General features: G+C 47.8%; 1 protein-coding gene across 1 annotated transcript; it reads right to left on the minus strand.

The window, feature by feature from the left end:
* Positions 1 to 16317: 16317 nt before the first annotated feature.
* Positions 16318 to 49773, minus strand: DCXR (dicarbonyl and L-xylulose reductase). The gene is made up of 8 exons (XM_068263648.1): positions 49666 to 49773; positions 49495 to 49592; positions 46437 to 46591; positions 36764 to 36806; positions 26829 to 26928; positions 25151 to 25215; positions 20308 to 20425; positions 16318 to 16851 (listed from the first exon to the last, which is right to left on the minus strand). Exons 1-8 carry the CDS (start codon positions 49715 to 49717, stop codon positions 16748 to 16750), a joined length of 735 nt encoding a protein of 244 aa, XP_068119749.1. The 5' UTR covers positions 49718 to 49773; the 3' UTR covers positions 16318 to 16747.
* Between the last annotated feature and the right edge of the window lie 12702 nt (positions 49774 to 62475).

Here is a 62475-nt window from a genome sequence, read left to right on the forward strand (position 1 = left end):
ATCCTTCGGGCCCAATAACAGAAGGAAATATAACCAACCCTAAACTAAAAGAATTGTTCAGATCGACGAACAACCGATAGAATAATTAACTGTTCTTGATCAATGGTTCTGGAGATTGTACAGTTAATGGGCCCCTTTAGGGCTTATTCACAGTTGAGATCGCAAAATGCTAGTGGTTAACGCTAGCAATTTGCCATGAGGTTTTTTTTCACGATTATCGTGTATTTTTAACTGTACATTTTTGCGATTTTTGATGACCACGATTTAAATACATTGCAATCGTGATCGTTCTACACTCGCAAAAAAATTATGCATGTAGCATGTTTGCGTTTACTACGAAGCATCAGCGAGATCACTGCCATATAGTTTACATTACGCTTGCACTTTTTAAAGTTCTGGCGATTAGCAGTAAACAGTGGCTAAGCACCTAAATGCACGCGTTTTTGCCGCTAATGGAAGTAGTCTGTGGGTCGCATGAAAAATGCATATGCGTTTTGAAACATGCGTTTTTAAAAACGCTGGTTTTGTTGCGTAATGTTCAAAAACGCATCAAAAATGGCAAAAATGGTAGTAGTCAAAATGCCAAAAGTCAATAGGAATGCCATTGCGTTTTGTATGTGTTTTTAAAAAAAAAAAAAATTCTGATGTATTTCCGCTTCCTGTTTTCCTAGTCATTTGCATAAAATGCAATGTAAAAATGCATGTGAAAAACGCATATGCATTTTGTATATGTGAACCACAAATGCGTAAACGCAAGCAAAATGCTAGAAAACCGCATATGTGGGAAAAACGCACGCACAAAAACGCATTGTGCATAAAACGCGCCCTTTCCCGCTGTTATGTGTACACCTAGCCTAAAGAGGTACGGAATATAGAAAAACACAAACAGTTTAACTTAGCTGGGGCTTCTGCCAGCCCCTCGCAGCCTTCCTGTCCCGCTCCTCCATTCATTCCCCGCCAGCTGCTTTCGGTACTATCCTACCATCGACATACATGTCGACAGCAGCCACGCGTAACTTTCTACGCATTCCCACCTACAATAGTGTCCTGCACTAATAGTGCAGGAAGCTATTGTGGCGGAAGATACGCAGGGCCCGGGGAGCGCAGGCGCAGTTGCTGCATCGGCGATACTGAAAGCAGCTGGCGGCGGGAGAACGGAGGAGCGTGGAGGACCAGCGCGGGACAGGAAGGATGCAAGGGGCTGGCAGAAACGATTTTTTTTCTATATTCAGTTCCGCTCTAAGAGATTGATTCACTAAACCGTGATAACTCAAATATCACACCTTTTCAGAGTTATCACAACTTATAAAAATGAACATGCCTTATCAGAGTAGTATAGCGAGCGTAGCAGGGGCGCAGGGCAGGACGAGTGCCATTGCCAATTAGCAAACATACAGTGGCTTGCAAAAGTATTCGGCCCCCTTGATGGTTTCCACATTTTGTCATATTACTGCCACAAACATGAATCAATTTTATTGGAATTTCACATGAAAGACCAACACAAAGTGGCGTACACGTGAGAAGTGGAACGAAAATCATACATGATTCCAAACATTTTTTACAAATAAATAACTGCAAAGTGGTGTGTGCATAATTATTCGGCCCCCTTTGATCTGAGTGCAGTCAGTTGCCTATAGACATTGCCTGATGAGTGCTAATGACTAAATAGAGTGCACCTGTGTGTAATTTAAAGTCAGTACAAATACAGCTGCTCTATGAGGGACTCAGAGGTTGTCTAAGAGAATATTGGGAGCAACAACACCGTGAAGTCCAAAGAACACACAAGACAGGTTATGGATCAAGTTATTGAGACATTTAACCCCCCTGGCGGTATGAAACATTCCGCCAGGGGGCAGCGCAGCAGTTTTTTTTTTTTTTTATTTTTTAAATCATGTAGCGAGCCCAGGGCTCGCTACATGATAGCCGCTGCTCAGCGGCATCCCCCCGCCCGCTTCGATCAGGAAATCCCGTTCAAAGAACAGGATTTCCTGGAGGGCTTCCATGGCGACGGGGCGGGATGACGTCAGCGACGTCGGGACGTCATTGGGAGTCCCGGGCCACCCCTCGGCGCTGCCTGGCACTGATTGGCCAGGCAGCGCACGGGGTCTGGGGGGGGGGCCACGCGCCGCACCGGATAGAGGCAATCGGACGCGCGGCGGCGGCGATCGGGGTGCTGGCGCAGCTAGCAAAGTGCTAGCTGCGTCCAGCAAAAAAAAAAATGATTTAAATCAGCCCAGCAGGGCCTGAGCGGCACCCTCCGGCGGCTTACCCCGTGTCACACACGGGGTTACCGCTAAGGAGGTTAAAACAGGCTTGGGCTACAAAAAGATTTCCAAAGCCTTGAACATCCCACAGAGCACTGTTCAAGCGATCATTCAGAAATAGAAGGCGTATGGCACAACTGTAAACCTACCAAGACAAGGCCATCCACCTAAACTCACAGGCCGAACAAGGAGAGCGCTGATCAGAAATGCAGTAAAGAGGCCCATGGTGACGCTGGACGAGCTGCAGAGATCTACAGCTCAGGTGGGAGACTCTGTCCATAGGACAACTATTAGTCATGCACTGTACAAAGTTGGCCTTTATGGAAGAGTGGCAAGAAGAAAGGCATTGTTAGCAGAAAGCATAAGAAGTCCCGTTTGCAGTTTGCCACAAGCCATGTGGGGGACAAAGCAACCATGTGGAAGAAGATGCTCTGGTCAGATGAGACCAAAATAGAACTTTTTGGCCAAAATGCAAAATGCTATGTATGGCAGAAAACTAACACTGCACATCACTCTGAACACAGCATCCCCACTGTCAAATATGGTGGTGGCAACATCATGCTCTGGGGTGCTTCTCTTCAGCAGGGACAGGGAAGCTGGTCAGAGTTGATGGGAAGATGGATGGAGCCAAATACAGGGCAAACTTGGAAGAAAACCTCTTGGAGACTGCAAAAGACTTGAGACTGGGGCGGAGGTTCACCTTCCAGCAGGACAATGACCCTAAACATAAAGCCAGGGCAACAATGGAATGGTCTAAAACAAAACATATCTATGTGTTAGAATGGCCCAGTCAAAGTCCAGATCTAAATCCAATCGAGAATCTGTGGCAAGATCTGAAAACTGCTGTTCACAAACGCTGTCTATCGAATCCGACTGAGCTGGAGCGGTTTTGGAAAGAAGAATGGGCAAGGATTTCAGTCTCTAAATGTGCAAAGCTGGTAGAGACCTACCCTAAAGCCTCATCTACATGGGTAGATGAGGCTCCGATGTGCCTTATCAATCGAGCCGCTGATGCGGCTCGATTGATAAGATCCGACAGGACGGATCTCCCCACTGCCGATTCCCTGCTCGCGCCCCGCAAGGGGACAATGTCAGGGAATCGAGCGTAAGATCAGCGGCGCCGGCAGGGACGAGCGGGGAATCAAATTCGGCGCACGCGCGGCGAGTGGGTACGCGGCGGGGACGCGGAAGAGGCCGGATCGCAGCCTCATCTACCCATGTAGATGAGGCTTAAAAGACTGGCAGCTGTAATTGCAGCAAAAGGTGGTTCTACAAAGTATTGACTCAGGGGGCCGAATACTTACGCACATCTCACTTTGCAGTTATTGATTTGTAAAAAATGTTTGGAATCATGTATTATTTTCGTTCCACTTCTCACGTGTACACCACTTTGTATTGGTCTTTCACGTGGAATTCCAATAAAATTGATTTATGTTTGTGGCAGTAATGTGACAAAATGTGGAAAACTTCAAGGGGGCCGAATACTTTTGCAAGCCACTGTAAGTTTGTAGCGCTCCCTATGCTACTCTGGTAAGGCGTGTTAACTTTGATAAGGTGTGATATCTTTGATAAGGTGTGATATTGGAGTTATCACGGTTTAGTGAATCAAGCCTTAAGTGTGAACGGCCACCTTAAGGCCCCGTTCAGACTGCAGAACGCAGACCGCAACGCATGCGGACCGCAACGCGTACGAACGCACGCCATCCGCGTTCGTATGCGTTGCGTGGCTGATCCCATCACTGAAAAGTGAATGGGACAGCCATGCGTTTTTACAAAAAATGCGTGCAGCATGCGTTTCCGGAACGCATGCAGTGTGAACATCAGACATTGCACTCTATGCAATGTCTGATGTCGTGCGTGTCGGCCACCTGCACGCGTTTCCAAAACGCGGCTGGAAACGCGTGCAGTGTGAACAGGGCCTTACAGCCACTTCCTGCAGTATAAGGAAGTGCATTTACTGCACACAGTGTACATATTTACCTGTTTTGTATAGTTGAGGTGACCCACTGGGAAACCGCATAGGGAAGCTCCACTGAGGTGATTGGTTCCTGTTTCTACAGTTCCCCAATGGCAGCACACTCTAGAGATTTTAGGATTCAGATAGATTGTAGTTAGTGTTGGGCGAACAGTGTTCGCCACTGTTCGGGTTCTGCAGAACATCACCCTGTTCGGGTGATGTTCGAGTTCGGCCGAACACCTGACGGTGCTCGGCCAAACCGTTCGGCCACATGGCCGAACTAAGAGCGCATGGCCGAACGTTCCCCGAACGTTCGGCTAGCGCTGTGATTGGCCGAACGGGTCACGTGGTTCGGGCCCGAACGCGCTCTGATTGGCCGACCGGTCACGTGGTTCGGGTAAATAAATACCCGAACCACGTCATATCTCCGCCATTTGTCTGTGGGTTTATCTTTGGGTAGGCAGGCAGGGTAGTTCGCTCTCCAGCCACGCTAGCCAGGGTCCCCCCCAGTCATTGTGTGTCGCTGCTGGGAACAGTAGTACACCGCTCGCTCAGCCACACTATATATAGCATTGTTTACTGCCACTGTGTACCTCGCTCAGCCACGCTATATATATAGCATTGTGTTTTCTGACACTCTGTGTACACGGCTTAGGCTAGTCTGACTAATATAGCATTGTGTGTACTGCCACTGTGCACCTCGCTCAGCCACGCTATATATAGCATTGTGTGTACTGCCACTGTGCACCTCGCTCAGCCACGCTATATATAGCATTGTGTGTACTGCCACTGTGCACCTCGCTCAGCCACGCTATATATATAGCATTGTGTTTTCTGACACTCTGTGTACACGGCTTAGGCTAGCCTGACTAATATAGCATTGTGTGTACTGCCACTGTGCACCTCGCTCAGCCACGCTATATATAGCATTGTGTGTACTGCCACTGTGCACCTCGCTCAGCCACGCTATATATAGCATTGTGTGTACTGCCACTGTGCACCTCGCTCAGCCACGCTATATATAGCATTGTGTGTACTGCCACTGTGCACCTCGCTCAGCCACGCTATATATAGCATTGTGTGTACTGCCACTGTGCACCTCGTTCAGCCACGCTATATATAGCATTGTGTGTACTGCCACTGTGCACCTCGCTCAGCCACGCTATATATATAGCATTGTGTTTTCTGACACTCTGTGTACACGGCTTAGGCTAGCCTGACTAATATAGCATTGTGTGTACTGCCACTGTGCACCTCGCTCAGCCACGCTATATATAGCATTGTGTGTACTGCCACTGTGCACCTCGCTCAGCCACGCTATATATAGCATTGTGTGTACTGCCACTGTGCACCTCGCTCAGCCACGCTATATATATAGCATTGTGTTTTCTGACACTCTGTGTACACGGCTTAGGCTAGCCTGACTAATATAGCATTGTGTGTACTGCCACTGTGCACCTCGCTCAGCCACGCTATATATAGCATTGTGTGTACTGCCACTGTGCACCTCGCTCAGCCACGCTATATATAGCATTGTGTTTTCTGACACTCTGTGTACACGGCTTAGCCTGACTAATATAGCATTGTGTGTACTGCCACTGTGCACCTCGCTCAGCCACGCTATATATAGCATTGTGTTTACTGCCACTCTGTGTACACCGCTCAGCCAGACTATATACCGTTGTTTACTGACACTCTGTGTACACCGCTCAGCCAGACTATATACCATTGTTTACTGACACTCTGTGTACACCGCTCAGCCAGACTATATACCATTGTTTACTGACACTCTGTGTACACCGCTCAGCCAGACTATATACCATTGTTTACTGACACTCTGTGTACACTGCTCAGCCAGACTATATACCATTGTTTACTGCCACTCTGATTCTGCTGGGAACAGTAGTACACCGCTCGCTCAGCCAGACTATATGGCATTGTGTTTACTGCCACTCTGTGTACACCGCTCAGCCACACTATATAGCATTGCGTACTCTGCCAGTCAGTGTGTATATTGCTGGGATCAGTAATACTCCACTCACCGTCAACCACTATATGAGCTCAACATGAGTTCCCCAGAGACCTCCGCTGTGAGCAGCACTCCCAACAACAGCAACAGCAAACGCCCCACGCAAGCTATAACATCCACCCCAGCAGCCAGTGGTCAGCAGCAGCCCTCCCCGGAGGAGAACGTTGTGTCCATCGGTCCGGCGCCAGAGCGATTAATGAGGGCTGCCATTGAGGAGATGATGGGGCCTGATGTGGAGGAGGAGGTCTGGCTCAGGCCAGCATCCCAAGTTAATGTTGAGGACGATGAGGGGTCTGTGTCTGGGGATGTTGGGGTGGCAGAGGTGGTGGGTGGTTCAGACTCAGGAGAAGAGTTGTATGATGAGGATGATGATCGGGACCATCTGTATGTGCCTCAGAGTCTGACCCCGGAAAACATGTTGTATCGTGTGTTTAGGTACTAAAATCTGCGTTCCCTCCCAGTAGTGTTGGGCGAACAGTGTTTGCCACTGTTCGGGTTCTGCAGAACATCACCCTGTTCGGGGTGACTATATAGCAGCCTATATAGCATTGTGTTTAATGCCACTCTGTGTACACGGCTCAGCCACACTATATAGCATTGTGTTTACTTCCACCCTGTGTCTGCTGGGAACAGTAGTACACCGCTCACCCGCCACTGTATAGCATTGTGCTCTGTGTCGCTGCTGACAAAAGTGGTACACCGCTCACCCACCACTGTATAGCATTTCTGTACTGCCACTGTACTGCTACCAGTCAGCGTGTACTTTAAGGATAAGTGAAATGAGGAAGAAATCCGGTGAAAGAGGGAGGGGCAAGGGAAGAGGTGTTTCCCCTGACGGTTCACGTACAGGCCACAGGGGAGCACCCAAGAAAACCCACTCAATACCGCCCATGTTGTCCAGGACAACAACCCTCACAGATCCAAAAGAACAGGACCAGATAATTACTTGGATGACCTCTCAAGCGTCCAGCAGTGGGTTAAGCAGCACCAGCACATCACGCACGAGGTCCGAGTCCTCAGCCAGTTACAAGGAGCCAGTGGGCACAAAGCTGACACAACCGGCAGCGACACCACGCACACAACTGCCAGATAACCAGACGACGTTGGAGTGAGCTGCGCAGAGGTTGTTCTGGGGAGCTCTACTCCACGGCGGCGGCCCCCCACAATGACATATGACGAGTTTGAGGAGATGGAAGAGGAGGGTATGGACAATGTGGACATAGACCCAGATTTTGTTTGTGAACGAGAACATCGCCGTCGTAGCAGCAGCACAGATGAGTCTGTTGAGGAACCCACTGCTGCACGAGTTCGCCTTGTGCCACAAGGTAGGCGGCGCGCAATTTCAGGCACCGCAAGCATGGTTCAAGTGAGAGGCAAAAGAGGCGCAAACAGAAATCGCCAGCAAGGCAGGTGCTCCAAAGTCTGGGCTTTCTTTGAAGACTGCACTGAGGATGTTACCATGGCGATTTGCAAGGTGTGCAAGACCCGCCTGAGCAGGGGGAAAAGTATTAACAACCTCTCCACCACCAGCATGAGCCGCCACATTCTATCCAAACATCCCACACTGTGGGCAAACGCGGCAGGACAGGGTACCACCAGCAACACTGCCTCCCTTGGGTTCACCAGACTCACCACCAGACCCGCCTCAGCAGCAGCAGTAGTCCAGCCATTGCGTGGTTCACAACATTCACAAACATCAGACGATGCTGACACTGTCACTTTCCGGACTAGTGCTCTTGAAGTCTCCCAGTGTTCATCAAACACAACAACCAACAGCCCTTCGGTGTGCAGCCCTACGGTTGAGTTGTCTGTCTCTGAGATGTTTGAGCGCAAGAGGAAATTGCCAGCAAATGACCCCCGGGCCGTGGCAGTAACAGCCAGCCAGCATAGCCAAGGTTCTGGCCTGCGAAATGCTGCCATATCGAGTGGTGGAGACAAACAGCTTCAAGGGCATGATGTCAGTGGCCATCCCACGTTACGTGGTTCCCAGCCGCTACCACTTTGCGCGCTCTGCAGTGCCTGAGTTGCATGAGCACGTGGTCAGCTAAATAACCCGAAGCTTGAAGAATGCCGTTGCCTGCAAGGTTCACCTCACCACTGACACCTGGACGAGTGCGTTCGGCCAGGGTCGATACATCTCCCTTACCGCGCACTGGGTGAACCTTGTGGAGCCTGGCAGCGATTCCTCACCTGCTACGGCGCGGGTGTTGCCCACGCCGCAAACAGCTGCACCGCCGTCCCTCCCACTGGATAACAACAGCAGCACCTACCTCTCTGACTCCTTCTCCTCCAACGCATCTCAAAGCTGTACCTCATCCGGAAACGCTAACCCAGCACCAGCAGCAGTAGGATCGTGGAAGCAGTGCAGCACAGCTGTTGGCATGCGTCAGCAAGCGTTGCTGAAGCTGATCTGCCTTGGGGATAAGCAGAACACAGGGGAGGAAATTTGGAGGGGAATAAAGGAACAGACAGATTTGTGGCTGGCACCGCTGGACCTGAAACCGGGCATGAAGCTAGACACCTGGCACGAACTGGCAATGTACGCAATAGAGGTGCTGGCTTGCCCGGCAGCCAGCGTTATGTCGGAACGCTGTTTCAGTGCTGCCGGAGGCATCGTCACAGATCGGCGTATCCGCCTCTCCACAGAAAATGCAGACCGTCTGACTCAAATTAAAATGAATCAATCCTGGATTGGAAACGACTACGCAACACTCCAGGACCCCAACCAAGTAACATGACCAATGAACATCTGGGATGGTTTAGCGTTTCCGGTCCCTGTTTATTGAACCTCTCATCGGTATTACATTTATGACTGCATGGCGGTACAAAGCATGCTATCCGCACGCTTCTTGTCCTCATGCAAGGCCTGGGTTGTTGTGTCTCACAAAGCGTGGCCTTCTCCTCCTGCGCCTCCTCCTGTTCCATCACGTGTGCTGCTGCTGCTGGGTTAGCGTTGCCGGTCCCTGTTTATAGAACCTCTTATCTTTATTACATTTATGACTGCATGCATGGCGGTAAAAAGCATGCTATCCGCACGCTTTTTGTCCTCATGCAAGGCCTGGGTTGTTGTGTCTCACAAAGCGTGGCCTTCTCCTCCTGCGCCTCCTCCTGTTCCATCACGTGTGCTGCTGCTGCTGCTGCTGGGTTAGCGTTGCCGGTCCCTGTTTATGGAACCTCTTATCTTTATTACATTTATGACTGCATGGCGGTACAAAGCATGCTATCCGCACGCTTCTTGTCCTCATGCAAGGCCTGGGTTGTTGTGTCTCACAAAGCGTGGCCTTCTCCTCCTGCGCCTCCTCCTGTTCCATCACGTGTGCTGCTGCTGCTGCTGCTGGGTTAGCGTTGCCGGTCCTTGTTTATGGAACCTCTTATCTTTATTACATTTATGACTGCATGGCGGTACAAAGCATGCTATCCGCACGCTTCTTGCCCTCATGCAAGGCCGGGGTTGTTGTGTCTCACAAAGCGTGGCCTTCTCCTCCTGCGCCTCCTCCTGTTCCATCACGTGTGCTGCTGCTGGGTTAGCGTTACCGGTCCCTTTTCCTGGAACCTCTTATATGTATTACATTTATGACTGCATGCCGACAAAAAACATGTTACCTGTGCAAAGAAAACAGACATTTCCCGCATTTAAAAGACAGTTTTCCCTTTGAAACTTTAAAATCGATTTTCTCAAAAACTATAAGCTCTTTTTGCTAATTTTTTTTTTCCTCTTGTACCCACTCGCAAGGTGCACATACCCTGTAAATTTGGGGTATGTAGCATGTAAGGAGGCTTTACAAACCACAAAAGTTCGGGTCCCCATTGACTTCCATTATGTTCGGAGTTCGGGTCGAACACCCGAACATCGCGGCCATGTTCGGCCTATTCGGCCCGAACCCGAACATCTAGATGTTCGCCCAACACTAATTGTAGTAAGAACTACAACTAATGAAACGGTGGTCAACTGATGTGTAAAAATGCTGCATCCTTTGTTGGTTGATCCTAATAAAACAGTGCGAGTCACAGTCTCCTATGTGCAGGGGCATAACTACATATCAAAGGGCCCACCAATGGTCACTCCCTTTCCCTTGCCTCCCCCTGGTGACCCTCACAGCCTGGGGGCCATCTCACAAGGGTCATAGAACAAGTGCAGCCATCATATTCTTACATACAGCTCTGCCCCCCCCCCCCCTCTGAGGTCACATTCACATGAGCTGCTTCTCTGTAGTCACGCCCCTGTCTGTACTGCAGCTGCCTCCCTCCCCTTAAATGGCCACTATGGCTAAAAAATGTAACATTTTAAATATGTGCAAACAAAGACAAATAAGTACATTTTTCCAGGGTAAAATGAGCCATAAATTACTTTTCTCCTATATTGCTGTCACTTACAGTAGATGATAGAAATCTGACAGAAGCGACAGGTTTTGGACTAGTCTATCTCTTCATGGCAGGATTCTCAACAAGGCTTTTATTCTTTATAAAGATATTCCCGAAAAATGGATTTAAACAATGATGCTGGCCAGCTTCCCTGCTCGCTACACAGTTTTTTGGCAGTTGGACAGAGCAACTGCCATTCACTAAGTGCTTTTGAAAATAAATAAATCCTTGAGAATCCCTCCATGAAGAGATGGACTAGTTCAAAACCTGTCGCTTCTGTCAGATTTCTACTACCTACTGTAAGTGACAGCAACGTAGAAGAAAAGTAATCTTAGTGCTCATTTTACTCTGGAAAAAAAAACGTACTTCTTATTTGTTTATGTTTGCACATATTTTACTTTTTACAACTTTTCGCCATAACGCGGAACTCAAGTAAAAATAATGTAATAAAAAAGTGCTTCATTTTTACAATTAAGTATAAATGATTTAGTCAGTGTTTGCCCATTGTAAAATCTTTTATATCCCTGATTTACATTCTGACATTTATCATATGGTGACATTTTTACTGCTGGCAGGTGATGTCACTGAAAGGAGATGCTGCTTGCATTTTTTGGCAGTTGGAAACAGCTGTTATTTCCCACAATGCAACAAGGCTCCCACAGTGTGATGCCAGTACCTCAGTGCTGTAAGGCGCTGACATTACTGTGGGAGGGGTTTCACCACTATATCAGCCATACAGCGCCCCCTGATGGTCTGTTTGTGAAAAGGAATCGATTTCTCATGTAAAAGGGGGTATCAGCTACTGATTGGGATGAAGTTCAATCCTTGGTCACGGTTTCTCTTTAAAGGGGTTCTGTGGGGGTTGTGGAAGAGAAAAACTGACACTTACCTTGGGCTTCTATCAGCCCCGTGCAGCGGTAATGTCCCACGCTGTCCTGCTCCCATCCGCCGTTCCCCGCAGCCGGCACCGGGCTATTATTCGTCTGACATACAGACGAATAATGCGCGTTGCCGTGCCTCCGCTCGCGTCATCTGAGGCTTACTGCGCAGGCGCAGTACAACGGAGCCTTGTACTGCGCTTGCGCAGTAAGCTTCCGATGACGCAGGCGGAAGCGAGCGGGTGCGCGGCCACTCTAGCGCAGCCGCAGTTGGATCCCATGCCGCTTAGACAGGGGCCGGCGGCGGAGAACGGCAGATGGGAGGAGGACGGCGTGGGACATTACCGCTGCACGGGGCTGATAGAAGCCCAAGGTAAGTGTCCGGTTTTCTCTTGCACAACCCCCACAGAACCCCTTTAAAGCATGAATCAAGCCATCCACAGGTCTCCTACATGCATTCCAGCAGCATGCCTACCCCTAGACCGCACACATACTGGACGCTGTCAGACACCATACATGGCCAGCCAACTAACACACATTATCATTTTAGGGAGGAGTCACACTTATGTGCGCTGAAAAAAAGTCCGTTTTTTTTTTTTTTTTTGTTATAATGAAAGTCAATGGGAAATCGTATGCAATGTGTGAAATTATGCTACAAGTCGTACCGTATTTTTCAGAATATAAGACACACTTTTTCTTCCCCAAAACTGGGGGGGAAAAGTGGATGCATCTTGTATTCTAAAGGTACGGTATTTTGGCTCCAAAACATACTTATGGGATCCTGCCGCTGCAATCCTCTCCTCCTCCAACCTGACTGCCGTCATCCGAGGGTCCAGCCATCCCATTCAGGATCCCCGCTCGAGTGTCCCAGCCGCCGGATGTTCTTCACTGCAGTCTCATACGCAGACTGCAGCCTTGCGGTAAACATGTGCTGCCGCGTGTTTAGTGTAGTAGTGTAGTGTAGTTGGTGGTGGTAGCAGGGGTTAGTGTAGTTGGTGGTGGTAGCAGGGGTTAGTGTAGTGTAGTTGGTGGTAGCAGGGGTTAGTGTAGTGTAGTTGGTGGTGGTAGCAGGGGTTAGTGTAGTGCAGTTGGTGGTGGTAGCAGGGGTTAGTGTAGTGTAGTTGGTGGTGGTAGCAGGGGTTAGTGTAGTGTAGTTGGTGGTGGTAGCAGGGGTTAGTGTAGTGTAGTTGGTGGTGGTAGCAGGGGTTAGTGTAGTGTAGTTGGTGGTAGCAGGGGTTAGTGTAGTGTAGTTGGTGGTGGTAGCAGGGGTTAGTGTAGTGCAGTTGGTGGTGGTAGCAGGGGTTAGTGTAGTGTAGTTGGTGGTGGTAGCAGGGGTTAGTGTAGTGTAGTTGGTGGTGGTAGCAGGGGTTAGTGTAGTGTAGTTGGTGGTAGCAGGGGTTAGTGTAGTGTAGTTGGTGGTGGTAGCAGGGGTTAGTGTAGTGTAGTGTAGCAGGATTTAGTGTAGTGTAGAGTAGCAGGATTTAGTGTAGCTTAGATTGACAGGTGTTTTTTTTTTGAGGGGGAGGGGGGTGAAAGGTTCATAAGACGCACCAGCACCATGGACGCACCTAGATTTAGTTTATATTTTTTCACCGATTTTTGCCCTCTAGGTGCGTCTTATATGCCGGAGCATCTTATATTCCAAAAAATAGAGTGTGTTTCTTCATTGACTTATTACATAAGTGGCAAATGTGTTTTTGCGCACTTTGAGAACGCACACATTTTAATAAATGTAAACCCAGCCTTACTACTAAGGGCCTGTTTCCAATGGGTGCCGCTTCGGATCTGGATGTGGCACCTGTGCTGCTGCAGTGAAGCTGCAGCAGAATGGCTTAGCTGTGCCATGTATGGGTTTAGGGATTTGGGTGCCTGCTGCTGGAAACTGAATCGCATTATGGTGCCATTCTGGACAGCATGCTGCAGATAGCAAGCCTTTGCCTGAATATGAGCTTTAAGTCGGAACAGAGGTGGTGGACTTAACGCCCTGATGTAGACACAATTCTGTTGATTATTGTCAACAAGTAGTAGATGTAAATATTTACCTTCCCGGCTCCAGTGCAGGCGCAGTATCGGCTCTCCGCTCAAAGATAGCTGGAAATAGCCGATCGCTGTCGGCCCGCTCTACTGCGCAAGTCTTCTGCACCTGCGTAGTAGAGCAGATCCAACAGAGATCAGCAACTGGTGAAGCTTGGCAGCTGCTCCTCACAGGAAAGAACTACAAACACAGGTGCCCCGCAAGGGTGCGTACTGTCCCCAATCCTGTTTTCCCTTTACACTAACAAGTGCACATCAGCTGACAACTCGGTCAAGGTCATTAAATTTGCAGATGACACCACCATCCTGGGGCTTATTGGAAGCGACGGTGAACATACATACCGGAATGAGATTGAACGTATCTCCAGGTGGTGCAAAGACAACCAGCTTGTACTTAACGCGGCAAAGACAGTTGAGCTGATAGTGGATTTCAGAAGGCTCCCCCACACACTCGACCCAGTCTCCTTCGAAGGCACCGACGTCTCCAGGGTGTCGAGTGTCCGCTTTCTAGGTGCCACTATCACCAATGACTTGAAGTGGTCTGAGAACACCACCAAGGTTCAGAAGAAGGCCCAGCAGAGGCTATTCTTCCTGAGGCAGCTGAGGAAATTTGGGATGCCGCGGGAACTGATGACAGCTTTTTACACTGCCACCATTGAGTCTATACTTTGCTCCTCCATAGTCGTATGGTATGCAGGCGCCACTGCGAGCGACAGACTCAAGCTCCAGAGAGTAATAAATACCGCAGAGAGAATCATTGGGTCATCCCTTCCACCTCTGGACCTCCTACACACCTCCAGACTGTGGTCGAGAGCAAATAAAATACGGAACGACCCCTCCCACCCCGGCAGTCGCTACTTTGACCGCCTGCCTTTGGGTCGCCGCTACAGATCCATCCCTACCAAGACCACCAGACATTTAAATACTTTCTTCCCCCAGGCCATCCGCCTGCTGAACTCGAGCTACCACCCTCGCGAAACATGATAGTCTCGCACTGCGGCCCAAATCAAGTGGCACCCTTTATCAAGTTATGCCTGTTATATAATCTCGCTGCTGCTCAAACAATATAGTTGTTATTATTAGTTTTATCTTGCATTCTCTATATCTCTGTCTGTCTATTGTCTAAATGCCCCTTCCACATGTAACAAAGTTTTTTTTTTTTTTTTCTCTATGCCGTGTGTAAACTTTTTCTATGCAGTGTGTAAACTTTTCTATGCCGTGTGTAAACTTTTCTATGCCGTGTGTACCACAAAAAATTCCGGGTGCGATGCCTGTCGTACTCGGCGAATAAACTGATTCTGATTCTGATTCTATTTCCGCCTATTTCCGAGCGGAGAGCCGCAACAGCGCCCCCGCTGGAGCCAGGCAAGGTAAATATTGCACAGCCTGACAAATTGTCAAATGTGTGTTCCGGGGGCTGCAGCAAGACCGCCGTGGGACACAGGAGGACGGGGAAGCCTCATTAGGATCCAGAGGTGAGTACCCCCCCAGGGGAACTTTTTTTTTTGTTACAGAGTCTCTTTAACAAACTTCACAGAGGCACTTGGCTTCCTGACATACTGCAATAGTTTGCTCCAGTTACTACCTGATGAAGCAGGATTGAATCTATAAAACGCATTGCATTGTGCAGTATATGAATAAAGCTACTTGTTGACAATCAACAGAATTGTGTCTACTTTGAGGAGGTAATTCAACTACTCCCTCCTCTTTTAAACAATTTTTTATCCATTTTATACTTTTACTGGCGCCTCTGATCTAACTTACAGTTCATATTATAGTCCACCCTTGGTGGAGGGGTGCAACCCCCTTTTTTTCCCTGTCTACAGGGAGCAATTTCTTTACCCAAGTGAGGTAATCTCCCCACCTGCCTGTACAGTGGTTGCCTACCTGAATGGTAACCCATGCTTGAGTATAATTCAATCATCTCGATTACTCAGCACCTGCAATCTAGCATACTACACCATTGTGGGTTCTCGGTTTCCTTTTTGTGTCTCCTTTGCCCAAATAGGCATCATTTTCCTTTCTGACCCGTCCCAGTGCACAAGATTTGCAGCTAGTGGAAAGAAGCCCTAAGGGCTCATAATAATAATAATCCGAACATTTGTATAGCGCTTTTCTCCCGTCAGACTCAAAGCACTCAAGAGCAGCCTCTGGGACGCGCTCAAGAGGCCACCCTGCGGTGTTAGGGAGTCTTGCCTTGAACTCCTTACTGAATAGGTACTGACCCTAGCCAGGATTCGAACCCTGGTCTCCCATGTCAGAGGCAGGGCCCTTAACCAGTACACTATTCAGCCACTATTCATTCACATTGCGTTCTGCTCGTGTTAGCATTATGGTTTTTTTGTAGCGTTTCTTTTTTTTTTCCGATTCCCGATGCTTGGGTGGGTGTTCCGTTTTTTGTGAAAACCGCTTTTCTAAGTGCTTTTCCCGTGCTTTTTTTTCATTTACTTCCCGACGCAAGTCAGGAAGTGAACTCTTTGGCCCGGGAAAAAGAATAAATACAATGTATTTATTCTTTAAAATGCGAGCGCAATCGCCCCGCAAAGCAGTATTGTGAGCGTTTAGCGCTCTTCCTAAACCTTCCATTATAGCAAAATCGCACCAAAAATGGTCCAGGCACCGCTATGCTGAACGCACAGCGCACGACCTGCGCTGATATGACCCTTCTCCTAGACATTCATTGCACAAGCGTTTTGGGGGCAATTTTAAAAAATCGCCTGCGTTAGAAAAAAGGCCAAAAACGCCTCTAGTGTAAATGAGCCTCAAATCAAGACACACCAGTTTACAATGCCATTAAGTCACATACTACTACTACTTTAATTGTTCATTATTGAATATACATCAGTGATTTTTTTTCACATTTTTGTCTGCCGTTCAGTTTTCTGCTCAGCCGTTGCTTTACTATGGCTGTAAGCACTGCTGGTTGTGGCCAGTGATCTGTGCACAATTACATACAGCAGGCCTGTTAGATGTAATGGTTTATCGAACACCCCGGAAGGTGGCCGGCTCTGAACATGTTGATGCCATACAGACTGCTTCATGAAACCCGCGACAAGCCAGTATAATCACAAATCCTCGCACCCTCCAGGAATAAATGGAAGCAGAGACAGGTTCTCATTAGCATCTCACAGCTGTGGCCCTCTAAGTCTACAGATTCTCAGCCAATTAAGGAGCAACATGGGCCGGCCAGTTGGGGATTCAGGCCAACGGGAGGACCCCGGCCTCAGCTGACGAGATAGCCTCCATCCACAGGGAGACAGGCGCCGGTCGTCATACCGCTCTTGTCACTCAGAAGGAAGAGGATACTGTTCACCACATCTTCTACCTCTGCAAGACATAGAAGGCAGACAAATTAGGGTGCTTTCACACTATGCACATTGATGCAGGCCGCATGTGAACGCACTGTCCATACAATTGTGCAGCAAAGATTTCCAAAATCTTCAGAAGCTCTTCCAAAACTTCAGCCTGCGTTGCCACGGACCGCCCCGCAGCCACCAATTAGGCCGTAAAGTCCCAAAGAGAAGTCGGCACACCATCCATTCCTTTATGGGTGCTTGACGAAGTGACGTACGCAATGTCGCCAAGATAATCCAAGAAGCAAGGATCGTCAGCACACCAAGTTTCAAACGCACATAGTATTTATTGTGCCAGTTTCCACAAGATAGACCAACAATTGTTTTGGGCGCCGCTCAGGGTCCCCCTTTATCAAGGCGTGCGGTTACATAACATATTGTCCCACTCTCTTTTAAATATCCTACTTTTTATACCCGTGGGTACACGGAAACCAGAACCCGGGCGGTTGACAATATCCTTATAGACGATGGCAGAGACCTCAGAAACCAGAACTACCAAAACAAAAAACAAAGCGGAACAACGCAGACAGCGATGTATTTACGGAAAACCCCAGATCAGACAGCGAAGCTGGACAGGGATCATCTCAACATTTTGTCTCAAAAATGACAATTTGTGCTAATGCAACAAGTTGTATTAGAGGTGCATAGACTGCTAGGGCAGTGATTCACATATAGGGCATAGTTGTATTCCGAGTTGCTGTGGCAACCAGATTCTGGAACGCCCAGGGGGCAATCCAGAAATCACAGGACGTCAAGGATGCGCCCTCAGAGGCGCATAGTGTGAGCCTGGAACGCATTGGATGCGCCCTTTGAGGCACATGGTATGCGCCTGGTACGTAATGGATGCGACGTTTGGAGCGCATTGTGTCAGAGCGTCGTATGGCCCAAGCGTCCATTCGGATGCAAGAACAGCATGCACATACCGAGTTGCCGGCGCGGTCACATGATGTTGTGACGTGACCGCGGGCGGAAGTAGAGTCAGTGGCGGCACGTCCTATTGGCCCAGGAGCGATGGGGGATGGAGATGGATCCAAACCCTGCCCAGAGCCGATCGGATGGCGAATCCGGTGAGGCAATTTGGGAGCATCATTGTGGACATAACGGCTGGGGAGACTGTGCCACATTCAAATAGCAAAAACAACAGTGACATCTGGTGACACCTGTGACAGCAGGGGCAGATCGTAACGGTAAGATGAGAGGCTGAAGTAGTCCTGTGCACACTGTATTGATTTATCGACCTGCATTTTTGATCTGATGGATAATAAGCAAAGAAAGATGTTTAATGTTTATGGTTGTCAATCACTGTGATTGTGGAGGTTGCTTGTGAAAAAACTGTTTAGTTTTTCATGTCCCCTCGAACATAAACATATCCAAGTTAAAAGTCACTTTAGGATTTGTTGGACAAAAAAAAATAGTCCTTTAGATAACAGGCTTAGTTCATGTTGATTAACCTCCTTGCCGGTTATCCCGAGCTCAGCTCGGGGTAACCTGCGCAGGAGGATTTCTCAGGCCCCGCTGGGCCGATTTTCAAAAAAAAAAAAACGTCATCCTGCCCAGTCGCCATGGCGACTGGGGAAGCCCAGCAGCAAATCCCGTTCTGAACGGGATTTCCTGCTTACTCTGATCGCCGGAGGCGATCGGAGTGGCTGCGGGGATGCCGCTTGTCAGTGGCTATCATGTAGCGAGCCCTGGGCTTGCTACATGATTTAAAAATAAATAAATAATAAAAAAAAAAGTGCTACGCTGCCCCCTTGCCGCAGGAATTAGGCCGGCAAGGGGGTTAAAGGGCATTTGTGATAAGTTGATTACCGGGCACGGTTGGTCACATTCCTGGTTTCCATTTGATGTTTTTTGATTACTTTTGCGTTTGCTCCTCCGGGGTCGTCGGCATCCCCGGCCTCTTGAAAATGGTGAGATGATCCCTGTCCAGCTTCGCTGTCTGAACTGGGGTTTCCCGTAAATACATCGCTGTCTGCGTTGTTCCGCTTTGGTTTTTGTTTTGGTCGTTCTGGTTTCTGAGGTCTCGGCCATCGTCTATAAGGATATTGTCGACCGCCCGGGTTCTGGTTTCCGTGTACCCACGGGTATTAAAAGTAGGTTATAAAAAGTGAGTGGGACAATATGCTATGTAACCACATGCCTTGATAAAGGGGGACCCTGTGCGGCCCCCCAAAACAATTGTTGGTCTATCTTGTGGAAACTGGCTCAATAAATACTATGTGCGTTTGAAACTTGGTGTGCTGACGATCCTTGCTACCAATCAGGCCGTGGCTGCCGAGCTGGGGGCAGGTCACGGTAACTAAAATGAGGGTAGCCAAAGCCTCGGCAAAAGTTTGAAAAAAAAGCTTGCCACGGCTGTATTTTCGAGTGTCATCCAATTAATGAATTATGGCTGGTCAGGTAAGTAATTAACCCAGAGAACCCCATCCCCCCACCCCAAATCCTGCATCATTAAAGGACAACTGTAGTGAGAGGGATATATGGAGGCTGCCATATTTATTTCCTTTTAAGCAATACCAGTTTCCTGGCTATCCTGCCGATCCCCTGCCTGTAATACGTTTAGCCATAGACCCTAAACAAGCATGCAGCAGATCAGGTGTTTCACATTATTGTCAGATCTGACTACATTAGCTGCAAGCTTGTTTCTGGTGTGATTCAGACACTACTGCATCCAAATAGACTAGCAGGGCTGCCAGGCATCTGGTAATGTTTAAAAGGCAATAAATATGGAAGCCTCCATATACATCTCACTTCAGATTCCCTTTAAGACATAGCCTGGCTTGAAAGACTCTTAAACTGGAGTTATTTTAATATACAGTAAAATCCCTTTATAGTAATCTCCAAGGGACCAGGAAAAGTAGTTTACTATTTCAGAACTGATCATACATTGCATAACTATACAGACATATTTGCTGGACCTGAAGGCTGAGTTCACTACATCAGAGTTTACTATTTTCTGCTGTAGAAACAAGAAACAAGATTTGGGTTTACGGGCCCATAATTCATTTGTCTAAAATGTGACATTTATTACAACACAATTCACAGATAAGCAGAGCATTATAGGTATAAAAACCACAAGCACATTATGTGAGTAATACACATCGTACAATATGCAGCCTCCCTGCACACTGCAAATCCGATTTGCGATTCTGATTTTCCCTGGGAGCTATAAAAAATAAATGCAGAAAAAACACAGCATGCAGTACCGATTACAAATCGGAATTGCATGTGAAAATCAAGATCGGAACCGCATGTAGTGTGCAAAAGGCCTAATGCACGTTTCACAGGCCAAACTGGCAGCTTCCTCAGAGGCAGAAAATTGCAGAATGTGTAGCACAACGGCCAGTGTGAAAGCAGCCCAATAGCCATGCATGCCCAATAGAGGGAAGTCGCTCATGCATTGATTTCTGGTGGCGAAGCAACGACTTACCTGCAAAGCGTCCTATGGGAATCCGGCTCAGCATTGATTCAGCCTTCTGGGGATCGCTCCAGTTGGCTCGTCCCATGGCAGTCATCACAACGGTGGGGTTCACACAATTAACCCGAATCTGAGAAACATAACATTATAATAAATATTCATGAGATGAAGACTCGAAAGCAATATTAACCCATTCCAGTCCTGTACCAGACTATGTCTGACATTGGCCTTTTCCTCCATTGGTCGGACGTAAAAGTCAGGTATAGGAGAAACGGTTGCCGCTAGGTGGCGCTGGATAAAATCAGACAAAGCGTCAGCCCATTCAGATCGGTGTCGGGCTAAAGATGGCCACTAACGGTCCAATTTTTAGCGAAGAATCATTTGAGTGATCAGATTAGAAATTGGAAAATGTGTAAAATTGAAAAATAGATACATGGTAAATATACATTTCTCCCACAGTAAAATGCACTATAAATTACTTTTTCCCTATGTTGTTGTCACTTACAGTAGTAAACAGATGACAGATTTTGGACTAATCCATCTCCATGGGGGAGGGGGGGTTAAAGTATTTCCTTTATTCTTAACAAAAAAGATAGGATCTATATAAAAGGTGTCAGTCGGCTTCCCTACTCTATTGCACACTATTCTGGTAGTTAGAGTGAGCAATTGCAGTTTAGCAAGTGCTTTTGTAAAAAAGAAATAACTAAGAATCCCCCATGAGGAGATAGAATAGTCCAAAACCTAACAGATGTGAGATTCTCACTACTTACTGTAAGTGACAGTGACTATGGAAAAAATATTGTGCATTTATTCTGGAAGAAATGTCCATTTAAATAAATGCATTTTAAAAAGTTTCACAATTTGCGATAGTTCTCCTTTCAAGAGACACTGAAGCGAAAAAAAATGATGATATAATGAATTGGTTGTGTAGTACGGGTAATTACTAGATCATTAGCAGCAAAGAAAATATTCTCATATCTTTATTTTCAGTTATACAGTGTTTTTTATAACACTGCACCATTCTCTAATATTTACAGTTTACACGCTACTCAGCATTCTAAATTATTTTACAGAGCAGGCCAGTGAACTATTGACCTGTCCTCTGCAGAAGAAAAAACAATACAGTGACTGACAGTTGAGACAATACGCTTCAGAAGACAGAGCTCTCTGTGACTTTGAAAGTCATGGAGCTTAATGGGCCTTTTGCATAGATAAAAACTGGAGTTTCTTAACTGGAAAAATTAGACTTCTGTCTCTGCTCCTAATGTTTTATTTCTTGGCTGAACTACACATACAAATCATTATATCATTTTTTTATTTTTTTTTGCTTCAATGTCTCTAAGTAAATAATAAGTGGCAGAGATCAGATCATGTGAAGCTAACGTTAGTCAGGAATCTTAAAGAGAACCCGAGGTGGGTTTGAAGAATATTATCTGCATAAGGAGGCTGGATCTGCCTATACAGCCCATCCTCTGTTGCTATCCCAACCCCCCCTAAGGTCCCCCTGCACTCTGCAATCCCTCATAAATCACAGCCACGCTGCTGACAAACAGCTTGTCAGAGCTGGCTGTGTTTATCTCTATAGTGTCAGTCTGCTGCTCTCCCCGCCTTCTGCAGAACTCCAGTCCCCGCCTGCATCCTTTCCCTCCCTGCTGATTGGAGGGAAGGGACGGGGGCAGGGACCGGAGCTATGCAGGAGGTGGGGGAGCAGCTGAGACTGACACTACAGATGTAAACACAGCCTCACAGCATGGCTGTGATTTATGAGGGATTGCAGAGTGCAGGGTGACCTTGGTGGGGTTTGGGATAGCAACAGAGGCTGGGCTGTATAGGCATATCCAGCCTCTGTATGCAGATAACATTCTTTAAACACACCTCGGGTTCTCTTTAAGGGGTAAAAACCCTGAAATGCGAATTGCTTAAAGCAAACCTGACCCAGTTTGGCAAATCAGCTGTGTGGCAATGATACAGCAATAACTTTTTTATTATTACTTATGTCACCAAAGTGTCATCAAAGTGATGCATTTTTTTTATTTTTATTTTTTATTTTTTTAGGACAATCTAGGCTTCCTTCTGATAATATTGGTTTTTCAATAGCTATTTAATTTTACAGGCATTTTGTAAGAAAACATTAGGCACTCATGCAGAAAATAATTTTTTTTTCATTTTACGCCCTTCATAATTCTTACATGCCAGGCGCCACAGTTATAAAACACCCCAAAATATATTATTTATTTTATTCTGGTTAAAATGACACCCTACATGCCATATTTCACCACTAGTTGGGAATGTGGCGTACCATTATCGCCAGCCTGCGCATTTGTAGCGACTGGATCCAATCGCTATGGAGCACAATTTGGGGAACCCAGGGCTGTAGAGATACATTACTAAGCAACAGCATGGCAATGTACCAGCGTTGGTACAGGCGGCAGCCATTACAAGTGTCCACTGATCTTAACTTCTTGCCGACCGCTCCACGCCAATCGGAGTGAATGTGGTGGCAGCTCCAGGACCACTCAACGCCAATTGATGTGAAGTCCTGGGGGCGGAGATTGCAGAGGATCGCACACATCCTCACTTGAATGACGGAGCTCTGCTCCGCTCCGTCATCAGCCTCCCAGCAGTGATCGCCGCTAGAAGACAGACAGTGAAACTGCTTCTATTTACATGGTACAGCGCTGCGATCTACGGCAACACTGTACTGGGGTCAGCTGTAGGGAGGCTTAGGAGGGAGTGCGGTTGAAGAAAAAAAAATAGAAAATTTATTTAAAAAAAAAAACTTGTATAAAAAAGAAACAAAAAAACCCAACAACAAACAAACAAACAAACATGCCGGCAGCAATCAGAGCCCACCAACAGAAAGCTCAGTTGTACGGCCCTGCAGTGAGCCCTTAAAGCTGCAGTGGCCTAATTTGTAAAAAATAGCCTGGTCACTAGGGGGGTGTAAGCCTACGGTTCTTAAGTAGTTAAGGCTACATATAGGTGATACAAGGGGTTAATTAGTTAGGTAAGCATTAATACTTTGTTTGGGGGCGGGGTGAACACTATTTTTTAATGGGGACACTGTCACTTTAAAACTTTTCTTTTTTTTTTTAAACTGTGAACTTTTTTTCTGTTAACATGAAGGAGTGCTGCTATTCCCAGCAGTCATTCACATTTATGTGCACGCATGGGAATAATTAGAGCGGTTAAAAGTACAGGATGTGAATTTCACATCCTGGAATGCACAGGAGGGATAATCAGGATGTGGAATTCACTTCTAAAAATATAAATTAGCCAATGCATACATGAAGTGGCAATGTGGCATGATGAGATAGGTGCACACAGAGCAGGGACAAGGTCCTCCAGCACCCAAGGCTGAGACACCAAAGTGCGCCCCTCCATCCCTCCCACCCCAGCTCTCACACACTGATTGCTATTAGACTAAGAGGCGCCACAGGGCCCACAACCTCCCCAACACCTTAATATCTAGTTATCTGGCTTGCAGTCACTGCTATGTATCCCCTTTTCTTATTTCTTTCTGCTTCATACACAATTAGGAATGACAGCTGAATGAATTGTGCGCCCCCTCCTACACTGCGCCCTGAGGCTGGAGCCTCTCCAGCCTATGCCTCGGCCCGGCCCTGAGTGCACAGACTACCCATCCTACTTAGAACGTGCCTGTGTTTCTTTTGTTTCCATGCAGGGGCTCATAAGCCTGTGCTTCACCTCTGCAGTAAATGACAGCTTTTTGAAAACTAATTAGAGGTTATAAAATGTCTGTGTAGCCGTGAAAATCCTTATAATAGCAGGAACATGATGGAAAGTTCAAGAAGTCATCATTTCTCTGTGTGGGAGCTGGACAAGCAGCACCCATGTCAGTGTGACGTTACATCTGATCCAAACGTCCAACCTAGACTCGATTTGTGACCCTAAAAACCAAAACTGAGAATGCGAGACTCCAGGAAAGTCCTAACTAGAAATCTCAATTATTTATCTCAGAATTTTATTTTCCCCTCTGGTTAGCGTTAAAGAGAGCCCGAGGTGGGTTAAAAAAAGAAAAAAAAGAGTAGACTACCTGATCCGCAGGGCTGAGCGGATCAGGTAGCCGCAAAAACCGCCGCTCCTGTAGGCCACGATGGTCCACTTTCACTTGCGTTACCCCTGGGTCATGACGCTGCACTGAGAGACTGTGTTGTCTCTCATAGCGTGCAGGGAGGCGGGGGAGTGGCAAAAGGCGTGGCCAGGGAGAGAGAGCTGCCCAATAGCAGCTGAGGAAACCTTGTAAGAACGCCCCTGGCGGTGTTTCAAACAGGGAATTCCTCACCCCTCTGTCTACCTCCGAGTTAGTGACAAACCTTGTCGCTACACTGGGGGGGGGGGGGGGGCTATAGCGCGGCGGTGGGGGGCAGAGAGCCATGTTATTAGGCAGAAAACATGCCTCTGTGTCATATCTACCCGCCGAAGATCCACCTCGGATTCCCTTTAAAGGACATCTGAGAGAAAGTATGTTGGCTGCCATACTATTTCCTTTTAAACAATGCACATTGCCTGGCTGTCCTGCAGATCCTCTGCCTCTAATACTGCACATTTAGCTATAGACCCTGAACAAGCATGCAGATCAGATGTTTGACTGGATTTGCTGCATGCTTGTTTCAGGTGTGTGATTCAGACACTAGTGATGCATAAAAGATCAGCAGGATGGCCAGGCAACTGGTATTGTTTAAAAGGAAATACATATGTCAGCCTCCATATCCCTCTCACTTCAGGTGCCCTTTAAAAAAAAAAAGTTCTGAATTACACATGATATTCATATTCATTGCGCAGTCCAATGTCACATCATAGAGTTTTGCTTAAATAGTAAAGATATTGCTACCTTCTTTGGACCTAGTTCAAGTGCCATGACTTTTGTTAGCATGTCAAGGCCTCCTTTGGTGGAACCTAAAAAAAAAAATATGAATAAAAGTGAAACTACAGTATATCTACAAAGTCTAGAAATAGACTCTAGAAACATTACTGTGTGATTTTAAAGTGAACCTGAGGTGAGCGATATAGAGGTTGCCATATTTGTTTCCTTTTAAAACCGCCAGGGGGCAGCGCAGCACTGTTTTTTAATTTTTATTTTTTTTTAAATCATGTAGCTAGCCTAGCTCTAGCTACATGACAGCCGCTGTGCAGCGGCATCCCTCCCACCACTCCGATCGCCTCCGGCGATCAAGCCCGTCCGGAAATCCCGTTGTGAACGGGATTTCCATTAGGGCTTCCCCCGTCGCCATGGCGACGGGCGGGATGACGTCACCGACGTTGTGATGTCAAAGGGAGTCCCGATCCACCCCTCAGCGCTGCCTGGCCGCAGGTAGCGGCGAATCAGCGGCGATCGGGCAGTACACGCAGCTACCAAAGTGCTAGCTGCATGTACCAAAAAAAAAAAAAAAAAAAAAAAAATTTATGCAAATAGCCCAAGCAGGGCCTGAGAAATCCTCCTGCACGGCATAGCCCGAGCTCAGATCGGGCTTACCGCCAGGAAGGTTAAACAATACCAGTTGCCTGGCAGCCCTGCTGATCTATTTGGCTGTAGTAGTGTCTGAATCACACCATAAACAAGCCTGCAGATAATCTTGTCAGATCTGACAATGTCAGAAACACCTGATCTGCTGCATGCTTGTTCAGGGTCTATGGCTAAAAGTATTAGAGGCAGAGGATCAGCAGGGCTGCCAGGCAACTGGTATTACTTAAAGTGGACCTGAACTCTTGCACAGGACAGAAGGAAACAGAGAAATGCACCCTGTGTGTGTTTAGAGAGTTTAGCCTGTGTAATTCCCCCCTCATTTGTGTCTAATCACAAGTTGTAATTTGATCTCTCCCCTGTGTCACATGACTGCCCATGGCAGATAAGCAGATAAGCCCATTTGAAAGCACAGGCTGTAAACAATATGTCTGCTTCTGTGAATCAGGAAGTAGAAAATGTGCACATTTATGTTAGGATTTGTATTAGAGCAGAAAGGAGTTTTGAGTTCAGATCCACTTTAAAAGGAAATAAATATGGCAGCCTCCGTATAACTCATTTAGGTTCACTTTAACAGGCCAGGCAGACATGACATCCAGAATATAAATTGTACAACTGTTGCGGTGACACTGGTAAGTGACAATGTATGGCTATGAAGATCTAACATCATCACTGATACCTGCTCCAAACCCTCACATCTCAGACACCAATAAATAACGGCTTGCTGTAGTTACGAGGCTAATAACTCTGGCTGCCTATGCTCCAGAGTTCAGCAACCCCACTTACAGACTAGTGCTGCGATAAAACTATGCGTCAGTCTGAAAACCCCGCCCCGTTCCCAGCCTGAAGCAGATACTGTGCCTGTCTGATGACTGCACACACAATGCCTCCTCCTCCATTATTTAAAATTAGAATCCGGGCTACTGTTATGTGACCAGAGGCATGAACCTCATGCTAAGAGATACAAATTCCTACCTGGCACATAAATATTGGAGATCACCAAACAACCCCAGGCCACTATGATCCCTTCAGGAAAGGGAGAACTTACAGTACACAGCGTGATTCTGAATAGCCGCCTGGGAAGCCTGGCTGGACACATTGACGATGGATCCGCCCACCCCGCGCTCAATCATCTGTCTCGCTACAATCTGAAAGAAAGTATACAGACGTAAACTCGCAACCAAACATGACTGGTCAACCGAGATCAGCTGCAAAGGATGTTCCTGTTCAATACAAATAAAGCTTCAATTATATTAGAAATGGATTTGAAGATAAATGATTCCTGGAAGTAAACACTTAGGCCTGGGATCCCCTCACGGAACTAGCGTCCATCCCACCCTCCACCTCTGGATCACGACCTTCTTACAAATAGGGCACAAGTCATTAAAGAGAACCCGTGACCAAGAATTGAACTTTATCCCAATCAGTAGCTGATACCCCCTTTTACATGAGAAATCTATTCCTTTTCAGAAACGGATCATCAGGGGGCTCTGTATGGCTGATATTGTGGTGAAACCCCTCCCACAAGAAACTCTGAGGACCGTGGTACTCTTGGCGGTTTCCTGTCTGTGAACCTTGCTGCATTGTGGGAATTAGCTGTTTACAGCTGTTTCCAAATGCCAAAACAGCAAGCAGCAGCTACATCACCTGTCAGCAGTAAAAATGTCACCATGTGATAAATGTCAGAATGTAAATCAGGGATTTAAAAGATTTTACATCGGGCAAACACTGACTAAATCATTTATACATAATTATTGTAAAAATGAAGCACTTTTTATTACATTATTTGCACTGGAGTTCCTCTTTAAGTTGGGAAACATCCTCTCGAGTCCAAGGGTCACCAACGCCCCACAAGGCTGTGTCCTGCCACCCATCTTGTTCTCCCTCTACACGAATAACTGTACATCCATGGCAAACTCTGTAAAAATCCTCAAATTTGCAGATGACACCACCATGGTGGGCCTTGTAACCAAGAACGATGAAGTGGCCTACCCTAGGGAGGTTGACAGTATCTGTCTCTAGTAGAGAGAACAAGCCGGTAGGCAACACTGCCGAAACTGTTGAGTCAATCATTGACTTTAGAAAGCATACCCCCAATCCTCGTCCGATCTACATCGATGGAGTCAAGGTTGCAAGAGTAGCCAGCATACACATCTTGGGTACAACTATTGCTGAGCAGTTGAGCTGGAAGACTAACATCACCCAGAAGAAGGCCCAGCAGAAACTATTTTTCCTTCGCCAACTCAAGAAGTTCGGTATGGCACAGGAGCTAATTGGGTTCTTCTACTCGGCCACCATTGAATCTGTCCTCTGCGCCTCCATCCTGGTCTGGTATGACGACTATGCTCAGCAACAGATATAGACTTCAGAGGATCTCTCCCTTCTCTTCCACCCTAGTCTGTGGCCTTTATCACTGCCAATATGTTATTGCTGTTTATCTGTTGCACATCTACTATAGCAGGGGTCCCCAACCTTTTCCGGCTCGGGGACCGCTTTCTGACCAAATTTTTCTCTGGGGACCCGGGAAGGGGGGGGGGGGGTTTATCGGCGATGCGCGACCTAGTGGACAGTGTCATATGCAGTGGGTTGGGGGGGGGGGGGTTGTTGCCCCAGTATAGAGAGATAGGGAGTTTAGTTGCCCCAGTATGGCTAGTATAGTTGCCCCAGTATAGCCAGTATAGTGCCCCAGTATAGCCAGTATAGTGCCCCGTGTAGCCAGTATAGTGCCCCGTGTAGCCAGTATAGTGCCCCGTGTAGCCAGTATAGTGCCCCAGTATAGCCAGTATAGTGCCCCAGTATAGCCAGTATAGTGCCCCAGTATAGCCAGTATAGTGCCCCAGTATAGCGCACCAGTATAGCCAGTATAGTGCCCCAGTATAGCCAGTATAGTGCCCCAGTATAGCCAGTATAGTGCCCCGTGTAGCCAGTATAGTGCCCCGTGTAGCCAGTATAGTGCCCCGTGTAGCCAGTATAGTGCCCCAGTATAGCTAGTATAGTGCCCCAGTATAGCTAGTATAGTGCCCAGTATAGTTAATATAGTGCCCAGTACAGCCAGTATGGTGCCCCAGTATAGCTAGTATAGTGCCCAGTACAGCCAGTATAGTGCCCAGTACAGCCAGTATAGTGCCCCAGTATAGCAAGTATAGTGCCCAGTACAGCGAGTATGGTGCCCAGTATAGTCAGTATAGTGCCCCAGTATAGCTAGTACAGTGCCCCAGTATAGCTAGTACAGTGCCCAGTACAGCCAGTATAGTGCCCCAGTATAGCTAGTACAGTGCCCAGTACAGCCAGTATAGTGCCCCAGTATAGCTAGTATAGTGCCCAGTGCAGCCAGTATAGTGCCCAGTACAGCCAGTATAGTGCCCCAGTATAGTTAGTACAGTGCCCAGTACAGCCAGTATAGTGCCCCAGTATAGCTAGTACAGAGCCCCAGTATAGCTAGTACAGTGCCCCAGTACAGCCAGTATAGTGCCCCAGTATAGCCAGTATAGTGCCACAGTATAGCTAGTACAGTGCCCAGTGCAGCCAGTATAGTGCCCCAGTATAGCTAGTATTTTGCCCCAGTATAGTGCCCCAGTATAGCTAGTACAGTGCCCCAGTATAGCTAGTACAGTGCCCAGTACAGCCAGTATAGTGCCCCAGTATAGCTAGTACAGTGCCCCAGTATAGCTAGTACAGTGCCCCAGTACAGCCAGTATAGTGCCCAGTGCAGCCAGTATAGGGCCCCAGTATAGCTAGTACAGTGCCCAGTACAGCCAGTATAGTGCCCCAGTATAGTTAGTACAGTGCCCAGTACAGCCAGTATAGTGCCCCAGTATAGCTAGTATAGTGCCTAGTGCAGCCAGTATAGTGCCCAGTACAGCCAGTACAGTGCCCAGTATAGCTAGTACAGTGCCCAGTACAGCCAGTATAGTGCCCCAGTATAGCTAGTACAGTGCCCAGTGCAGCCAGTATAGTGCCCCAGTATAGCTAGTATAGTGCCCAGTGCAGCCAGTATAGTGCCCCAGTATAGCTAGTATAGTGCCCAGTGCAGCCAGTATAGTGCCCAGTACAGCCAGTACAGTGCCCCAGTATAGCTAGTACAGTGCCCAGTACAGCCAGTATAGTGCCCCAGTATAGCTAGTACAGTGCCCAGTACAGCCAGTATAGTGCCCCAGTATAGCTAGTATAGTGCCCAGTGCAGCCAGTATAGTGCCCCAGTATAGCTAGTATAGTGCCCAGTACAGCGAGTATGGTGCCAAGTATAGTGCCCCAGTACAGCCAGTATAGTGCCCCAGTATAGCTAGTACAGTGCCCAGTACAGTCAGTATAGTGCCCCAGTATAGCTAGTACAGTGCCCAGTACAGCCAGTATAGTGCCCCAGTATAGCTAGTATAGTGCCCAGTGCAGCCAGTATAGTGCCCAGTGCAGCCAGTATAGTGCCCCAGTATAGCTAGTACAGTGCCCCAGTACAGCCAGTATAGTGCCCCAGTATAGCTAGTACAGTGCCCAGTGCAGCCAGTATAGTGCCCCAGTATAGCTAGCATTTTGCCCCAGTATAGTGCCCCAGTATAGCTAGTACAGTGCCCCAGTATAGCTAGTACAGTGCCCAGTACAGCCAGTATAGTGCCCAGTGCAGCCAGTATAGGGCCCCAGTATAGCCAGTATAGTGCCCCAGTATAGCTAGTACAGTGCCCAGTACAGCCAGTATAGTGCCCCAGTATAGCTAGTACAGTGCCCAGTACAGCCAGTATAGTGCCCCAGTATAGCTAGTATAGTGCCCAGTGCAGCCAGTATAGTGCCCAGTACAGCCAGTACAGTGCCCCAGTATAGCTAGTACAGTGCCCAGTACAGCCAGTATTGTGCCCCAGTATAGCTAGTACAGTGCCCAGTGCAGCCAGTATAGTGCCCCAGTATAGCTAGTATAGTGCCCAGTGCAGCCAGTATAGGGCCCCAGTATAGCTAGTACAGTGCCCAGTACAGCCAGTATAGTGCCCCAGTATAGTTAGTACAGTGCCCAGTACAGCCAGTATAGTGCCCCAGTATAGCTAGTATAGTGCCCAGTGCAGCCAGTATAGTGCCCAGTACAGCCAGTACAGTGCCCAGTATAGCTAGTACAGTGCCCAGTACAGCCAGTATAGTGCCCCAGTATAGCTAGTACAGTGCCCAGTGCAGCCAGTATAGTGCCCCAGTATAGCTAGTATAGTGCCCAGTGCAGCCAGTATAGTGCCCCAGTATAGCTAGTATAGTGCCCAGTGCAGCCAGTATAGTGCCCAGTACAGCCAGTACAGTGCCCCAGTATAGCTAGTACAGTGCCCAGTACAGCCAGTATAGTGCCCCAGTATAGCTAGTACAGTGCCCAGTACAGCCAGTATAGTGCCCCAGTATAGCTAGTATAGTGCCCAGTGCAGCCAGTATAGTGCCCCAGTATAGCTAGTATAGTGCCCAGTACAGCGAGTATGGTGCCCAGTATAGTGCCCCAGTACAGCCAGTATAGTGCCCCAGTATAGCTAGTACAGTGCCCCAGTATAGCTAGTACAGTGCCCAGTACAGCCAGTATAGTGCCCCAGTATAGCTAGTACAGTGCCCAGTACAGCCAGTATAGTGCCCCAGTATAGCTAGTATAGTGCCCAGTGCAGCCAGTATAGTGCCCAGTGCAGCCAGTATAGTGCCCCAGTATAGCTAGTACAGTGCCCCAGTACAGCCAGTATAGTGCCCCAGTATAGCTAGTACAGTGCCCAGTGCAGCCAGTATAGTGCCCCAGTATAGTGCCCCAGTATAGCTAGTACAGTGCCCCAGTATAGCTAGTACAGTGCCCAGTACAGCCAGTATAGTGCCCAGTGCAGCCAGTATAGGGCCCCAGTATAGCCAGTATAGTGCCCCAGTATAGCTAGTACAGTGCCCAGTACAGCCAGTATAGTGCCCCAGTATAGCTAGTACAGTGCCCAGTACAGCCAGTATAGTGCCCTAGTATAGCCAGTATAGTGCCCAGTGCAGCCAGTATAGTGCCCAGTACAGCCAGTACAGTGCCCCAGTATAGCTAGTACAGTGCCCAGTACAGCCAGTATAGTGCCCCAGTATAGCTAGTACAGTGCCCAGTGCAGCCAGTATAGTGCCCCAGTATAGCTAGTATAGTGCCCAGTGCAGCCAGTATAGTGCCCCAGTATAGCTAGTACAGTGCCCAGTACAGCCAGTATAGTGACCCAGTATAGCTAGTATAGTGCCCAGTGCAGCCAGTATAGTGCCCCAGTATAGCTAGTATTTTGCCCCAGTATAGCGCCCCAGTATAGCGCCCCAGTATAGCTAGTGAGTGCCCAGTGTAGCGCCCTAGTATGGGTGGGTGTGTAGGTAGTGCCCCTCTCCCCAAACGGCCGCGCGCCTGTTACCTTATGAGCGGCGGCCGTTTCCTTCCTTATAGTCCCCCAGGCGCTGCTCTCCTCTTATCGGCAGCATCTTACAGCAGCGCGTATTGCGACTGCTGTAAGGAAGGGAAGGAAGCGCGTTAGCGGTTCCCATGGTAACGGCGATGCATATCGCCGCTACAGGAAGCCGCTGATGCGCTTCCTTCCCTTCCTTACAGCAGTCGCAATACGCGCTGCTGTAAGATGCTGCCAATAAGAGGAGAGCGGCGCCTGGGGGACTATGAGGAAGGAAGCGGCCGCCGCTCATAAGGTAACAGGAGCGGTGGCCGCGGGGGGAGGGGCGAGAGGCCAGACACGCCGCGGCCCGGTACTATAGTATACCTACATATATTGTATCCTGTACTATTTTTGCTGCTATGTTGGACCACTGCTGCTATTAATCCCCTTGCCGTTCCAATTATTGCAGCAAGGGGGCAGCGCAGCACTTTTTTAAAAAAAAATTTTTTTTTTAAATCATGTAGCTAGCCTAGCGCTAGCTACATGATAGCCGCTGAGCAGCAGCATCCCCCCACCCACTCCGATTGCCTCCGGCGATCTGCGCAAGCAGGAAATCCCGTTCAGAAAGGGATTTCCTGCATGGCTTCCCCCGTCGCCATGGCGACGATCGCGATGACGGACGTCATGGACGTCAGAGGGAGTCCCGATCCACCCCTCAGCGCTGCCTGGCACTAACGGCGCGACGGGTAGCGGCGAATCGGCTGCGATCAAGTTATGCACGCAGCTAGCAAAGTGCTAGCTGCGTGCAATAAAAAAAAATTGTGAAAATCTGCCCAGCGGGGTCTGAGCAATCCTCCTGCGCAGGTTACCCCGAGCTCAGCTCGGGATAACCGGCAAGGAGGTTAAAGGACACCCGAGGTGAAAATGAACTAATGAAGTAAACAATTGTATCTATCTTCCTTCTCCTAAAAATGACTTTTTAAGATATTCCACAGTTCTATTTCATGTTTAAATCTACTTTTCAAGTTCTAACTGTTTTATTGTTTTTGGTCAATGACACATTCATTGAACTATGCCACAGCTAAAATCTATGAACTATTGACCCTTTTTATCTTTTTCCTGCTCTCGGAAGACATTTTCTGCTAGGAAAGGGTTTTATAGTTGGAGTTTCTTATCAGTGAGGGTCAGACTGTAGTCACTTCCTGTCTGAGTCAGGACTGAGTCAGCCACTTACATACCTGATATTTAACCCTTTCAGACAGAGAAAGAAAAAAGGAACACAGCATAGTTATTTGAGTGCTGGGCACTGTACATACACATGTCTATCTCATCATGTCACATGTCACTTCGGGTATCCTTTAATAATAATTCTGCCATATTGCACAAAAGCCATTTATCAATCTGTTTGCGTCTTCCTCCTCCTCTGTACATTGCCAGGAACAATTCCTGGAACATCATTGTTGTTCTTGGCAAATTAAAAAAAAAAAAAAAAAAAGATTGTAATTGAGCTGCACTTTGGAATTGCCAGTGATCCCAAAAAGCACTACAATGATAAAAGTACAGCAAAGTCCCTGTTATCCAGGGAACAGGTCTCTGGGGTGTTTGAAGGGCTTTGCTGAATAGAACATACTTACAGAGTCTCCAGACGCAGTCTTCTACCTTTCCTGCAGCTCCCTTGTGCTTTCTGACATACATACACGGCTCCTGGTGTGTCACCTGACCTGTACACAGAGGACGCGTGAAAAGCGCTAGGAGCTACAGGAAGGGTAGAAGGCGGTGCATGGAGGCTCAGTGAGTATTGTTCGGGGGCGGAGTTTGTGATTTGTTTGGGCGGTTGCTTGAGTATCTGGCCTGTGCTGTTGAGGAGGGACTTTGCTGTAAATGGTGGTGAACGCACAGGAGCAAGTTATTTGCAGCAACAGCCCTCCAATGAAAAAGATAGGAGCGCTGCAAAATTGCTTTTGGAACGCTTTTCAAAAGCGAATTTGCAGAGACTGGGCAATTTTGTGTGCTAAATAAAGTTTAAAGTGAACCCGCGGTGAGAGGGATAAGGAGGCTGCCATATTTATTTCCAATATATAGGCAATATATGCAACTGGCAATACCAGTTGCCTGACTGCCCTGCCTCAAATAATTTTAACCATAGATCCCGAACAAGCCTATGAAGAATAAGGTGTTTCTGACATTGTCAGATCTGATGAGATTAGCTGCATTCTTGTTTCTGGTGTTATTCAGACACTACCGCAGCCAAATAGATCAGCATGGTTGCCAGGCAACTGGTATTGTTTAAAAAGGAAATAAATATGGCAGCCTTCCTATTACGCTCACCTCAGGTTCACTTTAAAGGATAACCGAAGTGACGTGTGAAATGATGAGATAGACATGTGTATGCCCAGTGCCTAGCACACTAATAACTATGCTGTGTTCCTTTTTTCTTTATCTGCATGAAAGAGTTAAATATCATGTATTTAAGTGGCTGACTCAGTCCTGACTCAGACAGGAAGTGACTACAGTGTGACCCTCACTGATAAGAAATGACAACTATAAAACACTTTCCTAGCAGAAAATGGCTTATGAGAGCAGGAAAGAGATAAAAAGGGTCAATAGTTCATAGATTTTAGCTCTGGCATACTTCAATGAATGTGTCATTAAGCAAAAACAATAAAACAGTTAGTACTTAAAAAGTAAATTTAAACATAAAATAAAACTGTGGAATATCTCAAAAAGTCATTTTTAGAAGAAGGAAGATGGATACAATCATTTATTTCATTAGTTTATTTTTGCTTTGGGTGTCCTTTAAAGTACTTGCTGGATCTCTTGATGTAAATTTCCTCCGCCTTCTACACCTAGCCCCGCCCCCTCACACATTAGGTCATCAGCACTTCTCTGTTTGGAGACAGTAAAGCACCTATGACCTCTCGTGCTATACCCTTTCTCACGTATTGAGATGCACACTAAGGGGAAGTTGAATAATATTGGTCTGGAAGAGATTGATGCATGCACTTGTAGCATGCTGAAAGCACACTGCTGTATCGCCAGTAGATTTGTGCGCTGAATTCTGTGATGATTAGCGATTACCAGATACTGAGCATTTGATTCATGGCCTCAATTCACTAAGCAGTTTAGACTAGTCTACTAATGGTTTTTAGTCTACTGATGGTTTGGTGTAAATCAGTTGCATCAAAAGGGAATTGACTAATAATTACCAAATGTTTTAGACCTGTTTTTAGACCTGGTCTAAAACATTCGGTAATTGGGGCGGTAAAGCAGGGGAAATGATCAAAAGATGCAATTCACAAACCAGTAGCTATGACTAACCTCCTTCTCCTCTGATGAGATCTCCTCTGCATACAATTCAACTCCTGCATAACCAGTTCGGCCTATCTGGACGAGTTTCCTCGTCCAGATAGGCACTGGTGCTGCCGCCGGCTCGTGCGCGCGATCGGGCGCGCCCCCGCGCGCGCTCCCACTGCCCGCCGCTAGCCCCCCGATCAGTGAATGGGAATATAATTCCCATTCACCGATCTAACTTCCCCGCAGAAATACCGACGCTTTCTCTCCAGAGAGCGTGGTATTTCTGCCCCCAGGAAACAACTCCTCAGCATTTTAGTTCCTAGATGCGAGCTGGTTCGCATCTAGGACTTTTTTCACTGTGGCCATCTTGTGGCCAAATAGTAAACTGCACCCACATACATTTTTGATAAAAAAAAAACATTATTTTACATTTAAAATTAGCAGTTTCCCTCCCACACCAAAAATTACCCACATACACTTTTTATATATATAAAAAAAAAAAAAAAACAATTAAAAAAAAAAAAAAAAAACAACATAAATAGTTACCCAAGGGTCTGAACTTTTAAAATATGCATGTCAAGAGAATATGTTATTATATTATTTAAAGTTATAAGCTTATAAATAGTGATGGACGCAAATTGAAAAAATGCACCTTTATTTCTAAATGAAATATCGGCACCATAAATTGTGATAGGGACATCGTTTAAATGGTGTAATAACCGGGACAGATGGGCAAATAAAATACATGCGTTTTAATTACGGTAGCGTATATTAATTTCAAACTATAATGGCCAAAAACTGAGAAATAATGAATTTTTTCCGTTTTTTTCTTATTCTTCCTGTTAAAATGCATTTACAGTAAAGTGGCTCTTAGCAAAATGTATCACCCACAGAAAGCCTAATTGGTGGCGGAAAAAACAAGCTATAGATCAATTCATTGTGATAAGTAGCAATAAAGTTATAGGCGAATGAATGGGAGGTGAACGTTGCTCGGATGCATGAGATTTTCGGCACTGCGGCGCTGAACCGGATAATTAATTCAAAAGGTTCCATCCTCACATCTATAATACCTCACAGAAGTACTTTACCAACAGAAATCAGCTGGTCTAATCTCTGTCAGAAAAAGTGGGCGTGGTTACTCCTTGTTTGCCTTTGTGAATTGCATCTTTTGATCATTTCCCCTTATTTACCGACCGAATTACCAAATGTTTTAGACCAGGTCTAAAAATAGGTCTAAAACATTACACCAAACCATCAGTAGACTAAAAACCAATCAGTAGACTAGTCTAAACTGCTTAGTGAATGTGGTGAGACCCCTGCGAGTATGACAACATCCTCTTGTTTAGCCTACCTGTGACACCAGAATCGCTGCTCTCACATTCACCGCAAAGCTCCTACATAAGAGAAAAAAAGATTCATAAATAATTATCAGAGACAAGGGTGGGAAAAAAGCCATTTCCACACACAGGTCTACATTTCCCATCAGACAGCATGGCAAGCTGAGTGCTCAATGTTATCTTCTACAGCTCAACATCCTGTTTTGCAAATCTGATCACGTGACATGAAATTGCTCAGCTGAAGGAACTAACAGCAGGCATTGATGGTGTGGCTGCTGTTTTTACTCAGCGTTAGGGCTGAAGATTTTCACTTTTAAACCAAAAACCATGAGCAGGGGCAAGACGATGTTGGGATTGTCAAAGCAGTGGTTTTGGGGCGGTTTTCATCACTGGTACCTGCTCTGCTCCGCTCTCAGCCCCCTCCTCCAGTAAGTTGCTATCCCATTCGGCCTCACCGCATTGCATTGCTGCGCAGTGAGCCGAGGTGAAGAGGCAGAGAGTGTTCGAGGCCTGTACCAGGAAGTGTGACATCACTTCCTGGCGACCACTGTTTCTAGGCAACAGTCGCTGCCTCTTCACTGCGGCTCACCGCGAGGTTATGCTATGCGGTGAGGCAGAATGGGATCGGAACTTACTGGAGGAGGGGGCCAGGAGCAGAGCAGGTACCAGTGGCAGTGAGGGGGAAACTATACACTGGCTAACCTGTACTGTGGCACCTATACACTGGCTAACCTGTACTGCGGCACCTATACACTGGCTAACCTGTACTGCGGCACCTATACACTGGCTAACCTGTACTGCGGCACCTATACACTGGCTAACCTGTACTGCGGCACCTATACACTGGTTAACCTGTACTGCGGCACCTATACGCTGGATAACCTGTACTGCGGCACCTATACGCTGGCTAACCTGTACTGCAGCACCTATACACTAGCTAACCTGAACTGCGGCACCTATACACTGACTAACCTGTACTGTGGCACCTATACACTGGCTAACCTGTACTGTGGCACCTATGCACTGACTAACCTGTACTGTGGCACCTATGCACTGACTAACCTGTACTGTGGCACCTATGCACTGACTAACCTGTACTGTGGCACCTATACACTGGCTAACCTGTACTGTGGCACCTATGCACTGACTAACCTATACTGTGGCACCTATACACTGGCTAACCTGTACTGTGGCACCTATACACTGGCTAACCTGTACTGTGGCACCTATACACTGGCTAACCTGCACTGTGGCACCTATACACTGGCTAACCTGCACTGTGGCACCTATACACTGGCTAACCTGCACTGTGGAACCTATACACTGGCTAACCTGCACTGTGGAACCTATACACTGGCTAACCTGTACTGTGGCACCTATACACTGGCTAACCTGTACTGTGGCACCTATACACTGGCTAACCTGTACTGCGGCACCTATACACTGACTAACCTATACTGTGGCACCTATACACTGGCTAACCTGTACTGTGGCACCTATACACTGGCTAACCTGTACTGCGGCACCTACACACTAGCTAACCTGTACTGCGGCACCTATACACTAGCTAACCTGTACTGCGGCACCTATACACTGGCTAACCTGTACTGTGGCACCTATACACTGGCTAGCCTGTACTGCAGCACCTATACACTGGCTAAACTGTACTGCGGCACCTATACACTGGCTAACCTGTACTGCGGCACCTATGCACTGGCTAACCTGTACTGCGGCACCTATACACTGGCACCTATACACCTGCTAACCTGTACTGCGGCACCTATACACTAGCTAACCTGTACTGCGGCACCTATACAGAGTGTTCGAGGTCTGTACCAGGAAGTGTGACATCACTTCCTGGCGACCACTGTTTCTAGGCAACAGTCGCTGCCTCTTCACTGCGGCTCACTGCGAGGTTATGCTATGCGGTGAGGCCGAATGGGATCAGAACTTACTGGAGGAGGAGGCCAGGAGCAGAGCAGGTACCAGTGGCAGTGAGGGGGAAACTATACACTGGCTAACCTGTACTGTGGCACCTATGCACTGACTAACCTGTACTGTGGCACCTATACACTGGCTAACCTGTACTGTGGCACCTATACACTGGCTAACCTGTACTGTGGCACCTATACACTGGCTAACCTGTACTGTGGCACCTATACACTGGCTAACCTGTACTGTGGCACCTATACACTGGCTAACCTGCACTGTGGCACCTATACACTGGCTAACCTGCACTGTGGCACCTATACACTGGCTAACCTGCACTGTGGCACCTATACACTGGCTAACCTGCGCTGTGGCACCTATACACTGGCTAACCTGCACTGTGGCACCTATACACTGGCTAACCTGTACTGTGGCACCTATACACTGGCTAACCTGTACTGTGGCACCTATACACTGGCTAACCTGTACTGTGGCACCTATGCACTGACTAACCTGTACTGTGGCACCTATACACTGGCTAATCTGTACTGTGGCACCAATGCACTGACTAACCTGTACTGTGGCACCTATACACTGGCTAACCTATACTGTGGCACCTATACACTGGCTAACCTATACTGTGGCACCTATACACTGGCTAACCTGTACTGTGGCACCTATACACTGGCTAACCTGTACTGTGGCACCTATACACTGGCTAACCTGTACTGTGGCACCTATACACTGGCTAACCTGTACTGTGGCACCTATACACTGGCTAACCTGTACTGTGGCACCTATACACTGGCTAACCTGTACTGTGGCACCATTACACTGGCACCTATACACTGGTTAACCTGTACTGGGGCACCTATACACTGGCTAACCTGTACTGTGGCACCTATACACTGGCTAACCTGTACTGCGGCACCTATACACTGGCTAATCTGTACTGCGGCACCTATACACTGGCTAACCTGTACTGCGGCACCTATACACTGGCTAACCTGTACTGCGGCACCTATACACTGGCTAACCTGTACTGCGGCACCTATACACTAGCTAACCTGTACTGCGGCACCTATACACTGGCTAACCTGTACTGTGGCACCTATACACTGGCTAACCAATACTGTGGCACCTATACACTGGCTAACCTGTACTGCGGCACCTACACACTAGCTAACCTGTACTGCGGCACCTATACACTAGCTAACCTGTACTGCGGCACCTATACACTAGCTAACCTGTACTGCGGCACCTATACACTAGCTAACCTGTACTGCGGCACCTATACACTAGCTAACCTGTACTGCGGCACCTATACACTAGCTAACCTGTACTGCGGCACCTATACACTAGCTAACCTGTACTGCGGCACCTATACACTGGCTAAACTGTACTGCGGCACCTATACACTAGCTAACCTGTACTGCGGCACCTATACAGAGTGTTCGAGGCCTGTACCAGGAAGTGTGACATCACTTCCTGGCGACCACTGTTTCTAGGCAACAGTCGCTGCCTCTTAACTGCGGCTAACCGCGAGGTTATGCTATGCGGTGAGGCCGAATGGGATCGGAACCTACTGGAGGAGGGGGCAAGGAGCAGAGCAGGTACCAGTGGCAGTGAGGGGGAAACTATACACTGGCTAACCTGTACTGCGGCACCTATACACTGGCTAACCTGTACTGCGGCTCCTATACACTAGCTAACCTGTACTGTGGCACCTATACACTGGCTAACCTGTACTGCGGCACCTATACACTGGCTAACCTGTACTGTGGCACCTATACACTGGCTAACCTGTACTGTGGCACCTATACACTGGCTAACCTGTACTGTGGCACCTATACACTGGCTAACCTGTACTGCGGCACCTATACACTGACTAACCTATACTGTGGCACCTATACACTGGCTAACCTGTACTGTGGCACCTATACACTGGCTAACCTGTACTGCGGCACCTACACACTAGCTAACCTGTACTGCGGCACCTATACACTAGCTAACCTGTACTGCGGCACCTATACACTGGCTAACCTGTACTGTGGCACCTATACACTGGCTAGCCTGTACTGCAGCACCTATACACTGGCTAAACTGTACTGCGGCACCTATACACTGGCTAACCTGTAGTGCGGCACCTATGCACTGGCTAACCTGTACTGCGGCACCTATACACTGGCACCTATACACCTGCTAACCTGTACTGCGGCACCTATACACTAGCTAACCTGTACTGCGGCACCTATACAGAGTGTTCGAGGTCTGTACCAGGAAGTGTGACATCACTTCCTGGCGACCACTGTTTCTAGGCAACAGTCGCTGCCTCTTCACTGCGGCTCACTGCGAGGTTATGCTATGCGGTGAGGCCGAATGGGATCGGAACTTACTGGAGGAGGAGGCCAGGAGCAGAGCAGGTACCAGTGGCAGTGAGGGGGAAACTATACACTGGCTAACCTGTACTGTGGCACCTATGCACTGACTAACCTGTACTGTGGCACCTATACACTGGCTAACCTGTACTGTGGCACCTATACACTGGCTAACCTGTACTGTGGCACCTATACACTGGCTAACCTGTACTGTGGCACCTATACACTGGCTAACCTGTACTGTGGCACCTATACACTGGCTAACCTGCACTGTGGCACCTATACACTGGCTAACCTGCACTGTGGCACCTATACACTGGCTAACCTGCACTGTGGCACCTATACACTGGCTAACCTGCGCTGTGGCACCTATACACTGGCTAACCTGCACTGTGGCACCTATACACTGGCTAACCTGCACTGTGGCACCTATACACTGGCTAACCTGTACTGTGGCACCTATACACTGGCTAACCTGTACTGTGGCACCTATACACTGGCTAACCTGTACTGTGGCACCTATGCACTGACTAACCTGTACTGTGGCACCTATACACTGGCTAATCTGTACTGTGGCACCTATGCACTGACTAACCTGTACTGTGGCACCTATACACTGGCTAACCTATACTGTGGCACCTATACACTGGCTAACCTATACTGTGGCACCTATACACTGGCTAACCTGTACTGTGGCACCTATACACTGGCTAACCTGTACTGTGGCACCTATACACTGGCTAACCTGTACTGTGGCACCTATACACTGGCTAACCTGTACTGTGGCACCTATACACTGGCTAACCTGTACTGTGGCACCTATACACTGGCTAACCTGTACTGTGGCACCATTACACTGGCACCTATACACTGGTTAACCTGTACTGGGGCACCTATACACTGGCTAACCTGTACTGTGGCACCTATACACTGGCTAACCTGTACTGCGGCACCTATACACTGGTTAATCTGTACTGCGGCACCTATACACTGGCTAACCTGTACTGCGGAAACTTATACACTGGCTAACCTGTACTGCGGCACCTATACACTGGCTAATCTGTACTGCGGCACCTATACACTGGCTAACCTGTACTGCGGCACCTATACACTGGCTAACCTGTACTGCGGCACCTATACACTGGCTAACCTGTACTGCGGCACCTATACACTAGCTAACCTGTACTGCGGCACCTATACACTGGCTAACCTGTACTGTGGCACCTATACACTGGCTAACCAATACTGTGGCACCTATACACTGGCTAACCTGTACTGCGGCACCTACACACTAGCTAACCTGTACTGCGGCACCTATACACTAGCTAACCTGTACTGCGGCACCTATACACTAGCTAACCTGTACTGCGGCACCTATACACTAGCTAACCTGTACTGCGGCACCTATACACTAGCTAACCTGTACTGCGGCACCTATACACTAGCTAACCTGTACTGCGGCACCTATACACTAGCTAACCTGTACTGCGGCACCTATACACTGGCTAAACTGTACTGCGGCACCTATACACTAGCTAACCTGTACTGCGGCACCTATACAGAGTGTTCGAGGCCTGTACCAGGAAGTGTGACATCACTTCCTGGCGACCACTGTTTCTAGGCAACAGTCGCTGCCTCTTAACTGCGGCTCACCGCGAGGTTATGCTATGCGGTGAGGCCGAATGGGATCGGAACCTACTGGAGGAGGGGGCCAGGAGCAGAGCAGGTACCAGTGGCAGTGAGGGGGAAACTATACACTGGCTAACCTGTACTGCGGCACCTATACACTGGCTAACCTGTACTGCGGCACCTATACACTAGCTAACCTGTACTGTGGCACCTATACACTAGCTAACCTGTACTGCGGCACCTATACACTGGCTAACCTGTACTGCGGCACCTATACACTGGCTAACCTGTACTGTGGCACCTATACACTGGCTAACCTGTACTGCGGCACCATTACACTGGCACCTATACACTGGTTAACCTGTACTGGGGCACCTATACACTGGCTAACCTGTACTGCGGCACCTATACACTGGTTAACCTGTACTGCGGCACCTATACACTGGCTAACCTGTACTGCGGAAACCTATACACTGGCTAACCTGTACTGCGGCACCTATACACTGGCTAACCTGTACTGCGGCACCTATACACTGGCTAGCCTGTACTGCGGCACCTATACACTGGCTAACCTGTACTGCGGCACCTATACACTAGCTAACCTGTACTGCGGCACCTATACACTGGCTAACCTGTACTGCGGCACCTATACACTGGCTAACCTATACTGTGGCACCTATACACTGGCTAACCTGTACTGCGGCACCTATACACTGGCTAACTGTACTGCGGCACCTATACACTGGCTAGCCTGTACTGCAGCACCTATACACTGGCTAACCTGTACTGCGGCACCTATACACTGGCTAACCTGTACTGCGGCACCTATACACTGGCTAGCCTGTTCTGCGGCACCTATACACTGGCTAACTTGTACTGTGGCACCTATACACTGGCTAACCTGTACTGCGGCACCTATACGCTGGCTAACCTGTACTGCGGCACCTACACACTAGCTAACCTGTACTGCGGCACCTATACACTAGCTAACCTGTACTGTGGCACCTATACACTGGCTAGCCTGTACTGCAGCACCTATACAGTGGCTAAACTGTACTGCGGCACCTATACACTGGCTAACCTGTACTGCGGCACCTATACACTGGCTAGCCTGTACTGCGGCACCTATACACTGGCTAACCTGTACTGTGGCACCTATACACTGGCTAGCCTGTACTGCGGCACCTATACACTGGCTAGCCTGTACTGCAGCACCTATACACTGGCTAAACTGTACTGCGGCACCTATACACTGGCTAACCTGTACTGCGGCACCTATACACTGGCTAACCTGTACTGCAGCACCTATACACTGGCACCTATACACCGGCTAACCTGTACTGCGGCACCTATACACTGGCTAACCTGTACTGAGGTAGTGAATGCTAATATGAGGTAGTGAATGCTAATATGGATATTGGGAATGCTGTAGATGTGATATATTTGGACTTTGCAAAGGCCTTTGACACTGTTCCCCACAAAAGTCTGGTGCAAAAGTTGAGGATGCAAGGACTGGGGAAGAGTCTGTGTGCATGGATAGGAAACTGGCTAATGGACAGAAAACAAAGAGTTGTGGTCAATGGAGCGTACTCAAAATGGCAGACTGTTAGCAGTGGGGTCCCACAGGGGTCTGTTCTGGGTCCAGTGCTCTTCAATTTATTTATTAATGACCTAGTAGATGCAGTAGTGAGCAATGTTGCTATTTTTGCAGATAATACAAAATTGTGCAGAATCATCAACTCTCAGGAAGATAGTGTCATATTGCAATAGGATCTGGATAGGATGGCTATATGGGCACATACATGGCAGATGAAATTCAATGTTGAAAAATGTAAAGTCATGCACTTTGGACGTACTAATGGTCTAGCACCATACAAAATAAATGGGATACAGTTGGGGACATCAAACTTGGAGAAGGACTTAGGAGTACCCATTAACAACAAGTTAAATAATCATACTCAATGCCAAGCCGCTGCAGCTAAAGCTAACAAAATTTTGGGATGCATTAAAAGGGAAATAAAAACTCGAGATGCTAGCATAATATTGCCCCTGTTTAACTCTCTAGTAAGGCCACATCTGGAATATGGAATTCAGTTCTGGGCACCACATTACAAAAAAGATATTGCAGTTTTAGAGCAGGTGCAGAGACAAGCAACAAAATTGATACGTGGGATGGAAGGTCTCGCTTACCAAGAAAGGTAAGAAAAACTGGGTTTATTTAGTCTAGAGAAAAGACACCTTAGAGGTGATCTAATTAACATGTATAAATACATCAGAGGGCAATATAATAGCTTGGCGGATGAGCTTTTTGTCCCTAGGCCTTCTCAAAGGACTAGAGGACATGATCTGCGCATGGAGGAAAAATGTTTTAGCCATTTATTTAGGAAAGGGTTCTTTACAGTAAGAGTGATTAAGATGTGGAATGCATTGCCACAGGAAGTCGTTATGGCAAACTCTATACCTGCATTTAAAGGGGGCTTAGATGCTTTCGTTGCGTTGAAAGACATCCATGGCTACAATTACTAGGTAATGCCTTATGTCTTTTTTCAACCAAAATAACTATGTAACTATGTAACCTATACACTTACTAACCTGTACTGGGGCACCTGTATCTGCCTAAACTATACTGGGGGCATCTAGATGTGGCTACCTATACTGGGGGAACTCATACCATCAGTGTGCTGATCCATCGTTGTGTATTGAAAATAGTGAATCAAAATCGCAATTTGACAGATATCGTGCAATTTAATCTTTTCCTAAAATCGTTCAGGCCTACTCAGCATCATCGTGCTTTATAGGATGCAAGAGAGTGCAAAGAAAACTACAGGGGCTCCTGATCATGACATTTAAAGAGGAACTTTTACCTTGGATTGAACTTCAACCCAATCAGCCAATACAGTCTCTCATGATAAATCTTGACCTTCTATAAGTGTTTTCTCCAGGCTCTTATAGCTGGGTGCTCCACCCGGCTAGTTTTGGTGACCAGCCGGCTGCCATCGGCTCCTCTACTCCTCTGCTGTAAGCAAAGTTGTGCAGAGAAGCACCGGCCCTGACTGAGTTCTGCGCACAGACATCACCTGGCAGGACTAAAGATATCACCACCCGTGATAAGGTTCAGAATACATGGAAGTAGTAAAATTGGCCAATCAAAATTGGATGTGTGTACCAGGCTTTAGAGAACCCACCGCAAATAAGCATCTATAATCTGAATGTTTTATGAACTTTTTTCCCCCTTTTGATGAAGTGCCATCTCTGCAATAATACAAACCATATCATGTGTCCATATCTTATCGCAAGTGTATGTGTTTAGCCTGATTCTCACCCACCCTCTTGTGCCAAGATGGGAGCACCATGCCCCCCTCAAGTCATGTGACCATGTAGCAGGGGTGTTCAGATCAGGGCTGTGGAGATGGTACAACATTCATCCGACCGCAACTCAAACTCCTCAGTTTATGAAACCAAGGTGTAACCAATAGACCCTGTGACCATTGTCATGGCGGGGGGGTGAGAGGAGTGAAGAGGACCTGTTCCGCTACCAGAAAGTAGTACTGTATAACACTACATTATGTACAGGAGCAGGCGCACCCCTAGTTCCCCGTTAGCTAAATACTGTGAAAGGAGGAAGGTCTGGCTGACAGATCTCTGCGAAGCACAATGGAGTCACATCCTGGTCACAAGCCAAGTGCCCCGTGTGTCTGTATGCAGTAGAAGTGACAATGACATGAGCGGTGCACAATCTGGTAATACTCACTTGTCAAACGATTCCTGAGTGACCTCCAGAAATGGCTCAATGATGGCGATGGCTGCATTATTCACCAGGAGGTCCACCGGGCCAATCGATTTCAGGGCAGCCTCAGTGGCAGACCAGTCCCCCAAATCCACACATATCGTCTCCACGCCGGGGCACTGTGAGGGGGGAGAAAATAAAATCCACACTCCGGAAATCAGATACAGAATAGGCGTCAGGAAGTGTGTTTGTGTATGGCAGGGTGGGCAGTTGGGGTGAGGCGACAGGAAAGGTGTTAGTGGAGGTATGGCAATAAGGGTTAGGCCTCGGGAAGGGTGTTTGTGTGGTGGACAGGTAGGATTAGGCATCAGAAAGGGTGCTTGTGCGGTGGGCGGATAGGGTTAGGCATCAGGAAGGGTGTTTGTGCGGTGAACGCTTAGGGTTAGGCATCAGGAATGGTGTTTGTGCGGTGAACGCATAGGGTTAGGGTTAGGCATCAGAAAGGGTGCTTGTGCGGTGGGCGGATAGGGTTAGGCATCAGGAAGGTTGCTTGTGCGGTGGACGCATAGGGTTAGGCATCAGGAATGGTGTTTGTGACACCATTCGACAGCAACAACCAGGGAATACCTTGAACTTCCGGCGAGGGGAGGAACAACAGCGACAGCTTCCGCCGCATTCGTTGCCAGGTCCCTCCGCCGTGTGTATGCGAAGGGACCTGGCGACGGGCTGTCGCCGGCCTGTCGCGCACACGCTCCCGTGTGCTAGCGACAGGCCACAAATGTTGCCCGTGAGTATGGGCCATAAGGGTGTTTGCGCGGTGGATGGGTAGGGTTAGGCATCAGGAATGGTGTTTGTGTGGTGAACACATAGGGTTAGGCATCAGGAATGGTGTTTGTGTGGTGAACGCATAGGGTTAGGCATCAGGAAGGGTGTTTGTGCTGTGAACGCATAGGGTTAGGCATCAGGAATGGTGTTTGTGTGGTGAACGCATAGGGTTAGGCATCAGGAATGGTGTTTGTGTGGTGAACGCATAGGGTTAGGCATCAGGAATGGTGTTTGTGTGGTGAACGCATAGGGTTAGGCATCAGGAATGGTGTTTGTGTGGTGAACGCATAGGGTTAGGGATCAGGAAGGGTGTTTGTGCTGTGAACGCATAGGGTTAGGCATCAGGAATGGTGTTTGTGTGGTGAACGCATAGGGTTAGGCATCAGGAATGGTGTTTGTGTGGTGAACGCATAGGGTTAGGCATCAGGAATGGTGTTTGTGCGGTGAACGCATAGGGTTAGGCATCAGGAATGGTGTTTGTGTGGTGAACGTATAGGGTTAGGCATCAGGAATGGTGTTTGTGCGGTGAACGCATAGGGTTAGGCATCAGGAATGGTGTTTGTGCGGTGAACGCATAGGGTTAGGCATCAGGAATGGTGTTTGTGCGGTGAACGCATAGGGTTAGGCATCAGGAATGGTGTTTGTGCGGTGAACGCATAGGGTTAGGCATCAGGAGGGGTGTGTGAGGGGGGGGGGGGGGCGCTGGTTAGGGTAAAGGCCCATACACACGTCAGATTTTTTCTATCCGCCAGGCGGATCGCTCAAGACCAGTCTTATCAGCTGAACGATGGACTGTACACACACCCGATTTGGTGTCCAAACGACCCGTCGTTTCAAAAAATCTGACCTGTGTATGGGCCTTTAGGCATCAGGAATGGTGTGTGCAGGGGGATGGTTAGGCTTCAGAGAGGAATGTTCTGTGTGAGAAAAGGCTTCGGTTTAGCTACTGTAAATACCGATATTTTAGTATTATTTTTACACTTAGTATAATATAGTATCTTTATTAATACCGATATCTTATGGTTACTGCTATTGGGATTACTGGGCACCAAAATTTGAGGGTTTTTTCGATGTACACCCCCTCGAACTGCTAGCTTTCCAATAGGTTGCAATACACACACTATTTGCCAAATCACAATGCTTTGCGTAGAGCTGTGATTGGAGCACTGACCCCTATGAGGTTTCCTGCTGGCTCTCCTAAAGTAGACCAGTGTCAAGAAATCTTTACATTTTCTCATAGATCAGGGATGTCTGTATGGTTGATATTGTGGCGAAACCCTTCCCACAGTGATTTAACAATGACCAAACAGACTATAAAAATATATATATTGTTAAAAAAGTAAGAAATGTTATTCATTTTTTTTTATTTTTACTACAGTTTCTCTTTAACTGCCGCTTTCTAAAAACAGGTCAGGGACGTTCCATATAAATAAAATATACATTATAAATAAAAAATGTTGGAAACACTGAATAGTGCCTGATCCCTTAAAGGAAACCAGAGACTATGTCAAATAAAAGTTGTATACATACCTGGGGCTTCCTCCAGCCCCATGCGCACGTATCGCTTCACGCCGCCATCCTCAGCCTTCTGCATCACCGGTACCGGGTCTCGTAACTCCGGCCAGTCGCGGCGATACAGAAGTCGAGGCCGGCGGCGTGGGAGCAATCCGAGCACATGGGGCTGGAGGAAGCCCCAGGTATGTATTAAAAAAAACCTTATTTTCTATCGTCTCTGGTTTCCTGCGTTGCCGTGTCCTCGATCCCTCTGATGTCATCAAGAGCACACAGCGCAGGCCCAGTATGGTCTGAGTCTGCGCAGTACACTCCTGGTGACATCAGCGGGAGCGAGGACACGGCAACGCAGGCGCAGTGGTTTTCTGACTTTAAAGTCAGAAATTCCAGAAGTGAACCGGAGGCGGGGCCGGAGCATTGGGGAGTGGCTGCGCCAACACAGGATGTCTGCGGGGGACCATTAGAAGCCCCGGGTAAGTTCAGCTCATTTTCCCCCGACCCCCCTACAGTATCCCTTTAAGGGATCAGGCACTGTTCAGTGTCTCCAGCATTTTTATGTATGTATGTATCAAACTTGTTATCCAGCATTATTACTCAGGTATGAATAAAACTAATTTAGTAATTTTATATTGTCTCTGGTACACTTCAATGTACTGTTACTCCTGTATATCTGTAGTTACATTATGTCCGTTTCCAGGTGTAGTATTGTATTTCGGCCACTAGATGGCGGCAGAGCAGCAATTACCTCTTTGGCCAGGCTCTGCAGGTCTTCAGAGCTGCGGCTGAGAGCGATCACTTGTGCACCGACTTTCCGCAGAGCCTTCACCAACTCCCGGCCGATCCCTGCATAGAAACGGGGTTACCGACTAGTGTTCCACCCGAGGGGGTCTCTCCTCCTGTAGCCCCCCTCACTTACCCTTCCCTGCCCCGGTCACCAGGGCTCGCCTCCCAGCCAGGCTGATCTCCATCTGCACAGATTTCTAGCAGAAAGTAGCTGTCAGTAGGGGAGGGGCCGGTATCTAGAAGGGGAGGAGCCAGCAAAGTATGTTACCTAACTGCACATGGCAGCACAACTCCACTAAAGTTCCTGCTCAGAGCTTTCTGCTGATTTCACAATCACTTCCCTGCGTGGAAACAGGAAACTTCAGAGCTAGGGGTGATGACTCCAGACTATGATCCTCTGCAGGGTTGCCAAATCCTCCATTGATTCTAACATCTACATCAGAAAAGGCTACCTCATCAGATGTAGCTACCAGTAGCTAAATCTGACAGTGTAGTGTGTCAGAAAAAGCTACCATGCCAGAAAAGGTTACCTTGTGAATCTGCCTAGTAGCCAATACTTTTGTTTTACCTTAAAGTGGACCTGAACTCTTGTAGAGGACAGGAGGAAACCAGAGAAATGCATCCTGCATGTATTTAGAGAGTTTAGCTTGTCTAATCTCAGTTCATCTGTGACTAATCATAAGTTGTAATTTGATGTCTCCACTGCCACGGCAAATAAGCTCATTTGAAAGCACAGGATATTAAAGGGACCTTGAACATAGTTAAAAAAAAGAAAGAAAATCTGTACTTGCCTGGGGCTCCCTGCAGGTCCCCTCCGTGGTCCTGCAGTCAGCTCCGGTAGGTACCCGGCATGTGCCCATCTGCTCAGGGTCCCTCCCTTTAACAATATGTCTGCTTCCATGAAAGCAGGAAGTAGACACAGGGCAGATTTATTGCAGGATTTGTATCCAAATGTTTTTCTTTAAAGGTTATTATGCTGTTGCTTATCTTTTAGTGAAGATAGTTCAGGTCTGCTTTATGTGCCCCGGTGCCTCCAATGTCCCTTTGTGCCTACATTATCCCCCTCTGTGCCAACACTGCCTCCATTGTCCCTCCTTATATATATCTTGGTTTTTTTTACAGTACAATCTAGGCTTTCTTTGGGTAATATTTTTCTTCCAAAACTATTTTATTTTATAGTCATTTTATAAGGACAAATTAGACATAAATGCACAAAAACCCATTTCTTTCATTCTTCACCCTTCCTAATTTTCACATGACACACCCCATAGTTATAAAACACATAAAAATTAGTTGTTTGGCTTTTCCCGGTTAAAACGATACCCCATATGCCATATTTTATTACTAGTTGAGCATGTGGTGGACCGTTATTCTCCGGCCTGCGTGTTTGTGACGATCAGATGCGCTCGCTAGGCCGACAGTTCAGAGGCCATAGTGCTGTACAGATGCATCGCTAGGCCGACAGTTCAGAGGCCATAGTGCTGTACAGATGCATCGCTAGGCCGACAGTTCAGAGGCCATAGTGCTGTACAGATGCATCGCTAGGCCGACAGTTCAGAGGCCATAGTGCTGTACAGATGCATCGCTAGGCCGACAGTTCAGAGGCCATAGTGCTGTACAGATGCATCGCTAGGCCGACAGTTCAGAGGCCATAGTGCTGTACAGATGCATCGCTAGGCCGACAGTTCAGAGGCCATAGCGCTGTACAGATGCATCGCTAGGCCGACAGTTCAGAGGCCATAGCGCTGTACAGATGCATCGCTAGGCCGACAGTTCAGAGGCCATAGCGCTGTACAGATGCATCGCTAGGCCGACAGTTCAGAGGCCATAGCGCTGTACAGATGCATCGCTAGGCCGACAGTTCAGAGGCCATAGCGCTGTACAGATGCATCGCTAGGCCGACAGTTCAGAGGCCATAGCGCTGTACAGATGCATCGCTAGGCCGACAGTGCAGAGGCCATAGCGCTGTACAGATGCATCGCTAGGCCGACAGTTCAGAGGCCATAGCGCTGTACAGATGCATCGCTAGGCCGACAGTTCAGAGGCCATAGCGCTGTACAGATGCATCGCTAGGCCGACAGTTCAGAGGCCATAGGGCTGTACAGATGCATCGCTAGGCCGACAGTTCAGAGGCCATAGGGCTGTACAGATGCATCGCTAGGCCGACAGTTCAGAGGCCATAGTGCTGTACAGATGCATCGCTAGGCCGACAGTTCAGAGGCCATAGTGCTGTACAGATGCATCGCTAGGCCGACAGTTCAGAGGCCATAGTGCTGTACAGATGCATCGCTAGGCCGACAGTTCAGAGGCCATAGTGCTGTACAGATGCATCGCTAGGCCGACAGTTCAGAGGCCATAGTGCTGTACAGATGCATCGCTAGGCCGACAGTTCAGAGGCCATAGTGCTGTACAGATGCATCGCTAGGCCGACAGTTCAGAGGCCATAGTGCTGTACAGATGCATCGCTAGGCCGACAGTTCAGAGGCCATAGTGCTGTACAGATGCATCGCTAGGCCGACAGTTCAGAGGCCATAGTGCTGTACAGATGCATCGCTAGGCCGACAGTTCAGAGGCCATAGTGCTGTACAGATGCATCGCTAGGCCGACAGTTCAGAGGCCATAGTGCTGTACAGATGCATCGCTAGGCCGACAGTTCAGAGGCCATAGTGCTGTACAGATGCATCGCTAGGCCGACAGTTCAGAGGCCATAGGGCTGTACAGATGCATCGCTAGGCCGACAGTTCAGAGGCCATAGGGCTGTACAGATGCATCGCTAGGCCGACAGTTCAGAGGCCATAGGGCTGTACAGATGCATCGCTAGGCCGACAGTTCAGAGGCCATAGTGCTGTACAGATGCATCGCTAGGCCGACAGTTCAGAGGCCATAGTGCTGTACAGATGCATCGCTAGGCCGACAGTTCAGAGGCCATAGTGCTGTACAGATGCATCGCTAGGCCGACAGTTCAGAGGCCATAGTGCTGTACAGATGCATCGCTAGGCCGACAGTTCAGAGGCCATAGTGCTGTACAGATGCATCGCTAGGCCGACAGTTCAGAGGCCATAGTGCTGTACAGATGCATCGCTAGGCCGACAGTTCAGAGGCCATAGTGCTGTACAGATGCATCGCTAGGCCGACAGTTCAGAGGCCATAGTGCTGTACAGATGCATCGCTAGGCCGACAGTTCAGAGGCCATAGTGCTGTACAGATGCATCGCTAGGCCGACAGTTCAGAGGCCATAGTGCTGTACAGATGCATCGCTAGGCCGACAGTTCAGAGGCCATAGTGCTGTACAGATGCATCGCTAGGCCGACAGTTCAGAGGCCATAGTGCTGTACAGATGCATCGCTAGGCCGACAGTTCAGAGGCCATAGTGCTGTACAGATGCATCGCTAGGCCGACAGTTCAGAGGCCATAGTGCTGTACAGATGCATCGCTAGGCCGACAGTTCAGAGGCCATAGTATTGTACAGATGCATCGCTAGGCCGACAGTTCAGAGGCCATAGTGCTGTACAGATGCGCTCGCTAGGCCGACAGTTCAGAGGCCATAGTGCTGTACAGATGCATCGCTAGGCCGACAGTTCAGAGGCCATAGTGCTGTACAGATGCATCGCTAGGCCGACAGTTCAGAGGCCATAGTGCTGTACAGATGCATCGCTAGGCCGACAGTTCAGAGGCCATAGTGCTGTACAGATGCATCGCTAGGCCGACAGTTCAGAGGCCATAGTGCTGTACAGATGCATCGCTAGGCCGACAGTTCAGAGGCCATAGTGCTGTACAGATGCATCGCTAGGCCGACAGTTCAGAGGCCATAGTGCTGTACAGATGCATCGCTAGGCCGACAGTTCAGAGGCCATAGTGCTGTACAGATGCATCGCTAGGCCGACAGTTCAGAGGCCATAGTGCTGTACAGATGCATCGCTAGGCCGACAGTTCAGAGGCCATAGTGCTGTACAGATGCATCGCTAGGCCGACAGTTCAGAGGCCATAGTGCTGTACAGATGCATCGCTAGGCCGACAGTTCAGAGGCCATAGTGCTGTACAGATGCATCGCTAGGCCGACAGTTCAGAGGCCATAGTGCTGTACAGATGCATCGCTAGGCCGACAGTTCAGAGGCCATAGTGCTGTACAGATGCATCGCTAGGCCGACAGTTCAGAGGCCATAGTGCTGTACAGATGCATCGCTAGGCCGACAGTTCAGAGGCCATAGTGCTGTACAGATGCATCGCTAGGCCGACAGTTCAGAGGCCATAGTGCTGTACAGATGCATCGCTAGGCCGACAGTTCAGAGGCCATAGTGCTGTACAGATGCATCGCTAGGCCGACAGTTCAGAGGCCATAGTGCTGTACAGATGCATCGCTAGGCCGACAGTTCAGAGGCCATAGTGCTGTACAGATGCATCGCTAGGCCGACAGTTCAGAGGCCATAGTGCTGTACAGATGCATCGCTAGGCCGACAGTTCAGAGGCCATAGTGCTGTACAGATGCATCGCTAGGCAATGGCAGAGCAATACATCTGTAGAGCATTGGGGCCCCAAACTTTCACCTTAGTGATCGCATCCGGTGGCAGTCGTTATTAGTTTAAAAACAGGTGTAGGTATTGCAGGGGTTAGTAATGGGTTAATAGGCTAGGCTGGGGTTAAAAATGAACTAGGGATTAAAATAACTTTTTATTTTATTGGGACTATGTCACTTTAAATCTTTTTTTTTTTTTTTTTTTTACTTTTCAAACTTTTTTTTTTTACTTTATTGAATGATTGTTGCAATTAGGTATCAACAATCAGGAGATTGTGGTATTGAATCAGCAAAAGTTAAAGTGTGAATGTATCTTCGAGGATAATCTAATTCGTATAGGTGCGTACACAGGGCTGGTTTTAGACTTTTTGCTACCTGAGGCAAACTTCTGAGGATGCACCCCCCATTTTGGAATGACCGCACACAACCCAACAATTTATTCTGCTTCATTTAATGTTCTCACATGACATGCTGCAGCTCAACACAATAGCACACTGGCTGGCTGTGACTCTGTGACAAACAAACTGCTCACCCTCAGCCACTCCATTCCTCCTCAGTCAGGACAGCAAGGGGCGGCTCCAGGAAAAAAAATTTAGGGGGTGCTATGCAGGTGCTGGGGTGCAGCCAAAAACAGGGGGCATGATCAAAAACAGGTGTGGCTAAAAGGGGCATGTCTATGCACTGGAAAGTGGGCATGTACAGGATCTTCTAAAAAAATTAGCATATTGTGATACAGTTCATTATTTTCTGTAATGTACTGATAAACATTAGACTTTCATATATTTTAGATTCAAATACACACAACTGAAGTAGTTCAAGCCTTTTATTGTTTTATTATTGATGATTTTGGCATACAGCTCATGAAAACCCAAATTTCCTATCTCAAAAAATTAGCATATTTCATCCGACCAATAAAAGAAAAGTGTTTTTAAAACAAAAAAGTCAACCTTCAAATAATTATGTTCAGTTATGCACTCAATACTTGGTCGGAAATCATTTTGCAGAAATGACTGCTTCAATGCGGCGTGGCATGGAGGCAATCAGCCTGTGGCACTGCTCAGGTGTTATGGAGGCCCAGGATGCTTCAATAGTGGCCTTAACCTCCCTGGCGTTCAATTTTCCCAGGATTTCTGTGCAAAAAGTGATAAAATTTATTTTTAAAACTTTTTTTTTCCTGTAACTTGCCAAAATGTGTCAAACAAGGGTCTAGTATACAGTGCAGGAGAGTATTGATGTGTATGCAAGTTTATACTGTTCACAGCATGCTTTTTTGGACTGACATTTGTGTCCGTACCGCTGGGGAGGTTAAGCTCATCCAGAGTGTTGGGTCTTGCGTCTCTCAACTTTCTCTTCACAATATCCCACAGATTCTCTATGGGGTTCAGGTCAGGAGAGTTGGCAGGCCAATTGAGTACAGTAATACCATGGTCAGTAAACCATTTACCAGTGGTTTTGGCACTGTGAGCAGGTGCCAGGTCGTGCTGAAAAATGAAATCTTCATCTCCATAAAGCTTTTCAGCAGATGGAAGCATGAACCCCCTTTTGAACCAGAAACAGCGGCAGAAGCGCCTGACCTGGGCTACAGAGAAGCAGCACTGGACTGTTGCTCAGTGGTCCAAAGTACTTTTTTCGGATGAAAGCAACTTTTACATGTCATTGGGAAATCAAGGTGCCAGAGTCTGAAGGAAGACTGGGGAGAGGGAAATACCAAAATGCCTGAAGTCCAGTGACAAGTACCCACAGTCAGTGATAGTCTGGGGTGCCATGTCAGCTGCTGGTGTTGGTCCACTGTGTTTTATCTAGGGCAGGGTCAATGCAGCTAGCTATCAGGAGATTTTGGGGCACTTCATGTTTCCATCTGCTGAAAAGCTTTATGGAGATGAAGATTTCATTTTTCAGCACGACCTGGCACCTGCTCACAGTGCCAAAACCACTGGTAAATGGTTTACTGACCATGGTATTACTGTGCTCAATTGGCCTGCCAACTCTCCTGACCTAAACCCCATAGAGAATCTGTGGGATATTGTGAAGAGAAAGTTGTGAGACGCAAGATCCAACACTCTGGATGAGCTTAAGGCCGCTATCGAAGCATCCTGGGCCTCCATAACACCTGAGCAGTGCCACAGGCTGATTGCCTCCATGCCACGCCGCATTGAAGCAGTCATTTCTGCAAAAGGATTCCCGACCAAGTATTGAGTGCATAACTAGACATAATTATTTGAAGGTTGACTTTTTTTTTCTTTTAAAAACACTTTTCTTTTATTGGTTGGATGAAATATGCTAATTTTTTGAGATAGGAATTTTGGGTTTTCATGAGCTGTATGCCAAAATCATCAATATTAAAACAATAAAAGGCTTGAACTACTTCAGTTGTGTGTATTTGAATCTAAAATATATGAAAGTCTAATGTTTATCAGTACATTACAGAAAATAATGAACTTTATCACAATATGCACATTTTTTCAGAAGGATCTGTATAGGTAGTATAGCTGCCCCAGTATAGGTAGTATAGCTGCCCCAGCATGAGTAGTATAGATGCCACAGTATGGGTAGTTTAGCTGCCCCAGTGTAGGTAGTAGAGCTGCGCCAAGCTCCCCCCTCCGTTCCCGCGGCCGCCGCTTGTGTATCCTTCTGAGCTGGCGGCCGCTACCTCCATGCCCGTTCCCGCGCTGCCACCTACTCTCCTGCTTCTACCCGCCTTCTCTGCTTCTACCCGCCTCCTCTCCCTCTGTAGTTAGATAGCTACAATAAAATGGCCACCGATGTCCACATTTGTGGACATCGGCGGCCATTTTCTTGTAGCACTGCTCTACAAAGCGGGCGGCGACACAGGGGTGCAACTTGACAAACAACTATGGCCGAAACAGCAGTCTGTCGTTGCTTTCACTGCATGAGCTAATAAAGTATTAGCGCTATAATACTTCATCATGGTGCTGGACTTTTGTGGAATTTACTGTTGTGACCCCGTGGTACAAGGGTGAGAGCAAAGCACACATTGAACTTATTTCTTGCCGTGACCGGTGCTCCTGGGCTTTTCGCTTCTATGGGGTGCTAAGGGGGTGCTTTAACTATTTTTGGGGGTGCTTCAGCACCCCCCTGGCGCCACCCATGAGGACAGCAGTGCCACCTCCTTTCTTCTGCTGTGCAAGTCAAATTACCCACTGCTGCTCTCCTGCCTCCCCCCTCCTCACTCGCTGTCAGACTCCTCACACAGCACAAAAAGCTGCTTTTCCCCAATGATGACCTCCTCACCTTGCTCTCCTCTAGCTTCTCCTATTCTAACTGTATGTTAGTGTAAACACACAGTACAAACATGCTGCCCCTGTAGTATCTGCACTTGATGCAAATGTTTCACCTTGCTTCATGAGAGAACCGGCCCTGAGAGTACACACTTCCAATGTTGAAAGAGCAATGATTGGCTAATTTCACCATTTCCATGTAGTATGAGAGCTTCTGTTCTTAGTATTCAAAATCTGTTGGCCCTCATGCTACATGGAGGTGGTAAAATTGCCCAATCATTTGCCATATAAAATTGGATGTGTGTATGCATCCTTAAACTAAACCTGAGATGAAGATAAAGCAAACATGAATACATACCTGGGGCTTCCTCCAGCCCCCTTCGGCCTGATCGCTCCCCCACTGTCTCTTCATTTGTCCGCAATCCTTACCGGTAACTTTGGGAGTTGGGGACCCCTCACGCTCCCGTCACCAGGAATGTTCTGCACCTGCACAGTAGTACTGCGCAGGACACTCCTGGCCAGTGGGAGCGTGTGCAGCCGCACTGCGCATGCGCAAACTGGCCAAAGTCACCGGGAGGATTGCGGCGGAGGAGGGATCCGGCCAAAGGGGGCTGTAGGAAGCCCCAGGTATGAATACATTTTTGCTTTGTCTTTAAAGTGTAACTGACATGAAGACAAACAAGCTGATAAGTCACTCATGGAAAAGAGGATTCAGCAATAAAGTGACCTCTCGCTCCTCTCAGTTACTCATTAGTCCCTTTTTAAAGCTGTGGACTAAATACTTCTATTAATGTAAAACACCATTCCCACTACAACTCAACTTCAGGCTTTGTTCCAATCCAGCCTCTGTCAGCTCACTAAGCAGAAAGATTGTTAGCTGTGTGTCTCAAAAAGGCTCAAAATGCAGCGTTTCAAATCTTATCACATGACCTGAAGCAGCATAGATGAAGCAAGTCACATGACATGATCTTATCACATGACCTGAAGCAGCATAGATGAGGGGAGTCACATGACATCTTATCACATGACTTGAAGCAGCATAGATGAAGGGAGTCACATGACAATCTTATCACAATACCTGAAGCAGCATAAATGAAGAAAGTCACATGACATGATCTTATCACATGACCTGAAGCAGCATAGATGAAGGGTCACAGTGGCTGAGCTTAGCATCATCACTCTGTCCAGACATAGGCTCTGGAAGACCATGGCGTAGGGTAGGCACTGCCCAGCAAAGAACACACGCCCTCCACTTCTTGCATTTGTCTCCACTTTTGGCCAGTAGCCACTGCACTGCAGTTTATCGTCACCACTTATCTACTACTTCTTTAACCCTTTTGTATCTTCAGCAGGGCCGGATTTACAACTCACAGGCTCATAGGCACAGGCGTTCTGGTGCCTTAAACTCCACCCCTGAACACAGGTCACACCCCTAAGTAAAATATTCAGAATTCTAATCCATTTCTTATGTCACTAACTGTCAATAGAATCTTACACTCTAATCACTGTCTCATATCATCCTTAGTGATATAAGAGAAGGATTAGGGTGTAAGTGCCTAAGGTTAGTGATATGAGGCAGGGATTAGACTGTAAGCTCCTGAGGTCAGAGATCTGAGGAGTGGTGGCCGCCTCTCCCACATCAGGCGCCTGTAGGCATGCTCCTACAGTGCCTTATGGTAAATCCGGCCCTGATCTTCAGTGTATATCAAGTGGTCTTATTTTCTCCATTTCAGGACATAAAGCGCATCCGGAGTCACAATTTTTTATTTTGCCATTTATGCCACAATTTTAATGCAAGTTAATGGGAGAATGTATTAAAAAACTAAAATGGCCCCAAAATACGCTCTCCGGTCTATCTCCAGCCTAAAAAATGCTGCGTGCAGCAATTTCAGCAAATCACTGGTGATCGCCAAGTGTGAACACTGCCATACACATTACAATGCAGAAGCGCTTTTCAATATGCTAGCAATCGAAAAAGCTGCTGAAATTGCTAGTAAGAAATACTCCAGTGTGAATGAGGCCTTAGCATCTAACGCCCAGACTTTATTAAGGGCTCATTTCCATGTAGCCCAGAGACGCGTGGCTCTGCATTGCGCGTCATTACCGGGGGGGCGGAGCTTGCAAACCCATTCGTTATACTGAATCGGATAGTGGGCACCATTGCCCTGAAATGCAGGCAACCATGCGCTACGATTGAAAAGTGAATCGCAGCGCATGAAATGGAAACAGCAGACAGTACTGTCTGCTGTCCCTGCGATCGCGTTTCCATAAACACAGCAGAAAGTGCGCTACATGGAAACGAGCCCTAAGCGGCTGCCCTGCCGCCCTACATGGTGATGACCTGCCCCTTTACCAGAATTATAAGGCACTAGACTCCCATATACAGCTCTCCTCACCTCCAGAGCTGGTTGCAGTATCCCTTTGGAAGAGGACGTCATCTGAGCCTTAGGACTATGTCTATGCCAGGAATGACCAAGAATAGAATTTGTATAATATTATTACATGCTGATATTTGTCTTCCAGTTCCCAGCAGACAAGCACCTTACCCTCATTTGGGATAGTATGAAACTGGCGGGAGGATTTAGCTTGTGGGGGGGGGGGAGGGGGGGGCACACAAAGGAAAAGGAGAAGAGACAAGAAGAGAAGCTGGAGAATGTACAGACAAGAGATGGCAAAGGAGAAAACAAGAAACTGAGATGGAGAAGAAGAGGTGGACAAAAGGCACCGGAGGAAAAGGAGCCAAGAGGAGGAAATGTAGAAAAAGGAGGAGGAAGCTAAAAGGAGGTGGAAGAGAAGAAAAACCGAAGATGACAAAAAGAAAAAGAGGAAAATTGAACGAGGTGGAAAAAAAGTCAGAGGAAAAGACAAGAGTAGAGGGAGATAAAAAAAGAAAACCAGAGAAAAGAGAAGGTGGAAGAGGAGCAGTGTGAGAAAAGGGTAAGAAGAGGCGGCGTAGCGGATGAAGACAAGAGCAGAATGAACACAATAGGAGGGTAAGGAGAAGAGGAGGGTGAGGAGAAGAGGAGGGTGAGGAGAAGAGGAGGGTGAGGAGAAGAGGAGGGTGAGGAGAAGAGGAGGGTAAGGAGAAGAGGAGGGTAAGGAGAAGAGGAGGGTAAGGAGAAGAGGAGGGTAAGGAGAAGAGGAGGGTAAGGAGAAGAGGAGGGGAAGGAGAGGAGGAGGGTAAGGAGAAGAGGTGGGGAAGGAGAAGAGGAGAAGAGGAGGGGAAGGAGAAGAGGAGGGGAAGGAGAAGAGGAGGGGAAGGAGAAGAGGAGAGGAAGGAGAGAAGGAGAAGAGGTGGGGAAGGAGAAGAGGAGAGGAAGGAGAAGAGGAGAGGAAGGAGAAGAGGAGAGGAAGGAGAGGAGGAGGGGAAGGAGAAGAGGAGGGGAAGGAGAAGAGGAGGGAAAGGAGAAGAGGTGGGGAAGGAGAAGAGGAGGGGAAGGAGAAGAGGTGGGGAAGGAGAAGAGGAGGGGAAGGAGAAGAGGAGGGGTAAGGAGAAGAGGAGGGTAAGGAGAAGAGGTGGGGAAGGAGAAGAGGAGGGGAAGGAGAAGAGGAGGGGAAGGAGAAGAGGTGGGGAAGGAGAAGAGGAGGGGAAGGAGAAGAGGAGAGGAAGGAGAAGAGGAGAGGAAGGAGAAGAGGAGGGGAAGGAGAAGAGGAGGGGAAGGAGAAGAGGAGGGGGAAGGAGAAGAGGAGGGGAAGGAGAAGAGGAGGGGAAGGAGAAGAGGAGGGGAAGGAGAAGAGGTGGGGAAGGAGAAGAGGAGGGGAAGGAGAAGAGGAGGGGAAGGAGAAGAGGAGGGGTAGGAGAAGAGGAGGGGAAGGAGAAGAGGAGGGGTAGGAGAAGAGGAGGGGAAGGAGAAGAGGAGAGGAAGGAGAAGAGGAGGGGAAGGAGAAGAGGAGGGGAAGGAGAAGAGGAGGGGAAGGAGAAGAGGTGGGGAAGGAGAAGAGGAGGGGAAGGAGAAGAGGAGGGGAAGGAGAAGAGGAGGGGAAGGAGAAGAGGTGGGGAAGGAGAAGAGGAGGGGAAGGAGAAGAGGTGGGGAAGGAGAAGAGGTGGGGAAGGAGAAGAGGAGGGGAAGGAGAAGAGGTGGGGAAGGAGAAGAGGTGGGGAAGGAGAAGAGGTGGGGAAGGAGAAGAGGAGGGGAAGGAGAAGAGGAGGGGAAGGAGAAGAGGAGGGGAAGGAGAAGAGGTGGGGAAGGAAAAGAGGAGGGGAAGGAGAAGAGGTGGGGAAGGAGAAGAGGTGGGGAAGGAGAAGAGGAGGGGAAGGAGAAGAGGAGGGGAAGGAGAAGAGGAGGGGAAGGAGAAGAGGTGGGGAAGGAGAGGAGGAGGGGAAGGAGAAGAGGAGGGGAAGGAGAAGAGGTGGGGAAGGAGAAGAGGTGGGGAAGGAGAAGAGGAGGGGAAGGAGAAGAGGAGGGGAAGAAGAAGAGGAGGGGAAGAAGAAGAGGAGGGGAAGGAGAAGAGGTGAACAAGAAAAAAGGAGAGATGAAAAAAAATAGTGGAAAGATCTTTAAATACATTTTACCTGCAGACTACTGATGGCGGCACACTCATCAAAACAGGAAAAAAACTTTATTTTAATTACATCATGATTAGAAAAATACAAACATACGGTCCATAAAAATAATTACAAATCTGTTACAAAATGCAAAAAAAAAAAAAAAAAAAAAAAAACTGTAAAAAATAAATACCATAAAAAAAAAAATTCACTAGTGCACATAATTTCCTGAAGAAGTGTCATTGTGGCCATACAGAGGAGTCTAGCATGAAGGCACACGGTGGTTGATAAATACACATGCTGGAGATTTTAATTTGGCAAAATTCCAAGCGGGATACTATCTGCTCCTCCCCCTCCTTTACCATCCCCCCATCAGTGTCCAGGTCACAAGGGCCGCTCCACTATTGGCTGGTTGCAGCAGGCCTAAGACTACCACAAACTAACATCTAAGCCTCGGGCCTACTAAGGTGCTTTCGGCTGTGCTTTCCTAAAAAGAGCACTAATTAAAGTGAATAAAAGTGAATAAAAGATGGTCACTGCGATGCAAATAAGTTCGAGTTGATGCAGGATTATGCAAATTGATGCAGCTTGAAAATGGACCAATCGAATTGTACCTCAGCAGGAATTGATTGGTTCACGTTAAGCTGCATACATTTGTCCACAAAATTTGCATAATGCTGCATTAACTCAAAATTATTTGCATCT

Source organism: Hyperolius riggenbachi, chromosome 12 (genome assembly GCF_040937935.1).
Source record: "Hyperolius riggenbachi isolate aHypRig1 chromosome 12, aHypRig1.pri, whole genome shotgun sequence".
NCBI classification, from domain to species: Eukaryota; Metazoa; Chordata; class Amphibia; order Anura; family Hyperoliidae; genus Hyperolius; species Hyperolius riggenbachi.

Coding starts and splice junctions, on each gene's coding strand:
- DCXR (XM_068263648.1), bottom strand. CDS start 49,717: ATGGAGATCAGCCTGGCTGGGAGGCGAGCCCTGGTGACCGGGGCAGGG. Junction 25,216..26,828: donor TCAGAATCACGCTGTGTACT/GTAAGTTCTCCC, acceptor TTTTTTTTTTAG/GTTCCACCAAAGGAGGCCTT. Junction 20,426..25,150: donor TTGAACTAGGTCCAAAGAAG/GTAGCAATATCT, acceptor TATGTTTCTCAG/ATTCGGGTTAATTGTGTGAA.